Here is a 60,948-nt window from a genome sequence, read left to right as displayed (position 1 = left end):
CTTTAAAACTTTAAATGCTAATAATTGGCCTTACGAATAATGACTTTGGGCTTGAAGTTAGGCGTTTATGTTTATGATTAGTCTTGATGTAATGATTTGGTACATTTATTATTTGAATATGGATGTTGCCCAGATAACCCTTTGTATGTTTGATGCTTGGATGGGAAATGGGTTTATGCTTGGACGGATGTGGGGTCCCACAAATAGTTTTTTTTGGCTAGGTGTAAAAGTTGAAATATTTAGAATTATAAATTTCATGCTTTGTTTCTAAAATATTGTTCATGTTTCATGAAAAGGCATAGTTGTAAGTGTTTCACATTTATAAATTTATTTAAATATTTTTAATTTTCTATTTAGACTATTATTATATGTAATTTCTATGTCATCAAAATATAATAACCCCTTAATTCTTTAAAATAATATTATAAAAGAAAGATATAATCACTAAAATACTATGATCTTCCTTAAAGCTCACTATAATTAGATGTAATTGAGATTAGTAAGTTTTTCATGAATAATCATCAATCTTATTTAACTAGATCAGAATTATTCCCTAAAGTGACTGTAATCGATTAGAAATGCGATCATAGACTAAGATATGATCTGAATCCAATATACAATAAACTTCTTAATTTATGAGAGTCATTGTTTTCCTAAAAGGAAATTCACACCTTACCATTAGAAGTGGTAAAGTGATAAAGAAAGAAAGTTGGGTTTGTAGAATAAACCTACTATAGATGATAAGAAAATGATTTTTTTTGTAATAACACTTGATGTGTACCAGTCATATGATCAAATATTTTGTTAACTTTTACCAAGACTAAAAGGAAAAGATTAGTAGATAATAATTTTGGTTAACATACCTAACCTAGATCATTATGACTTTCTTCAAAAATCCTAATAGCAAACTTGACTAATTGATTAGTGATGAAAAATGTTTATTATTAAATTCTCACATAGGATATTTACTTTGTTACATTGTGTCTTTTTATTTAACATAGTGCATGTCATATTTACTAATACATGTATATGTTTTATTAATTTATACATAATATCAATTACTTAATAAATATATTCCAAGATAGGTAATAATTGATGTTAATTACCATATATATTAAGAAATGGAAACCTAATTAAAGTTCTAGAAGAGCTCATATGATGTTATTAGTCACACACAAATCCATATTAATGACATTTGGCATTCAATCAAATCATTTGAGATAACCAACTTGGTTCCTTGGGGTGAAGAATGATGCATCAATTCCTTGGAATGTCATATGGATATCCATTAAGGAACCAAAAGTTTCTTCAATTGTGATTGGTATATTTGAACCCTTGAAGGGTGTGAAAACAAGGTTTGGTTAATCTCGATTTTGATGATAAAAAAACAAGGTTTGGAACTAATGATCATATTTCGAGTGTGATTAGGCAAGAAGATTTCCAAAGTGGCAATGATAAAGACAAAGTCAAGTCAAAGGGAAATCAATAAGAAGAAGAAGACTTCAAAGAGAAGTGTTTTGCAAGATCTAAGCTTCATAGGATCTCTTTGTAAGGTTGTTAGTGCATTAGGTTTTTCATGCATTACATTCTTAATTTATGCACCAAAATCATTCCAAAGTAATTTTGTTTTAAATCCTTTAAAATTGAATGATTTCATGTTTTCAATTAAAACCTTGTGTCAAATGTTTTCCAAACTTGCTTAAAAAGTTTTAAGTTGAAAATGATGGTTGTTGAGCTAAAAATGACTCAACCGATTGAATCGGATGAGGAACCGGTCGACTTGTTCAACTCAATTGATTGAAGAGTTCAAAATTCTTTTTTCTCTCTTCTAGAACACTTGTTCAACTGGTTGAGGTTCAACCTCAAACTATCAAGATCCGGTCAAAGGGCGGTCGAGGTCCAATGGTCACCTATCAAGTATTAAATATTAATAGGTAGTCAACCGGTCGACCCTCAGCTCGACCGGTCGAACCCCCAATGGCTAGTCTTGTTGTTTTTCTCTATAAAAAGGCTCTAATCTTCATTGTTTCAATAACTTAACCTTCCTAAACATTTCTTGAATATATTTGAGCCTTGGGGGAGTGTTTTTGAGTGCACCATTGTTCTAAAGCTTGCATATCTTTAGTGCACCATTCAGTCATAGTTTTTCTTGTACATTTAAGCCTAAAGTTTTGTACTAGGATTTTATGAAATTATTTGTAAATCTTTGAGAGGAAGAATCTAAGTATGAGATATCACTTAGGGATTCTCAAGTGTGGGGTATCACTTGAGGGGTTGTTCAAGATTGAGATATCTCTTGAGGATTGTAAAAGATGCTTGGAGCCAAATCCAAGAGGGTGAATTGGAACCATAATCCAATTGTATTGCTTGAAAGCTTGGTTTGGAAGCCTTGAAATAGTGGAGCCTTAAGCTTGGGATTGAAACTAGAGAATAGTGGATGTAGGCCGGGTTGTGCCAAACCACTATAAAAATCTTGTGTTTGCATTCTCTCTACCCTACTCTTTTACTTTATATGTAATTGTTTTAATGTTGTTTTATTATATATTTGCATATAATTGTTTCTTGCATTCATATAATTTAAATTTGCAAAAAAAAAACCATCACCCTATTCACCCCCCCTCTAGGGTGATTACTTTAGGTTGAATTAGCTTAATTTTCCTAACAAAGGATATTATTATATGTTATGCAAATTTCTAATTTAATGAGATAGATTTCTTACCATTAGGGGGAGACAAGTTGATTATAGAAGAAATCAAAATTTGACTAATTTAAGTTAAAATTTTAATATAAATATTTTTTCTTTGGATTAAAATTTAACTATTTTATAAATGTAACGTATTTTAATTTTAACTATTGAAATATATTATGTTTTCAATGAAATCAAAATTTCTATGCACATTAGTATTAATACATACTTGACTATATAAATATTATTTTATTAAAACTTAGTTTACCTTTACGCTACTATTTAGTATATACTTCAAAATTTCATATTTCTTAGCAAATATAGGCACGCCCATCGTGGGGCTCGAACCCATGACCACAAGGTTAAGAGCCTTGCGCTTTACTGACATAGCTAGATAGGCTGGGATATTATTAAAATTCCATATTTTTAAAATATAAGAAATAAAAAGCAAACAAATAAATAAAAGTCAAAGAGGAGAATTTAAGTGCAATTTATGTTCCATAAATTGGACAACAACACATCCTTGAGGAAAAAGAAAAAAAGAAAAAAAATGGAAGCTCAACTGTTACCTTTACCACCCGCCCAACTTTACAACAATGTTTACGAAATTAGATCGATCATTGAACTAGAAAAGTTAACAATTCTCAATTAAGTGAACCACAATCAAATAAGTGACATGATAAATATATAATTTATATATTGTATATATATATAAAAAAGACACTAAGAGTATTTATATAATTAAAAATTAAAATATTATTTTATTTTTTCTATTTAATATTGTCAAATTTAACGATAAAGATACATATAAATGTATTAATATTTTTATTTTATTTTATTTAATAAAACCTGTATAATATTTAAGTATGAGAATACATTGAAGATGAAAGAAAAATTAAGATATTTAATTTTATCTCTATAATTCTTAAAATTATTATATTATTTTCATACTTATCATTATATAATCATTATAAAAAATAAATATCTAGGTAAATATTTTAATATAGTTGTTATAAAAATAAATTATGCACAAATGACATTGGTCTAATTGGTCCATCTCTTGATTCAACTAGTCAACTTCTGGGTCAACTACTGATCTAACAAATAGAAAATGTGAGAAAATGATGTACAAATGATTTTTAATGGCTCAAATTGTTTTAGTATAAAAACTTAATATTGAAAAACCTTTTTTAATTATGAAATGCATGTCAAAACATGGGTTTTTAACCTTAAAACAATCAATCTCAATTTTTATAAAAATCATTAAAAGATGCATAAATGAATTTTATAGTTTTTGTAATTTTTGCATGTTTAACAAAAAATCAACTTGGCTAGATAACTCCTTGTCATTTTGAAAATTCTTTTTAACTATGAATAACATTAAATAAAGGTGTATTTAATTTAGAAAGATTCTTCATCCAATTTATAAAAGAATAAAAACCATTTAGACACTTGGAAGATTTTAATTATGAAATGCATGTCAAAACATTTTTTTTTTTTAAAAAAAATCTTTGAAATAATCAATCTCCATTTTTATAAAAATCATTAAAAGATGCATAAATGAACTCTATTGTTTTTGTAACTTTTCCTTGTTTAACATAAAATCTTTAAGGAAAAACGACTAGATAACTCATTGTCATTTTGAAAACCTTTTTAACTATGAATAACATTAAAAATGTGGTTTTATTTAGAAAGATTCTTCATCCGATGTATAAAAGAAAAAAACTAATTTAGGCACTTGGATGATTTTAGGTGCTTAAGTAAAAATGAAATGCATGATTTTACTGTATCAACAACCTTACAAAGAGATTTTGAAGAATAGGCTTTGATTGATTCTCTTTGAGGTATTCTCTTTCTTGATTTTATGTTTATGATTGTCACTTTGGAAATCATATGTAAGTAATAACAAACCTTGGTTTCAAGGCATTTTCTATTTTTTTTAAATAAATTAATATAAATATATTAAAAATAAGTTCACCATGGGACTTGAACCCATGACCACAAGGTTAAGAGCATTGTGCTTTATTGACTAAGCTAGACTAACTAGGACATTATTAAAATTCCATTTTTTAATATAAAAGAAATAAAAAGCAAACAAGTAAATAAAAGTCAAATAGGAAAATTTTAATGGTATGAAATTTTGAATATGTATTAATGTCCCTGAAGAATAATTAAATAATACTACATAAATAGCTAATTTTATATTATACATAATAATTAAATCTTCGTTTAGATTAAAATCATTCATTTGATAGTGAACATAAATTAGCTAATTTTGAATTTGTAAACATGATTATTGTATCTTGTTCCCTTGAACTCATTCTTTGTCATATTTCATATCTCAATTTGAGACATGTGTTATGTATGGGGTTTAGCCTATGATTTTTAAATTCATTATTATTTTTGTTGATTAGCACAATTTTTTTTTATAAAAGTGCTTGGCTTGTTATCAAGGTATGCTTCTACTCCTTCTCATTTCTTTACTTTTATGGATATTCATGCTAGGATTTTCTACTTTTATTTTTATTAGTGATATTTTTTTACTTGTTTGATATTCCTTGATTCTTTGATATCTATCGGTTAACTAACCCATTGCCATGCTTCAACTCATTAGTAGAGACCTGTATTTAGGGCTTAGAGGGGTGCTACCTTCCCGATAAGTAACTTGACCCCCAGACTTAAACTCAAGTTTTTAAAGACACGTTTTTCCAAATAGGGAGTCACTCTTAAGTTTTTATTTCTTATTTTACTTTTTTTTTAAATAAAAAATAAAATAAGTGGCAACTCCATCATTATAAAAAAAAAAAATAATCAAATTTTCACTAAAAAGCGAGTCTTACCATTGAGTCAGGAGACACGTGAAAAATGGGAGTCCACAGTCATATGGACATCCATTAAGGAACAAGAAGTTTCTTCAACTAGTAACTGGTATATTTGAACCGTTGAAGGGTATTATTACATGTGATGAAAATTTCTAATTTAATGAGATAAATTTCTTGCCATTAGGGGGAGACAAGTTGATGTAAGAAAAAAAAAAAAAATCAAAATTTGACTAAATTAAGTAAATTTTTTTAATATAGACATTTTTTTGATCAAATTTTAACTATTTTATAAATGCAACATATTTTAATTTTAACTATTGAAATATGATGTCTTTTCAATGAAACAAAATTTCTATATACATTAGTATTAATTATACGTGACTATATAAATATTATTTTATTAAAACTTAGTTTATCTTTACGCTATTGTTTAGTATACACTTTTTAATATCATATTTCTTATTAGGACATATAGGCATGCCCACCATGGGGCTCAAACCCACGACCACAAGGTTAAGAGCCTTGCGCTTTATTGATTGAGCTAGATGGGCTAGAATATTATTAAAATTCCATAATTTTAAATATATTAAATAAAAATCAAACAAGTAAATAAAATTCAAAGAGGAAAATCTAAGTGCAATTTTTTCTTTTTTTTTGGAAAAATTGGACAATGGTACATACTTAAGGAAAAAAAAAAAGGAAAAATGCATGGAAGCCTAATTGTTACCTTTACCACCCACTCAACTTTACAACAATGTTTACAAAATTAGATTGATCATTGAGCCAAAAGAATCTAAGATGACCAACTTGGTTCTTAGGGTGAACAATGATGCATCAACTACTTGGAATGTCATTGTAGACCCTTCATTTGGTCATTTTAGCACATGTTATTTAATGATTTTCTTCCTTCATCTTATGTTCCCTCATTGTATACATTTATGATCCATTTATGAGCTTTTATTGTGTTCACATTGGTGGTATACTGTTACTCATCTTGTCACTGTTTTGGACTTGTTTTGGAGATATATCTTGGAGAGATTATATGGATCCTTAGAGTGATTTTCTGATGGCCTCTAGGTTTAGTTTAAGAGGTTTTTTTTTTTTTTTTTTTTTGCTAGTCTTTTTGTTTAGTTTATGTTTTTAGTGCATTAGGTTTGATTTTGTGTTTTTATTTTTTTTTGTTGGATGAGCTTAGATTTGTTATTTATTTTTTAGTGTGTGAGAGATTTTAATTTTTAATTCATATTTGTTTTTTTTTAATTATGATTGCATGTGATCTTAATTTTTGAGTTCATAATTGTTTATTTAATTTTATTGCATGATTGATTTTAATTCTTAGTTGCATTTTAGTTTAGCTCACTTAGATGTATTTTTTAGGTTTAGGTCACTTAAATGCATTTTTAGGTTTAGGTCACTAAGGTGCCTTTTTTTTTTTCCTAGGTTTAGGTCATGACCGAACTTCTCTATTGTACCAAAATACTTAGCCTTTTTATATAGCAACTCTGGTCAAGAAAAACTAGAGAAAGAGTTATTACAACTTTTATAGTATTCTGGGTATCGTCCTCAAGGACTGACTTATGGAAATTGTCAATACTAGAATAAATGAATTGCTTTTGTTTAAATCCTAAAGTGAAAAACAATATGTGAATAATGTGAAACTAAATAAAAGAAATTAAATTAATAAAAAAATGAATATTGATTTTAAATTCAATTGATTCAAGTTTAGGGTTTTCCACAGTCCAACCTAGGGTATAAAAATTAGAGAAAACAAGGGTCTTTAAGTAATATGATCTTAGGGTTTTGGGATCATTGGTCGCTTGCAATCAAGTTGAGTTTTATAACTCAAAATTGCATCCAAAACCTAATTTTTCCTTTTTAAAGCAGATTCCTAAAACCATCAGATGAATGAGATTAATTACTAGTTTAAGATTTGCCTTTTTAACCCTTTCTACTCCTTATAGCTTTGTTTTGGGGCAAATAATGATAAGGAAGACGATGATAATCAATGATAAAGAATTACCAAGAATCACTAGTATCGGGTAATAACCTACCGTATCATTCCCTAAACTAACTCACAAGGATATAATAAAAAATTTGATAAATTGTCACCCAACCAATAATTAATCTCATTGTTATAATAATTTACCTATTGTCCCTATAGGTTTCCTAGCCCTTAGGTTTTCATGCTTTAAGCTCCAAGTTGGCTCTTAGCCTCTCATGGGGGTGATGTCACATTCACAATCCATAATAGGGTAAAAATCCATAATTTGAATCAAAAGAAACTAAAAAAAATATATTTAATAAAGAAGAAAAAGAAAACAAACCAAAGTTCTCGTCTTCTTCCACCTTCAATGTCAAACTCTCCGGAAAAAAAAAATCTAAGATCCCTAAAACCTAGAATTAAGAGAGTTTATATAATATCATCAATTATTTAACATGTGGCACATTCTCATTGGCCACTTATTACAAAATAATTTAAAAAATAATAAAATGGTGATTTCTAGTCATGTAGGGTCCACTTAGGGTGGATGGAGTGCCCTAGATGCAATTCCCGAGGTAAAGGAGGTGAAACATCAAAGTGACAGTGGGTGAATTCGAAATTGGTGTCATTTCGAAGTGGATTTCGAATTCATAAGTTGAATAGATACAATTCCGAAGGTAGAGGAGGTGAAACATCAAAGTGGCAGTGGGTGAATTCAAAATTGGTGTCATTTCGAAGTGGATTTCGAATTCATAAGTTGAATTTCTAAATCATTTCGAAATGACCCTCTAGCTTGGTGCAGTTGTCTTCAAATGGCTATAACTTCTTCATTTCAGCTTCGATTTGCACACCGTTTGAAGCGTTGGACTCTTGACTTCCCAAGCTTCGAAAGGTATATAATATGTATACAATGGAATCTAGGAAGTGCTCTAAATTTTTCCTCAAAGTTAGAGTATATAATACCATCAGATTTTTGAGTTCTAAATTTCCATGCAGCTAAATCTTGCTTCATGCCTCATTTCCCATGTTTTCTTGCCTTCTTTCTTACTCCACAATGATCATTTCTCATCTTCCAAACTCATGATATCCTTGTCTTGCCTTTCCTTATGGTCCATGAGTCTTGACTCACTTATTTCCTCATTTAGCCAATTCTTGATCTTTCAAAATCTAAAGTGATTCAACTTGCACCATTTTCTTTCCTTGAACCTGAGATAAGTCTCTAAAGTACAAATTAAACTCATGGTCAGGGCCTTAACATTGATTTAGGTCAAGTTGGGTGATTTGAATGTCCTTTGGTGTACAAATCATATCGAATATGTGCCATTTGAGCACATATTTTGGCTCCAATCAAGTCACTTAGATGCATATTTAGGTTTAGATCATTTAATTGCACCTTAGGTTTAATCGACTTAATACAACTTTAACTCAGCTCACTTAGTTATACTTTAGCACGATTCACTTAGTTGCATTTTAGGAAGTTTTTATTTTAGTTGCACTTTAGGATAGTTCCATGTCACCTTTGCATGCCATGTACATGGAAATTGAAATTTGTTTTGAGATTTTTTAGAACACTATTGTAAGATATGCATGGCACGTGAATGGCATGGAGATTTTGAGGTTCCTTTAATATTTGAGGATTCTTTGGATGAACAACTGTATTGAGATTGGAAATTAAAGAGAAGACACAAGGCTGCCACATTTAGAGTTTGAGAGAAAAAGGGAACTAGATTTGGAGGATTTTTTTAGAAAGAAAAGGAGTCTTTGAGGGCATAGGGAGTTTTAGGAAAGCTAGGAGGTTTGGAAGAGGACAGGGTTGCCTCTATTTTTTTTTTTGAGAAAGGTAATAATTTTATTTTATTTTTTATATAGGAAGGAAGAATTTTGGGAGCATATGACTGTCGATGGAGAAGGAAAGATGGGTACACGCATAGGGGATATTTTTCCTGTTGGGGGAAGGGGTGTTCTTTTGGAGATCAACAGGGCATTGACGTCTTTCAGGAGAGGGTAGCGGTTTCACATAGGGAGATTATATTGGAGGGAAACGACTTCACATAAGGGGAATGGAGATTGAGATGCCACATCATAGATTGAGATTAGAACGACTTGAGAAATTGGAGAGGAAGAATTTTAAAGGACAACTGCATAGGAGAGGAGATAGGTATTGACGCCTTTTTTTAAGAGGGAATTCACGCTTTGATGATAGATTAGAGAGCAGACTGCTACATAGGAAAAAAGAGGACTTTTTGAGAGAGGATGATTCACGGTTTTGAGTATTAATGACAACCACTTAATGCTTAGAAAACATGGATGATCATGTGCTTGAACTTTGAAGATACAACCATCACTTTGGATTTTTTTTTTTATTTTCTTATGTCACTAGTGCTCGAATTTGTAGAGATGTCACCATGCTTTAACACCACTTTCATGTTGAATGTTAGTAGAGATATGTACATTTGATGAAGAGATATAACAACCATATTTGAGAAGAATTGCAGCAGCCACTTTGTCGTGCTTAATGGAGAAAAAAATTCATGGCATATGTGTGAGATAAGTGGCAATCGCGTGGTGCTGTAAGTGGATTCTTAATGGCTGATTTTTTTTCTTGATACTTATTCATGGATTTCAGTGGTTTTTAGTGGAGGAAAAGAGGCTGATTTTTTTAACAGAAGATTGAGGAGAAATCAGGCTAAATGAATGTGTTTGTGAGAGAAAACTCAATGCATGATGGAGAATTAGCTTCAGGATTTTTAATGGATGAGTTGCGGCTGCTTAATGCTTGGTTCGTAGAGAACATTGCAGCCACTTTGGTGTTGTAATAGACATTACAAGTATGGCTACTTAGTGGAGCATATATTCAAAGTGAATATGCAGCCACTTTTGGTGCCTTAACGGACATTAATTCATGCTGAATTGTGGCTGGAGAGATTTTGAGGTTGAATTTTTATCAAGGAAACATGAGATTTTGGTGGCTACACATATAGAATTTCACAACTGAAAATTCTATTGGAAATGGTGGAGTGTAGTGGTTGTGTAATGGCGCCCCAAACCCAAGAGTAAAATCGTAATTTAAAAAAATAATTAATTAAATTAATTTAATAATGATAGAAAAGTCTTTTTGCTTTTAAAAGCCCTAGGTCTAAATTATTTTTTCCCTATCTTCTTTCTTCAAAAAACCCTTTTACACGGAGAAAAAAAATATCAGAGAGCATAGGGAAACGTAGAATTGAAGATTAGGAAGTTTAGAGTTGAAGATCGGTTTTTTAGGTAAGATTCTAACCCTTAAATTAATATTTTAGATTCGATAATTAGTTTTGAACACATTAGATATTCTTTGAAAAATCCCAATCAAATTAGGGTTTGTTTATTTAACTTTTACATCAAAAAGTTTGGAAATTTGTGAGTATTGACGAAGATAAGAAAATTTCGAAGATTTCAATTGAATAGAAAAATAAATAAATAAGTTGAAGAAATGAAATTTTAGATTTAGAAAATAAATAAATAAATTGTTCGTGGAGGCTTTAAATTGGAAAAAGAAAAGAATAATAATAATAATAATAATAATAATAATAAGAATTGCATATTTTTTGGATTTTGGATTTTGAGGCACTGTGTTGGGAAGACAATAAGGAAAAAATAAAAATAAATATGCAATTAAGAGGCAAAGGGTGGTAGTGGAATGAATTAAAATAATAATAATAATGAGTGGAGTTGGTGGGGTTGTTGGAGTTGTTAAAAGTATATGTGGTATTTTTAATAATAATAATAATAATTAATAGTTTTAATATAATTTAAGTATATAAAAGAAATAGATGGTTATAATAAGATTTGGAACAAAAATGAGTTTATGAAAATTTGGAAATTCATTAATTTATATTATTATTGTTTAGGAAGTTGAAAATAATATTAGGTGGTAATATTATTAACATGGGAAAATAATTAGGATCCCTGATACTAAATAAAATATTTTTAGGATTATCAAATTTATACCTTTAGATAAATAATCAATAATGAATGTTGTGTATGATATTATGTTAGGTGAGGAATAATTTTTTCAAACTAAATTCTTCAAGATTTTGGGTGTTTGTTCAAGGTAAGAGAAATTAATACAAATTTTGTAAAAAGAAATAATTTTCTTTTTATATTGTATTTTGAAATGTGTTAAAATATTATTTTTATTTCTATGCATGGATCAAATATACGTTTTGCATGGAAAGTATTTTTGAGCAGTTTTCTTTGTTTATGAAAAATAAACATTATGGAGATATGATATTTGTTTTGTAAGTTTGAATTAATGAAATAATGTATTTGAGTCTGGTTTCTATGGCCCTAGTCACCGGGTTATAATTGTTGACATTTTTAGCTCTAGTTAATGGGTTATAATAGTTGATATTATATGACCTTAGTTAATGGGTTATAATAGTTGACCTTATGACCCTAGTCAACGAGTTATAGTTGTTGACTTTTGGTTTTGTTTACCTTAAATGGAATAAATTTGAAACTAATCACTCATTTGTAAAGTACCACTTAACTGGACACCATTTGTTATATGATAACCAGAGTGAAAATATTTGAAATTTGTTTGATTTGGATTTGATGTGAAATGGTTTTGATATGTATGAAAATGCTTGGTCAAATAGTTTAAAATGTATTAGCATATTTGAACTCAAACGTTTTTATGAAAATGAATTTGCACTATATCTCCTATTTGTAAGCATGATTGAAATTATTTGATCCATGAAACTATATTAATGTTCCTTATTGGGTTTTGAGCTAATTCCCTTTCGTTGATAATTTTCCAGATACTCTCAATTTGGGCAAAGAGTGATGACTAGGCTAGGGAATTTTTCTTTGTTAGGATTTTGGTTCAAACTTTATTTTGGAGATTGTTTAGATGTTAAATTTTAATTCCCATTTGAATTATTTGAGTTTGGAGTTATTTGGACAATAATACTTTGGTTGATGTGTTAGTTTTTAAAGTTGATATCCAGAGATTTTAGAATTATTTTATTTTACTACTTTGAATAGGAATTTGGTAATTGGAAATTTCTAGTTACAAGATGAATGTTTGTGTCGTTTTCACTTTGAGTCTTCGGGTTTGAGATGTGAAATGACCATCATGCCCTTGGAGTGGGTTTTGAGACTAGACAAGCTGCATGTGTAGAATTTGATTGCCAAAAACTCGCGCAAAATGAGATCAGTGGTTGCATAATGGAGATAAGTTGAACATAGCTTGGAGATAACTGTATATTACTAAGTTATGGAAGAGGTTTCAGGTTAGTTTTATTTCTAGTTTTTTATTTTAATTTCTTCTTCTTTTCTCCCTCACACGATTATAGAAATTTTAGGATATGTCTGGGTGTGTATGTATAGGCCACACATGAGTAAGAAAATTATTTATTTTTTAATGATTAGATTTTTTATTTTAGTTCCAAATTATTTTAAAAAATTAACCCATTAATAAATTCAATACAAAGTATCACCTAATTGAAGTTCATTTTTATAATTAGTTCCAAATTATAGTAAGAAAATTTATAAAAATATAATTATGTGTAGAAAATATAATAGATCCCTTACGAACCAATTTTAATCCATAAATTTATGGTATTAATGATTTTATTATTTATTTCAAATTATTTTTAAAAATTACGAAACTTGTTAATGAATTCAATACATTAAGCCTTGTTTTATTTGGAGCTTGTTTGTCTAGTTAAAAAATTGGAAAAATAATGATTCTATGTAGAAGAGAAATAATAGAGCTTTTTTAGATCGATTTTTGTCCATAAATTTTCAGTATTAATTGGATCATTATTTGAGTTCAAAGTTATTTTTAAAAATTACTAAACTCGTTAATAAATCCAACACATTAATTTTTGTTTAATTTGAAGTTTATTTGTCTGTTGAAAAAAAAAAAAGAAAATAAGGATTCTATGTAAAAATAATAATAATAAAGTCGTTCTAAACTAATTTTTGTCCATTGGTTCATTTTTTAGTTTTAAATTATTTTTAAAAGTTACTAGACTCATTAATGAATCTAATGCATTAAGTCTTGTTTAATTTGGAGTTCACTTTTCAAAGGGAAAAAAAATCAAATGTAAAAGAAAAACATTAAAGTTTTTATAAACCAATTTTTGTTCATAAATTTCTGGTATTAATCGATTCACTATTTGAGTTTCAAATTTATTTTAAAAATTATTGGACTCATTAATGAATCTAAAACATAAAGTCTTTCTTAATTTGGAGTTTATTTTCCTAATAAATAATAATAATAATAATAATAATAATTATTATTATTATTATTATTAAGAAGCTAACCCAGACATCAAAAATAAATTTTGATCTATGACTTACTAATGTTATTGAGTTCCATGACTTTTTAATATTAATTAAATCGATTCTTGACTTTTAAATTGTTTTTTAAAATTAATAAATTTATGTATCAAGTATAGTTTGATTTGAAATTTATTTGCTAAATGAAAAATTTTAGAGGAGTTAAGAGAAATTTTAAAAAATATATATTTGTAATTTAAAAGAAGATCATATTTTAAGATTTTCGGTATTTGTATTAGATCATGGAAAAAGAAATGGAACAATATCATGTTCGATTTTATTTGTTTTTTAATGTTTTTTATTTTATTTTCTATATTTTCCTTTTGTTTTTAAAAATCGGTAAAAACAACTTCTACTTGTTTTCTAAAAATTGTTCTATATTTCACTTTATTTTTTAAAATTGTTTCTAGAGAACAACAATTAAATATTGTTAGGAATGTTTAAAAATAATTTTCTTATTTTAAAAAACAAAAAAAATGTTTTTAAAACCACACAACTTTATTTTATTTATGTTTCCTTCTATTTATTAGGAACATAAATAAAAATAAAAAATCTAAATGAAATAAACACCATAATGGTTTTATTTTTTAAAATTCTCAAAATTTGATTGTACAAAGAGTTAAAGACAATATAATTTAATTCATGAAAAATTAACGTGACATGTCTTGAAACCATAGGAAATCTACATCATTTTATTGAAAGCATTGCAAAGGATGATGAACCAATTATAACAATACCCATCCTTTTTTTATTTGGGATCACTGCATTTACTTTGATCTAAAGGATGGATCTGAGCCTCAAATGCCCCATCTATTTTCCATGTGAAAAATCAACATGATAAGCCCAAGAAAAGGAGGGGGAAAGGATTATAAACAATAAGATCAAACAAACCTGTCTCAGGGAATATTTCAATGTCTAGGTTTATGTTGAAGTTTCAAGGTGAGGAGAACATATAGCATCATTCATAGTTAATAAGAGGTCATCCAACATGTTGTAGATTGAAGTGGCAGATGGATGTGCTTTATCAGCAACATAGAAACAGTGAGTTTTGTTATTGATGCTAATCCAACTGCACCCAGGTACCTTCCTCAATCTCTTATCTTTCATCATTCTTCTTACTTCAGCCACGGCATCCCATCTCCTTGAAGACGCATATAAATTTGATATGGAAACATAGTTGGAGGGGTTCTCGGGTTCTAGCTGAATAAGGAACCTATATGCCAATTCTTGCATCTCAAGATCACCATGAATGATGGAGCAACTGACCAGAGCTCCCCACACACTAGGACCAGGTTCCACAGGCATTGCTTTGATAAAATCTAATGCTGGATCGAGCTGCCCTGCTCGACCTAACATATCAACAATGCATGCAAAAATCTCCAATGTTGGTTCAATTCCATAATCATTGATAACTGAGCTGTAGATGTTAAGACCTTCGTTTACCAATCCTGACCGGCTACAAGCAGAAAGAATCCCCACTGTTGTTATCATGTCCGGTCTGATCCCAGCTTGGAGCATCTTATCATACAGAAGAATGGCTTCTTGACCCTTCCCATGCAATCCATATCCTGAAATCATTGAACTCCAAGAGATTGCATCTTTACATAAGGAGTCATCCTCAAATACACGCCTTGCAGAATCCAAGCTCCCACACTTGGAATACATATCGATGAGAGCATTACATAAAGAGACTTCATTGTTCAATTCCTTTCTAACAGCAAATCCATGTATTTGTCTTCCACTCAATAAACCAGAAAAGGAGCTACATGCAGGGAGAACACTGACAAGTGACACTCTATTCGGTTCTATTCCATCTATAACCTGCATATCGCGAAAAAGACTCAAAGCTTCATCTGAATCTCCATTCTCCACATAACCATTGATCATTGCTGTCCAAGAAAAGACATTCCTACACTTCATCCTGTCAAAGACCCGTCTACCCACAACCACTTTATTGCTCCTCGAATACATGTCTATCAAACAACACCCCAGGTGAACATCAGAATCCAGGCCCAATACCAATTCATTTTTCACAATGTAACAGTGAAGCTCCCTCCCATAATCCCATTTCCCCTTGTCCCCATCACACAAAGGAAGAAGACTAGAAATGGTATAGGCATCGGGTCTCACTTCATCCATCTGCATCTGTTTAACAAATTCCCAAGTTTCCTCACGAAAATTACAATTCCCTGAAACTGCGTACCCAGCAATCAAAACGTTCCAAGAACCAGAATTTCTAATCGTCATTTCATCAAACACCTTCCTGGATTCCTCAAAATTCCCGCATTTGCAATACATTGACATTATCGAATTAGCAACAACAGTATCGGAAACAAATCCTATTCGTATACTTTTCCCATGAATAGATTTGCCGGAAAATAAGGCCCCCAGCTCGCTCGAAACTTTAGAAAGTGTCGAGAGAGTAAAATCATCGGGCAAGACATCGCTAGAGCACATTTGATTAAACAACTGAAAAGCCTCATTGTATAAACGATTTTTGGCATACCCATTAATCAAAGAGTTCCATAGAAACACATTCTTGTGTTGTAGGGAATCGAAAACGAGTCGGGAATGATATGGGTGTTGGCATATAGCATATGCAAAGATGAGTTTTGTGGCAAGTAAAGAGTTTTGAGATAAGCCAAGACTGAGAATTCGAGAATGGGATTGTCGGGTGAGTTTGAGAGATTTGTGAGTTACTGAGAAATGGAGGGATTGGAGGAGAGCGAGAGAGGGATCGAATTCAAAGGCAGAAGCGTAGTAGCGGGAAGGTATGAGGGTACATGTCTTGGGGATCATCACAGAGGTAGACCAACATGAATTATGTGAAAAGGAAAGGAGTGTCGAAAAAGCAGTCTACTCTCGATCGTGTTTGAATTTCCATGATATCCAAGACCTTCAACTCTTCGCTTTTCTTGTTTTCAAGTTTATTTTCACATAGGTTGATATTATATTCTATCAGTGAAAAAGGGTATACATACGATGATTTCCGCATATTCAACATTATTTAGGCCAATTATTTTTTTTTAGATTTGTAAAAAATTGAAAAGAGGGGTACTTTAGACATTATTATTTAAAAATATTAATTATTAAATAAAATGCATTTTAATCTTTTTAAATTAAAAAAAAAAAAATCATAAAAATGTTCGAATATTTTCATTATATTACAACTTATCCCAATTTTCCTTTTTTTTTTTTTGTGAAATTTTATATAATCAAATGTTTTTTTTATAAAATTAAATCATTTAGAATATAAAACTATGTTTCGAAAAGAATTATATAAAGTTTTATTTTAAATTTTTTTCTAGATTTTTTTCTATATTTCGGTTTTATATAAAGATTTTTCTACATTTCTAGTTATATAAAGTATATTCTTCAATGTTTTGTTAGTTCATTTTTTCAATTAGTTCATTGAATGTGAACTAAAATATTATAACTAATTTAAAAATTTTAGAAAAAAATTCTATAAGTACAAGTCCAATTTAAAAAAAAAAATGGAGAAAAACAATCCACATAAACAATTAATATGCAAATAAAAATTGTATGTATAAAAAAAATAATCCATAAGTTCAATAACCCTATTTCAAAATATCTTTTAATGAATAGCACTTTTGGACAGTCCATTTTTTGTGTTTGCATGCTTAGGCTTACACTTTTGGATTGAACCTATACTTGTGGATAGTTCATTTTTGTGTTTACTTCCTTAGATTTTTATTTTTGGATTGAACCCGCACCTATAGGTAATTCATTTTTGTGTTTGCATGCTTAGGCCTATAATTTTGGATTGAACCTATACTTCTGGGCAATTCATTATTTATTTATTTATTATTATTATTATTATAAATAATAATAAAAAATTCAATTAATGAAAATAAATATCCATTTATTTTAAATAAATAAATAAATATAAATAGAGACGAAAACAAGCCTGATCTAGTTCTAATACCAATGAAAGATTAAAGCTATAGCTATAGTCCAGCTAAATACCTACAAAAGATCTTTGTAACTTGAATTACAATTTCTAATATTGGTAACTTTTTTCTTCAAAGAAATTACTAGAAATTCTTATTACTCCACCCCCTAGATTCTACCCTCTAATACAACCCAGGAGGAAAGAAAAAAGAAAAAGTGATAGAACTTTATTTCTAAAAGTTTAGAAAATGATTGCAATAGCTAGATGATTTCTCCCTTCTCTTACAATACCTATTAAATAAGAAAAAACAAAGCCTTTCATGCCCAAGATCTCAACAATCAGACCTTATTTATCTGCGTATTCTAAACATCCCAAAATTAGGATGGTCAACCAATTCTCAAATTAGGATGGCTCTACGTGAAGATGAACCTCCTAAGCCTACTAATGAAAGCACTGAAGCTATGAGAGCTCATTATGCGTAATGGGAAAGATCGAACCGTTTAAGTCTTATTTCAATCAAGAGGTCCATTGCTGAGCATCTCCTTGGAGGAATACCTGAGAGCAACAATGCTAAGGAATTTCTCGTTGCTGTGGCAAATAGATACCAAACATCTAACAATGCTGAAGTTGGGCATTTTATGGATGAATTGATGAATATGAGGTATGATGATATGAAAGGGGTTTGTGAGTATATCCTAAAAATGGTGCATCTTCAGACTAGATTGAAAGCACTAGACATTCCCATTCCCGATAAGTTTATTGTTCATCAAGCCCTCAATACTCTGCCATCTTCTTTTAGCCAAATCAAGACTGCATACAACACCCTGAATCAGTCTTGGGGTGTGAATGACTTGATCACTAAGTGTGTGGCTAAGGAAGAAAAGCTGAAAAGAGAAAAGAATGAATCTGCTCATCTCGTTGCTCTTGGAAAACCGAATAATAAAAAAAGAGTTGAAAAGACTAGAAAGCCCAACTTCCATAGTCATAATAAAAATAAGAATTTCAAGAAGAGTGGGAGTGAAAAGCAGAATAATGGAAATGCCAAGAACACAGACCTTAAGTGCTATCACTGCAACAAAAAGGGTCACAAGAGGGTTGATTGCTTTAAGTTTAAGAATTGGCTAGAGAAGAAAAAGAAGGAACAGGGTATGTTATCTGTCTATGTCTGTTTTGAATCTAATTTAGTTAATGTTCCTTTAGATTCATGGTGGCTTGACAGTGGTGCTACTGTTCATGTTGCAACTTCTTTACAGGGGATAAGAAATCTGAGGAAGCCAAGTGAAAAAGAGTCAAAGCTTAAAGTTGGCAGTGACATCGGGATTGATGTTGAGCATATTGGGGTTGCTGTTTTAGAATTAGATTCTGGTTTTCAGCTTGTTTTGGAAAATGTTTTCTGTGTACCTTCGTTTAGAAGGAATTTAATTTCCCTTTCAGTACTTGATAAAGCTGGATATAGTTTCACTTTTGAAAATAAAAGAGTTGATGTGATTTATGACTCTAAAGTGATTGGCAATTGTGTTTTATCTGATGGGCTTTATAGATTGTTGTTGTTATCTACTTGTTCTTACAATGTTGAAAACAATGTTGCTAAAAGACCTTTGACTAAGGAAAGATCTTCATTGTTATGGCATAAGCGTTTGGGGCACATGTCTAAAGAACGAGTAGAACGCTTAATTAGTTCTGGGATTCTTCCCCGCCTTGATTCTGATGACTTAGAAATTTGTGTTGATTGTGTGAAAGGAAAATTGACAAAAAATAAGAAAAATGGTGCAACTCGTAGTCAAAATTTGTTGGAGATTGTTCATACAGACATTAGTGGACCTTATTCCACGACCTTGTGTGGCAACAAGTACTTCATTACATTCATTGATGATTTTTCCCGTTATGGCTATGTATTTTTTATCAAAGAAAAGGCATATGCTCTTGAAATGTTCAAAGTCTTCCGAATTGAAGTTGAGAAATAATTGGGGAAAGTCATCAAAATTGTGAGATCTAATCGAGGTGGTGAGTATTATGGGAAGCATGGTGATGTTGGACAACAAAAAAGACCTTTTGCAAGGTACTTACAAGATAATGGTATTGTTGCTCAGTATACTATGCCTGGTAGTCCTGAACAGAATGACGTAGCAGAAAGGCACAACCGCACTCTTATGGAAATGAAGAGGAGCATGATGGGTAGATCAAATTTGCCAGAATACTTATGGGGTGAAGCCATTAAAACAGCAACCTACATTTTGAACCTTGTTCCTAGTAAGTCTGTGCCTAAAACACTGTTTGAACTATGGACAGACAAAAAACCCAGTTTGAATCATTTTAAAGTATGGGGATGTCCAACTGACGTGAAAATCTATGATCCTTCTTTAAAGAAGACGGATTCGAGAACTACTAGGTGCTACTTTATTGGGTATCCTAGTCACTCAAAAGGATACAAGTTTTATTGTTCGACTCGTGGCACTAGAATTGTTGAGTCTCAAGTGGCAAAGTTTTTAGAGTTGGATGTTGCTGATAGTATACCCTCTCAATCCAATGAAAGAGTGGAACCCATGGATGTTATTTCTTTACGTTTGCCAGTCTCAGACGTTAACCTTGATGTTGGAGCTTTTGATTCTGGGATTCAACAAGGAGTTGCTGCTATCAATTTCCTTACTGTCGAAATAAGCCCTATTGTGGATGAGATTCCTCCTATGGAAACGAGGAGATCACAAAGAACTAGGAGACCTGCCTTATCTAACGATTATTATGTTTACCTTGGAGAGGGAGAGTATGACATTGGAGAAGAAGTGGACCCTACTACTTATTGTGAAGCTCTCAGTAGTGATAAGGCAAATGAATGGTTGATTGCCATGAGAGATGAGATGCAATCTATGTCAGACAATGATGTTTGGGAACTTGTTATTCTTCCCAAAGGTTATAAACCCATTGGATGCAAATGAGTATTCAAGACCAAAAGAGACAACAAAGGAAATGTTGAAAGATACAAGGCTCGGTTGGTTGCTAAAGGGTATACACAGCGAGAGGGCATTGATTTCACAGAGACTTTCTCACCAGTCTTTACCAAAGATTCCTTTAGGCTAGTTATGGCGTTGGTAGCTCATTTTGACTTAGAGCTTCATCAGATGGATGTCAAGACAACTTTTCTCAATGGTGATTTGAGTGAGGAGGTCTACATGTCACAACCTAAAGGATTTAAGGAAAATGGAAAAGAGAACATGGTATGCAGATTGAAAAGGTCAATTTATGGTCTCAAGCAAGCTTCTCGCCAGTGGTACTTGAAATTTGACAAAATTGTGACGTCTTTTGGTTTTATAGAGAACAAGTTTGATCAGTGCGTTTACATGAAGGTTAATGGGAGCAAATACATTTTCATGGTTCTTTATATCGATGACATTCTACTTGATAGTAGTGATGTGAATCTCTTGAATGATACCAAGCTTATTTTGTCTGCTAATTTTAACATGAAGGATCTTGGAGAAGCATATTTTGTGTTGGGTATTGAGATTTATCGTGATAGATCTCGAAACCTCCTTGGGCTATCTCAGAAAGCCTATATCAATCGTGTGCTTAAAAGATTCAATATGCAGACGTGCAAAGCTGGTGATGTACTTGTTGTGAAGGGAGATAAACTCAGTAATGAACAGTGTCCAAAGAATGATTTGGAAAAGGATGTCATGAAGACTATTCCTTATGCTAGTGCCATTGGTAGCCTGATGTATGCACAAGTATGTACAAGACCTGATATCGCCTTCATTGTTAACGTTCTTGGTAGATATTTATCGAACCCTGGACATGATCATTGGGTTGCTGCAAAGAAAGTCATGAGATATCTACAAAGAACAAAGGATTTTATGCTTGTGTATAGGAGGGTGGATAATCTTAAGGTAGTTGGATACTCAGATTCTGATTTTGGTGGTTGTTCTGATGATCGCAAATCTACTTCAGGATACATTTTTATGTTAGCTGGTGGAGCCATTTCATGGAAAAGTGTCAAACAGAGCCTAATTGCATCCTCGACCATGTATGCTGAGTTTGTAGCTTGTTATGGTGCATCATCTCAAGCTGTTTGGCTAAGAAATTTGATTTCAGAGTTGCAAGTTGTTGATTCCATCTTTCGACCCATTGTGATTTATTGTGACAATAATGCAGCTGTGTTCTACTCTAAGAACAATAAGATTAGTACGGGTTCGAAGCATATGAAAATCAAGTACCTTACAGTCAAGGACTTAGTGAAGAAAGGAGATATTGTGATTGAGCACATAAGAACTGAGTCCATGCTAGCTGATCCTCTAACCAAAGGTTTAAAGCCCATAACGTTCAAGGAACATGTTGTGAATATGGGTGTCATTAAGTCTTTTGATTCTTTGGTTTAGTGGGAGCTTTTGTGATTTCCCTTATTTTAATTATTGTTTTATGCAAACATTGATCATTATTGTTCTGCAACTTGCAAAATTAAAATCTTTTTATTATGATCATCATAATTAAGTATTATATTATAGCATGTCGTAATTGAATTACATACAACATGGTATCTTGAGATATTGAACCTTAAGAATTACAGTTGTATACTATTGGATGTCACAAATACCACTATTTTGAGATTTTGTGGTGCATTGTTGGTGACATATGACTTGTTAAAGTCAAGCAATTTCATATTGTTTAGAAATTGCAGCAATTTCATTTTGTTGAGAAATTGCAATTACAATTTCATTTTGCTGGTAAATTGTAATGAGGACTGATAAGAAACAATGCATATAGATGATGATCACATGTTGGCATTGATTTCTTACTACACTACTGGGTTTACGATCCATGTCGATATGGTTATAAATATTCATGACTATAAGGGGCATTATGTTTGTTGAGATTAACATATAGACCATTATAGTCCAATATTAAGACCATGTTGGACCGGATAAGTTTAACAAGATGCTATTTATAGACTATCATTTCTTTCAAAAAAAAAAAAATGTGTGGCCACACAAAATAAACTTTTCTGTATTTAACCCGAGAGTCTTATTTTCAAAATGAATTTAATGAATCCTCAAAAACAATTAATGTAGCCCAAGTGGGAGAATGTTGGAAAATTTTTATATGGGCTAACATTAATTGAATAATTTGTATTTGCAAAAACGGGTTAATGGATAGTCTATTCTATAATGAGCCCAATTAACTAGTGATCACATTTTGGATTGGGTTTTGCATCTTTTGAGTAGAAGCTCAGTTGAGTGGCAAGTGTAGGCTATGGGTCTCATTGAAGCCCATTATGGGAGGGCCCAATGAGAATCCAATTTGAGTTATGCTAAGTCCCCTCTCTAATCTAGATAAAAAGGGTTTATCTGTTTTCCCATAGAGCCACCATAGCTATTATCAAGATCATAGAGAGGAAGACTTGGTTACAACAATCAATCACGTTTTTTAATCATGTATGATTAATCTATGTGATTATGTAAATATTTTTACAATACATCCTCAGAGTCTCTTAAACTTTCCATGTACAATTAATTTTTAACTACATTCATTGTTTTTTGGTTTATAAGTTATAAATGTACTATTACTATTATAATATTTCTCTAAATTAATAAATTATTTATTTATTACTAAATCAATAATCCTTCAATAATTTCTCTTAATCTCAAAAGTATTATTTTATAGGAGTTTTATGTACTTCACTTGCTATGATGTCTTATAGGACATGGATGAAATGACTAAACTATTTTTAAAAAAAAATGAAATATTGAATTGAAAAAAGAGTAAAAAAAAAAAAACTAAGAAGAATGGAAGAAAATAATTTTATAAAAAAAGAAAATAATTTATTTGTTTATTTATTTTATAAATTTTATTACATTGTCATGTTATTTTATTATCGGGAAAATGGAGTTTTGATTCATTAATATGAAAAAAAGAACCTCAATTTTTTTAAACCTATCTTCATCTATTTAAAAATATTTGACAATACATGCAATTTTTAATGAGTCATTATTATTTTAAAGCTAAAAATAAAGAAAATGCCCCAAACAACCAAAGTCCTTGAAATCAACCTTTAACTTACCCTAATGAAAAAAAATCCAAACCATAAATCTTATTCCCACCAAAACTCGAACTCATCTATAGTCTAATAGGGTTCCACTACTTCTAATAACCAAAAAAAAAAAATGTCCCAAACAAAAGCCCTTGAAATTAAGGCAACAAATTTTATTAGAAAATAAATTTTTGGGACCTAAAAAAAATCTAAGGATGAAAAATTGAGGAGTTGAAATTATTTGAAAAAAACTAGAATTTGGAAAATTATTTGCAACCTGGGGTTCGGGAAATTATTTTTAAAATCAAATATGAAGAAGTGAAAGAAAGCCACATGGCCCAAATATTGCATGCGAAAGTTGGCCATGCAAGGTTTTCGCCAATGAGGTATGATTAGGTGCTTGAATAGTCACCAGATTAGGCAATGGTGTTGTGGGGCCCTGCTTGCCCTTGGGATCCTAGTCGAACAATGATCTTGACCTTGATACTAAGGACTCCCTGTTTGAGGAGAACATGCCTCACAACTGAGTTAATGTAATCCTTAACAGGTTGACCAGAGGAGATTATGTACCATCCTTAAACTTTATTGACTTAGCACGCTAAACATGGAGCTTCCCACCAATAACCTCACATCCTTTTGTCCCACTTTCCATAACAAAACTCAGAACACCATAGCCAGCCCTCCGAACAACAAGTCCTCCAAGAAGCTTGAATCGTAGTGACTCTGCCTGAGCAATGGCATAGAAGACCCTATTGTTAAACTTCTCAGCATAAAGCTCCACGTTGTTTTCAAGAAATTCAAACCTCTTCTGAACCACTGAAGTCAGCTCCCTAATCTTTCTTCCTTTTTTACCGAGAACATTCTGAGTCTGAGTGGCATGAATGATAATCTCCATATGAAAGTCCCTTAACTGTAGAATCCAAAGAGTATACTTCTCTATATTAGAAGCATTAAGACTCACTCCATTACTGATAAGAAATTCCACAACATTAAGACGTCCATTAGCTATAGCCATGTGAAGTGTTATTCTCCCTCGTGAATCCTTAGAATCGAGATAAACTCCTGCAGAATCTATGATTTTAACATCGTCAACGTTCTCATATCTAGCAGCTTCAAGCAAGGCTTCTCATGCGACGCCATTTTGGCTGAAGCTTCTTCGCTCGACATCTCCTCTGCTTAATCGGCTCCCGTATTCATTCTGAATTGAGATTCTCCTCTCAAGGCATTCAAGAACACGTTCCAAATTATCCCCAACTTGAGCATCACTAGCATTCCTCATTGCAGATGCATATTCAATTGGATTAGACAAAAATGCATTCACCTCTATTGGTGTTTTCTCAAGCAAACCCTTAAACTCGGATTAAGCTCATGCCAAGCAGTGGTTAATATTTTGTGGGAAAGAGTGCACCGTGCACATGGAGCTTGTTCCTCAGGTGGGTTTCTAGAGGTACCATAATTTTCTATCAAGTGAGGAATTACCATTTGTGTGTTGCATTTGTCACCCAAATTTCCCATTTAAAGCAACAGTTTTTGGAAATACAAGCACCTCTGATCAACATACAACCTCGCATTTGACATTGTCTAGTGCATTGGACTCCATGTACGTGGGAAAATGAAGAAAGTGAGCAAAAAATTATCAAGGTAGTAGGGTTGGGAAGGTGATGAGCTGAATGGGATGAGGGTGTTGTGGTGACTAGGTTCAGTGGATATGAAAGGTGGGGACTGGTGGGTATGAAAGGTATGGGTTATGATTAGTGGGATGGGTAGTGGGAGAAGTAGATTAGTAGGTGTTGGAAGATGGTGGTGAAATGATAGATAGAGATATAGGCATGTGATGGGTAGGGGAAGTATGAAAGATGGCCATGGGTGCATGCATGATAACCACATGCGCATGGAACTCATGGGCAGGTAAGAATCTGGGATTTTAATGGAAGCTTTAGAGGGATTTTTGAATGAATGGTATGGAGATTTTGGGTGACTGTGCTAGAAGGGCTACATGCACCATGGCTTAGGTGGTAATGATGGTGGAGCAACAGGAGCTGAGTCAACTGGGGGCTTAGCTGAAACGGTTGGTGATGCTGTAAGCGTAATGACAGGTATGAGTGGGTTTGTGACTCCTATATTTCACCTCAGATGCGTTTCAAATACTCTAACTTTTAGCTTTCGCTCAGCAACATCTATCTCGTCACAGACCTTTAAAATCAAAGTCTCCAATCCATTAAGAAAAAATAGCACTTGGCAGAGTATCCTTTTACAGTACGCCTTGATGATTGCCATCATCACATTGAGTTGTTCCTACAGTTTCAGGTGTCACATGAAATTAGTGTTTCTTTCTACTTAATTGGAGAAGAAATGAGCCTTTCACCAACTATCAAGCCTTGGATGTGCAATGTATTTGAAGTAAAACCAGAAACAGAGGAGAATCATAGCAAAGAAACGTCTCCAGAAAGAGAGCATAACAAAACAAAGAGCACGAGACATCAATCAAAGCTCCACTGCATGAATTATCACTGAGCTGACTGATTGAGTGGGGGAGACCAGATCGAATATGAATAAAACATGATTTTCGTGCACTTAGCAGTAAAAACAAAACAGAGTGAAATCATCTTTCAAAAAAATCAAAAGGAATAGCAAACATAAAACAATAACAAGCAACCTACAATCCTCTCAAAGATTAACAAGTAGATCAAAAGTATAGCTTTAAGCCCACACTCAGTCCAAACAATGTAAAGAAACCAGTGAAGAGCAAAGTAAAAATAATGAGGAAAACAAAGACGTAGAGCTCACACTTACCTTTTGATCCTCCTTTCAAACAAGTGTTTGTTTGGCTTTAACCTAGATGTGTCTACTCCTAGAAGCGAGTAAGGAAAACTCAGGAACTCCACCCGCTCTGGTTCACACCCCTTCTCTCACGAACATTTACCTTTCATCCTCTACATCTTTGATTCTTCTCCCTAAAAAAAAAAAAAAAACTCTCTCCTCTATTCATCGCTATTCTTCTCCCCAAAACCTCACCTGCTAAAAACTCTCTCACACGTCTCTCTCCCGTCCATCTTTCAGACCTTCTCTCTGCATTCCCCACTTGCTCTGTTTTTCTTTCTTTTTTTATTCGCTTCCCTTATCTTCCCTTGCAAGCTTCTACCGACTCCATTGTTATTTGTTCAGCGAAGACGTCATCCTCAACCACCACCATGACAAGATGGTGATGTCTACCACATGTCTCATGCAACCCACCTAGAAGTCGTCCCTCACTCCTCCAAAAAATAAAAATGCAGCTCACTCCCAAGTAGCCAATGGGGGGTCTACAAATATGCCCCTATTCGATAGAGGTCACGAGTGTAAAGAATATGAATACTAGAGTGAAAAGAAAATGTGAATAGTGAGTGGAATGAAGTGAACTCTACCGAAGAAAAAGAAAGACCCCTAAAGATACACAAGTAAAACACAAACTCGCTCAAACCAGGAAAGAACAAAAGGGGCCCTAAAATCCTAAGAGAATGGTAGCTCTCATAGCGTCTCTAAAGTTGCGCTATGGATCCAGACTCCCTCTAAAATGTCTTTAGAAGTGACTTGAAGATCAATGTCAAAGATGAGTAATGGTCGAACCACCTTGGAGTACAGGGAAGAATGCGTCCAAAGGGAACTACCCTATGTGAACTACATGAGAACGCTAAGTGTAGGGTGCCCAACAACATGACCGAAATATGTGTTGTGAACCCAAAGGACTATGTCATGTGCAGTAGAAGGGGAAGTCTAGAAGAGCATGATGAACAAGCGATAAGCACAAGGTAATGAAATGAGGAAAATGAGGACGACATAAAATCATGAAGGCAAGATGTGCAATGCCAGTGAATATGAATGTCAGGAGCTATGACTCTGAATGATAAGGCTAAGGAAAAATGACTCTGAACGCCAAAAATGAGAAAAAATGGTGACTTTAAATGCCTGAATGAGTATGCACAACGACTCTGAATGCCAAACTGAAGAAGATGATGGCTCTAAATGCCAAATTGAAGACATGGCTCTGAATGCCAAACTTAGTGGCTCTGGACGCCTGAAACTGGAAGAGATGAGTGGCTCTAAATGCCTAAAATTGATGAAAGAAATGGCTCTGAACGCCTAAAACTGGAAAAAAAAATGGTGAAAATGGTTATGAATTGTGAGCTCAAGGCTTTGAATGCTAAGAATGACTCTGGGTCATAAATGAGAAGAACGACTCTAGGTCGTGAACTTAGGGCTCTAAATGGAAAAGAAATGACTTTGGGTCATAAATGAGAAAAACGACTCTAGGTTGGGAGCTCAGGGCTCTAAATGGAAAAGAAATAACTTTGAGTCATGAATAAAGAAAACGAATCTGGGTCGTGAGCTCAGGGCTCTAAACATCTAAAGTGAAGCAGATGACTCTGAATGTTAAACTAAAAGAAAACGACAACTTTAAATGCTCGCAATGTGGATCTGAACGCTAAAAAGGTGGCAATGAATGCCCGATTGTGATAGGATGGTGGCTCTGAATGCCAAACTGAAGAGATAGCGACTCTGAACGCCAAACTGGAGATGCAACTCTGAACGCTAAATTGAAAACATGGCTCTGAACGCCAAACTGAGAAGGACAACTTTGAATGTCATAACTGAGAAGATATGGCGGCTCTGAACGCCGAGTTGTAAAGAGATGACGGCTCTGAACGCATAACTAAGAAGGGATGGTGGCTTTGAACACCGAAATTGAGAAGAGATAGTGGCTCTGAACGCCAAATTGTGAAAGATGACTTTGAACATCTGAGAAGATATGGCGGCTCTGAACGTCGTAACTAAGAAGGAACGGTGGCTCTAAGCTCCAAACTGAAAAAAGATGATGGCTCTGAATGCCCAAATTGAGAAGAGATGGTGACTCTAAATGCCAAACTGTGAAGGACGACTCTGAATGTCGTAACTGAGAAGATATGACAGCTCTGAACATTGTAACTTAGAAGGGATAGTGGCTCTGAATGCCAAACTCAAAAGAGATGGTGGCTCTAAACGCCGAAATTAAGAATAGATAACAACTCTGAACGTTGTAATTGAAAAGATATGGCGACTCTAAACGCCGTAACTAAGAAGGAACGGTGACTCTGAATGCCAAATTAAAAAGAGATGGTGGCTCTGAACGCCGAAACTGAGAAGAGATGGAGACTCTCAACGCCGAAACTGAGAAGAAATAGTGGCTCTGGAAGCCAAACTGTGAAAGACGAATTTGAACGTCGTAACTGAGAAGATATGGCGGCTCTAAATGCCGTAACTAAGAAGGGATGGTGGCTTTGAACGCCAAACTAAAAAGAGATGGTGGCTCTGAACTCCCAAACTGAGAAGAAATGATGGCTCTGAACGGCCAAATTGAAAAAAGATAGTGGCTCTGAACGCCAAACTGTGAAGGACAACTCTGAACATCGTAATCGAGAATAGATGGCGGCTTTAAACGCCAAGCTGCAATGAAATGATGAGGAAGGAAATATGCTCTAGTGTAGCGTGCCGCCACAACTCTCAATCTACTGAAAGGGTCTGAAAGAGATTGCATGAGTCTCAAAAGATGCTCCGCTAGCGAGTCAGAATGATCAAATCGACTATAAGTACGACCTCACAATCCATCTAACTAAATCACGAGATCTGATTAAGTGTCACAATAAGTCAAACGTCTCTAACTCAAAATGCTCTGTTGGAGGAGTCCATCGTCATCTCAAATGAATGATCCATTGCGAAGTCTCAAGAGAATAGTCCGCTTGGGTAACTACCGCAACCTCAACACAACAATCTATGGAAGAGTCATGAACAGTGGGATAGCCAAAACTAGAAGGTTGTGCTCCTCTGGAGGTTCATCTCGGCAAAAATCATTGAAACGGTGACCAGTAATGTGAATAAACATCCCTAGGCTGAGTAAAGAAGACTGCAACAACTTTGTGAGAAAACAATCATCTCCACAACTAAAAGAGGGAAATATGCCCCAGTATAGCAACTAGTGCATCTGGTCTATCCTGATAACTCGAGAATAAATCCATGGGAAAGTATAAGAGACCTGACATGTCCTCCACTGAAATGATGATATGGGAATGTAGGCGCCTAAGACAACTCCCTCACAAAATCACGACAATATCAGAGAGTATGAGCCTGACTGAATGACTCAAGCAAAGACTCCACTAGGGAATCATCGTAAAATGAAAACAAATCATCAACTCAATGTGTATCTTGTAAATGGGGACGATCATGCAAATCAATGGAGATCTACAAATCTCAACCAAAATGAAAATATGCCCCAGTATGGCATCAAATGTGTGGTAGGTCGAAAAATCAGATGACACCAAATCATCCATCACCAAGTGTGTAATCTTAATCATCCATGTCCATAGTTGAATCGGATCAACAGATCAAAGAAGCGTCTCCTAGAAAAAGAAAAAAAAAAAACATGATGATATTTATAGGCCGAAAAATGTGAGCCTGACGGGATGGCCTAAGAGAGACTCCACTACGAGATCATGACAAGATAATAATAGACTATCAACTCGACATGCATCTCGTGAGTGATGAGGATCATGTGACTCCATGAAGATCTACAAATCTCAACTGAAAGGGAAATATGCCCTAGTATGGCATCAAATGTATGGTAGATCAAAAAATCAGACAACATCGGATCATCCATCATCAAATGTGCAATCCCGGTTATCCATATCCACAACTGAATCAGGTCCAAACATCAAAGAGGCGCCTCCCAGAAGAAGAAGCATGATGATATCTAAATATCAACCAAATCTCAAACACCTGTCTAAGTAGGGGTTGTCGAAGACAACATCTGATCCCCTGGCCTCAGGGTAGTCTTAAGACACGGGACATAACTTAGGTTAGGGTGGTAAGGTAATAGAAATGAAAGGAAACTAGGCACAAATACCCAATGATCAAAAACCCATGCCCTCATGTATAAAAAAACTTGTGAGCCATGAAACTGAGAATGCCCAATGTGAATATAATATCAATAATGAGACAATGAGGCAAATCAAACTGATAATGAGATACGCAAGAATGATGCAAAGGAAATATCAAACCTGGAATAGGTCAGTGTAAGAAAATAACAAGGAGGTGAAGCGAATGGGATAAATTACAAGCAATGACGAGGATGATAGCAAAACAATGAATATACGAAGAAAAGTGATAATCAACTCAAATCAAACATGGAGCAAAGTCACATCAACAATGAATGTAATGATGGAAAGGACAGTGACCCAGAGCCCCTAGGAGAAGATCACTCATCTCACTTTCAAATAAATATGACAAAGTGAACACAAAGAAAAAAGGATCTCAAAAAGCTCACATACAAACTCTCAACAACAAACATACTCGATAAAATGACCCTTAGATATCAATATACACGCTTAATGATGGAGAATACTATGCACATATACACATGTGCTTATTTTTCTTTTCTTTTCATTTTTTTTACATATATACAAATGCATATACCTTGAACATAAACAAATGAACCCCAAAGATGATATCAATAATGGATAGACACATTCTCAAGTGCTAAGGTAACAAAAACTCTCTCTGACGAGAAGACCTTCTCAAACTAAGGATCTCTGAATCGTTGTCTGTGGGATAAATAGTGGAAATGATGTGACTATTCTCCATGTAATGAAATGAGAAGGATCACCACTCAGGGTATAGAGAATATGAAGTAAAACAAACAATAGATAGAATAAAGAAGAAGAGATGAAGAACACAACCAATGAGATACGATGGAATGCAGTAGTGTAGGAAAAATAATGAGAGAAAGATGCACCTGTAGGCACAAGGCTCATGAAACTCCTGAATGAAGCATGCATACACTAAAGGGCCCCTATCCCGGTGTAGAAACGTAAGCAAGATAGTAAGAAAGAAAGACTTTGATGCACATGCGAGACTCAATAGGCTAGCAACGGTTTGTATGTCAAAAGGGAATAACAAGGTATATGGCTAACTGAAATGATGGCCACCCATCCTACGACTATGGTCTCAAACATAATACTTCTTCAACCTAGATTAGTTGGCTCCAAGAATCGGTTTCCATCTAGATCCATCAATCATGCAGCGTCCTTTGAGGTCAGCTCCCTAATGAAATAAGGTCCGCTCCAATTGGGTCTGAACTTCCCTTTGGGATCTCTGATCAATTCCTTAATGACCTTCAGAACCAAGTCACCTTTCTGTAGCGGTCTAGGCTTGACCCACTTTTTGAATGCATGGATCGTCTTCCTCTGATAGGCACAAACATGATATGTTACCCTCAATCTTCTCTTATCTAGGAGATTAAGCTGATCTAATCGATCTTAGGCCCAATCTACTTCTAAAATTTGCTACTCCAATGTTATCCTCAATGAACCCATCTCTATCTCAACTGGTAGCACTGCCTCCATGCTATACACCAAGGAGTAAGGTGTCGTTCTTGTAGAGGTGCGAAAAAAAGTTTGATAAGCCCACAATGCAAATGGAAGCTTCTCTTACCAATCCTAAGAAATCTCAATCATCATTCGTAAGATCCTCTTAATATTCTTATTCGCAACCTCTACCGCTTCGTTAGTTTGCGGCTTATACACAGACGATCTATGATACTGGATATCGTATCTCTGTAATAAAGTGTCAATATCTACTTTGAAATGTACTTCTCTGTCCGAAATCAGCTTATGAGGGACTCCATAGCGACAGATAATGTGTGATCTGATGAAACTAACAACCCCTGATGATGTCAATCTAGCATATGAGGCAACTTTCACCCATTTGGTGAAGTAATCGATGGCAACCAAGATGAACTCATGACCACTAGAAAACTTCGGCGAAATCTTCCCAATAATGTCTATACCTCATACTGAAAATGGTCATGGCGAAGTCAGTGCATGTAACTCTGAAGGGGGTACGTGAATAAGGTCCTCATGAATCTGGCACTCTAGACATCTTTGAACAAACTGGCAACAATCTATCTCCATAGTCAACCAGAAATACCTGGTCCTCATGATCTTACGAGCTAACATATGTCCTCCCACATGCGGTCCACAGACTCCCGTATGAACCTTTCTCATCACTCGATCGTCAGAGGTGTGATCTAAGCACAATAGTAACATCCCATCAGTTGATCATCTGTATATGTCTCCCCACAGATCACAAATCGAGTCGCTAACTGTCTCAATGCTCTCTTATCCTTGGTCGTGGCGACCTTAGGATATATGCCAAGTCTCAAAAACTTATATATGTCATGATACCAAGGCAAACCATCATCCAACTCTACCTCATCAATCAAGCAACAATAAGTAGGAACTGATCTTAACTTAATCAGTAAAGGGTGAACAACGGTATCAGCATGAATATCAATCATGGAAACTAGAGTAGCTAAGGCATCAGCTAACTAGTTCTACGCTTTAGGCAGATGTGTATAACTCAAATCATCAAATTTCCTAACCAGCAGCTCTAAGTATGCATGGTAAAGCCTAAACTTCACATCTTTAGTCTTCCAATGGCCTTGAATCTGTCTCCATACCAGATTGGTGTCACCAAACATCTCCATCTGTCTAATCTTGAGCTCAAGAGTTGTCTCTAATCCTAAGATGCAAGCCTAATACTCAACAATATTGTTCGTGACAGGGTGTCCATCAGAGAATGCCAAACGAACAGATCTAGGAATGCGGTCACCATGAGAGGACATTAGTAGAACACCTATCCCATATCCAAAATGGTTGGCCGCACCATCAAAGTACATGCGCCAACCTGAAAAACTAGTCACTACAACGATATCCTCATTTAGAAAGTCATCATCAATAGCTCTACCATTAAAAACTAGTAATGAGGCCAAGTGATCTACAACAATACTCCATCTAATAGACTTCTGAGTGACATAATGAACATTGAACTCAGTCAGGAGTACCAACCATTTCATGAGTCAACCAATCAAAGCAGACCTGTTAAACAAATATCTCAGAGGATCTAGACGAGATATTAAGTGCATTGAATACTCTGTCATGTAATGTCTCAATCTCCAAGTAGCCCAATCCAATGCCAAGCAAAAGCGCTATATCATGACATATCTCATCTCATAATCAAGCATCCTCTTACTCAAATAATAAATAGCTTGCTTCTTTCCCGAATCATCGAGCTAAGCTAACATGCATCACAAGGCTATGTATGAGACTGACAAGTATAAGAGTAAGGGACGACCTAGTGTAAGAGGCACCAAAACTGGAGGTGACAACAAATACTCTCTGATCCTCTCGAATGCGCACTGGCACTGATCATCCCAAACAGTGGGCTGACTCTTCCTCAAGAGTCGGAAAATGGGCTCGCATATATTTATCAATCCGGTGATGAATCTACTAATGTACTAAAGTCTACCCAAGAAACCTCTTATCTCTCTCTCATTCCTCGGCGTAGACATGTCAAGGATGGCTTTGATTTTATTTGGATCTGCCTCTATGCCTCTCTCATTGACTATGTATCCCAGTAGTTTCCCAGAAGTCACTCCAAAAGTGCACTTCTTGGGATTCAGTCTCAATTTGAATTGTCTGATCCTCTCAAAGAATCTCTCCAAAGCTGCTAGGTGATTTGCTCTATCTCGAGATTTCACTATCATGTCGTCTACATAAACCTCGACATCCCGATGCATCATGTCATGGAAAAGGGTAGTCGATGCTCTCTGATAAGTAGCTCCTGCATTCTTCAAACCAAACAACATCACTCTATAGCAGTAAGTATCCCACTCAGTAATGAAAGACGTCGTCATCATGTTCTCTAGAGCCATCAGGATCTGATTGTACCTGAAAAATCCGTCCATAAATGAAAACATCGAATGACCTGTCGTACTATCAACTAGCATGTCAATGTGTGGGAGAGGAAAATCATCCTTAGGACTAGCTTTGTTGAGATCTTGGAAATCAACACAGACTTTCACCTTACAGTCCTTTTTGGGAACAAGGACGACATTGGTCAGCCACTCAGGATACTCGACCATTGATAAAAATCTCATACTAAGCTGCTTCTGGATCTCCTCCTTCACCTACAAACTCTAGTGATGGTGCAATCATCTCAACTTCTGCTTAACCGGTCTAGCATAGGGCAGAAGTGGCAAGCGATGTTGGACTATAGATGGATCAAGGCCTGGCATGTCCTCATAAGACCATGCGAAAACGTCTAAATATGATCTCAGTAACTAGACGAGGCTATATCTCATTTGTAGATAAGTCCAATATGATCCGTAGCTCCCTATGTTAATTTGTTGTACCGAAATCAACAACCTCTGTATCTTCTGCAGCAGGTAAAACTCTTTTATCAATAGAGTCCAGATCAAAAGAAAAAGATGAGTCATCATTTGAATCATGTTGTGCAATCTCATCTTCTATATCAAATATCTGTGAAGTGGGTGAAGAGTGTGCAAATAAAGTGATATAACAAGAGACAAGCAGATACTAAAAAATGCTCAAATCCATAAATGAAGAGTCATGAACATCGTCAGAACGGGAGACAAATCCTGATAAAACATCAAATGAAATAGGTGGGTCCACAAAGTTAGACGCTCCCTCAACTGGGCCAACGGTAGCCTCAAACAAATCATCAACAACTATAACATCATCTGAAAACTCCAGAGCAGGAGCAGTCTGGATCTCCTCTGCAACCCCAATGGCGGACACCCCAAAGAGATCAAATGGAGAAGTAAGCTTAGGCTGAACTATCTCATCGATCTAGCTCATACTCATCATGAACATCTCATCGATGTACTCGTCATGTGGAACAACCTCATCCAAGAAATAGAGTGTCATGAGGTTCATACGATCTGGAGATGATGGGGTAGCCAATGCAGACGCAGAAGCGCCAGGAGCTCCATCACTCAACTGCAATTGATGAACAAGACGCTAAAGCTCGGCCTCTTGAACAATACTAAATCCCCCAATGATCCCATATGCTACTATAGGTTCTAGCTCTGACTCATACCAACTCAACATGTGGATATGGTCATCAAGCTCAACAAAGTCAATGAAATGTATGTCATCGGCTGGAGGAGGAACTGCGTGTGTAGTATGGTTTATAATGGGTTAGTGGTTACACTCAACCAAGTGAACCAAACCCTGATCAATCAAATCCTGGATGGCATGTCTCAGAGCAGTACAACGGTTAGTCTCATGTTCTAGCCCCTAATGATATGTACAATGTAAATTCAACCTGAATTGTGGTGGAACAAGCTAAGGCAATGGCCTAGGAGCAAGAACTGTCAATAATCCGGCCTCTATGAGCTTCTGAAGAGCTTGGCTCAACGGCATACCCAACTGTGAAAATTGTCTCTACGTCCTCAAAGCAAAATGAGCGAAAGTTTGTGGAGTTCTAGGTCTGGGATAGGAAGTTGGGGGTCTCGTTGCAAACTATGCTGCGTAGCATGGCTATACTGGGGTAGGATATGAAGTCAAAGGTCTCTCTGTGCCTGTGCGGCATAATAAGGCAATGCTAGTGTGGGAGGCAAGCTGGCTTAATCATACGGCTAAGGAAGTGCTCGTCGCTTATACTGTTGAGGAGGATAAGAAGGGTGAGTCACAGTAGGCTGTAGAACTGATTGATGATGCTTAGGAGGCCTCTAACTAGTAGAAGTGATAGTGCTCACATCAGCTGATCTCTGTCATCCGGATGGTTTCTTCCCCTTAGCATCAATCGGGGAAAAATATGTCCATAGTCCTCTCGAAATACCATCCTCAACATCATACAAAGCTAAGACAGAGAACCAAAGTCTGTAAAAGGTACTCCAACCACGTGTCTAGCAATCCTAGGTTGCAGACTCCTCAAAATCATTTGTATCTGATCTCTCTCTAATGGTTTATCAACAATCTCTACTATCTTCCAGTGCCAACGGGAGATGAAAGAAGAAACGAACTCATTTGATCTCTGTCTCAAAGCCTCAAGCTCTCTCCTCAAAACATCAATGACAATGTTAAATGCAAACTTTCTCAAAAACTCCTACGCCAGATCATCCCAAGTCTGATGGCGTGATACATCCAATGATGCAAACCAACGTTGTGCCACACTACTCAGGGATATAGGGAAAAACATAACCATCTAGGCCTTATCCAATCCATGGGCCCTCATAACCATACTATAAAGCCTCAAATGGATGCGAGGATAGCTAATGCCCGTGTATCTTTCAATCTCATGCATCCTAAACTTGGTCGGTAAACTAGCCATTGGTGCTCCATCAAAATCTTCCCAAGTAATAGCTCCATCTGAAGTCCTCGATTGCCTCAACCTCTGCTCAAGTCTTTCCATATGAGCACGTGGGTCCTCTTAGATCGGGGTAGGCACTATGACAAGAGGCAGGGCAACCTCGGTCTGACTATGTAGAGTGAAAGGTATAGTCTATGGTGTTGACTAACTGGGTGGAGGGGGTGGTGGTACTGTTGGGTCATACTGTGCGCCATCCTAAGATGGGACCTGCTGGGCCTGCTGCCCATCTATCCTCTGGCCGAGGCCAGCTATAGCCTCCTAAATTGAAGCCATGGCCGAAGCAAACTGATCAATGGTAACCTCATGTGAATCCATATCTCTCTTATATGATCTCCGGTCAACTAGTCTGATACTCTGATCAATCTACCCCTAACCCTGATCCAAGAAGCTGAACCCATACTAGACGTATCAATATTCCTACAATAAAGGAAATACTAGATAAGATACGGTGTAAGGAAAACTCTACAAGGAATATCTATCAAATATGCCGAGAGGTAACCTGGAAGTATTCAAACTGATATCCAATTTTGAGCAAATATATAAGATACTACTACGAAGGTAACTAAACCTATCACCACTGACCCAGCTCTGAAGGCCCACAAATGCACCCATGTATAGGAAAGAAAATTTTGATCAAAAGATCTAAGGCTCAACCTACAAGGTCAAGGTGGCTCTAAAAAGAAGAGAGTGGGCTTTAAAGGATCTCTAGCAGAAGTGATTATACTCTTTGACGATACGCAACCCTCTGTACACCTCCAAAAAGATAGGGCGCTTTCATTCAAGGTGGTCATCACCTCCACACATGCACTATCTCGAGATCCCAGGGGGGTTTCCTATAGTGAAAGCTCTCGCAACTCTCAGCATTCAATAGTCAACTAAAGTGCACAGTGAGTGGTGTGGGTGCATCTGAAAAACTTATGAAGCTAAAGCAAAAAAAAAACACATTAGGCACACAAATATCCATGAAACCTAGCTCTAGGCTATATAGGTCTTCAAAGATCGGACTCCAATCAGCATCAATGTGTCGGTCTCCTCCAAAACGCTCCCAAACATCGATATAGCCCGTCGCTAGACCCTACTATTAATTACTAGCTTGGTCGAATAGCAAACAAAGCAACAAATCTCATATCAATTACAAGATCAAGGAAAACAAAGTCGACCGTGATTGGGGACTTAGAGATAAGGGGATAGGTGTGTGTTCCACATAGAGAAGCAACTCATGCAATCACACAGGATGAGACAAGTCATGCAACAGACAATCATGCAAAGCACACGTATATCATCCAAATCTACACACAAGCTAATCGAGATAAATTTCTAGCAAGGATAGCAGCCTCCATAACAATCATGATAATATATAATCAAGAAAATCAATCATGTCAAGATGAACGAGATAAGCAACAAGAAGAATGTACATGTCAAGGTGAGCAAAGTGATCATACAACAAGGAAAGTATATGTGAGGATAAGCGAGATTGCATGCCAAAGGTGGTCATGCAAGGTTTTCGCCAATGAGGTATGATTAGGTGCTTGAATAGTCACCATATCAGGTAATGGTGTTATGGGGCCCTACTTGCACTTAGGATCCCAGTCGAACAATGATCTTGACCTTGATACTAAGGATGCCCTGTTTGAGGAGAACATGTCTCACAGTTGAGTCAATGTAATCCTTAACAAGTTGACCAGAGAAGATTAGGTACCCATCCTTAAACTTTATTGACTTGGCACACTGAACACAGAGTTTTCCACTCATAATAACCTCACATCCTTTCGTCCCACTTTCCATAACAAACCTCAGAACACCATAGCCAACCCTTCAAACAACAAGTTCTTCAAGAAGCTTGAATCGTAGTGACTCTACCTGAGCAATGGCACAGAAGACCTTATTGTTATCCTTCTCAGCATAAAGCTCCACGTTGTTTTCAAGAAATTCAAACCTCTTCTGAACCACTGAAGTCAGCTCCCTGATCTTTTTTCCTTTTTTACAGAGAACATTTTGAGTCTGAGTGGCATGAATGATAATCTCCGTGCAAAAGTCCCTCAACTGTAGAACCCAAATAGTGTACTTCTCCATATTAGAAGCACTAAGATCCACTCCACGACTGATAAGAAATTCCACATCATCAAGACGTCCATTAGTTGTAGCCATGTGAAGTGCTATTCTCCCTCATGAATCCTTAGAATTGAGAGAAACTCCTGTAGAATCTATGATTTTAACATTGCTAACGTTCTCATATCTAGCAGCTTCAAGCAAGGCTTCTCTTGCGGCGCCATTTTGGCTTAAGTTTCTTCACTCGACATCGCCTTTACTTAATCGGTTTCTGTCTTCATTCCGAACTGAGATTCTCCTCTCAAGGCATTCGAGAACACATTCAAATTATCCCCAGCTTGAGCATCACCAGTATTCCTCATTGCAGATGCATATTCAGTTGGATTAGACAAAAATGCATTCACCTCTATTGGTGTTTTCTCAAGCAAACCCTCAAACTTGGATCAAGCCCATGTCAAGCAGTGGTTAATATTTTATGGGAAAGAGCGCACCGTGCACATGGAGCTTGTTCCTCGGGTGGGTTTCTGGAGATACTATAATTTTCTATCATGTGAGGAATTACTATCTACGTGTTGCATTTGGCACCTAGAGTTCCTATTTCAAGCAGCAGTTTCTGAAAATACAAGCACCTCTGATCAACATACAACCTCGCATTTGACATTGTCTAGTGCATTGGACTCCATGTACGTGGGAAAAGGAAAGAAATGAGCCAAAAATGAGCTAGGTAGTAGGGTTGGGAAGGTGATGAGCTGAACGGGATGAGAGTGTTGTGGCCACCAGGGTTAGTGGATATGAAATATGGGGACTGGTGGGTATGAAAGGTATGGGTTATGATTAGTGGGATGGGTAGTGGGAGAAATAGATTAGTGAGTGTTGGAAGATGGTGGTGAAATGATAGATGGAGATATAGGCATGTGATGGGCAGGGGAAGTATGAAGGATGGCCATAGGTGCATGCATGATAACCACATGTGCAAGGAACTCATGGAAATGTAAGAATCTGGGATTTTAATGGAAGCTTTGGAGGGATTTTTGAATGAATGGTATGGAGATTTTGGGTGACCATGCTGGAAGGGCTACATGCACCATGGCTTAGGTTGTAATGATGGCAGAGCAACAAGAACCGAGTCAACTGGGGGTTTAGCTGAAACGGTTGTCGATGCTGTAAGCGTAATGATAGGTATGGGTGGGTTTGTGACTCCTATATTTCACCTTAGATGCGTTTCAAATACTCCAACTTTTAGCTTCCACTCAGCAACATCTATCTCGTCACAGACCTTTAAAATCAAAGCCTTAAATCCATTAAGAAAAAGTAGCACTTGGCAGAGTATCATTTTACAGTACGTCTTGAGGATTGCCATCATCACATTGATATGTTCCTGGAGTTTCAGGTGTCTTTACACATGAAATTGGTGTTTCTTTCTACTTAATTGGAGAAGAAATGAGTTTTTCACCAACTGTCAAACCTTGGATGTGCAATGTATTTGAAGTAAAACCAAAAACAAAGGAGAACCATAGCAAAGAAACGTCTCCAGAAAGAGAGCATAACAAAACAAAGAGCACAGGACATCAATCAAAGCTCCACTACATGAATTATCACTGAACTGGCTAATTGAGTGGGGAATATCATATCGAATATGAACAAAACATGATTTTTGTGCACTTAGCAGTAAAAATAAAACAAAGTGAAATCATCTTTTAGAAAAATAAAAAAGAATAGAAAATATAAAACAATAACAAGAAGCCTACAATCCTCTCAAATATCAACAAGTAGATCAAAAGTACAGCTTTAAGCCCACACTCAGTCCAAACAATGTAAAGAAACCAGTGAAAAGCAAGGTAAAAATAATGAGGAAAATGAAGACGTAGAACTCACACTTACCTTTTGATCTTCCTTTCAAACAAGTGTTTGTTTGGCTTTGAGCTAGATGTGTCTACTCCAAGAAGCAAGTAAGGAAAACTCAGGAACTCCACCCTAACTGGTTCATGCCCCTCCTCTCACGAACATTTATCCTTCATCATCTGCAACTCTAATTCCTCTTTCTAAAAAAAAAAACTCATTCCTTTGCTCACTGCTATTCTTCTCCCCAAAACCTCACCTGCTAAAAACTCTCTCACACGTCTCTCTCCCGTCAATCTTTCAGACCTCCTCTCTGCATACCCCACTTGCTTTGTTTTTCTTTCTTTTTTATCCGCCTCCCATAGCTTCCCTTGCAAGCTTCTACCAGCTCCATTGTTCTTGGTTCAGCGAAGATATCATTCTCAACCACCACCATGGCAAGATGGTGATGTCTGCCACACGTCTCATGCAACCCACTTGGAAGTTGTCCCCCACTTCTCCAAAAAATAAAAATGCAGCTCACTCCTAGGTAGCCAATGACGAGTTTACAATATATCAAGTTATTCAATCTACTGCAAAATATAAAGGAAAAATAAGTTTTGTTCTAAAAATATTTATAAAAATGAAAATAATTAAAATCTCAATAGAAAAGTTTTCATCAATTTGACAAATTTTATATCAAAATCTTAATATTTTTAAAATAATGTTGTAATTTTCTTAATAAAATTTAAATTTTTTTAAATAAATAATGTAAATGAGTAATGAAACTTTTTATTCAATAATTATCTATAATATAATAAGTGTTATTATTAATCCACTATTATTTAATTAAATATGTAAGTTTAAAAGATTTAAATATCTTAAAATGAATGAAAATCACTATTATAGTTAGAAACTGTAAAAGGTTTTGTGTAATTTTTTTAAAAAAAAATTAATTTATTTCATTGAATAAATGAAAGATAGAGTTCCAAACAAATCCTAACTATCCTTCATCTCAATTCTAATCCAAACTTAGAAAAACACTTTGTAATAATCTCCTACGATAACCAGACTTTTCTCAATACATGTTATAAATAAACCAAAATCAAAAGTTGAGACTAATAAATATCATATCGATGAATCATAAGGCACTTCATCAAATAAGATGAAGGATGGAGTAACTGTGCCAGTGTAGACCCTCAATTTCGTCCTCCTAGCACATGTCCTATTAGATACTTGTTCGATACTTTACAGTAGTTCCTTGGTAGCCCATAGCTACTCACATTACTTACCTTTCTTGAGCCACCTCGGAGACTCTGGTTGAGGGATTGCCTAGCCCCTTATTGTAACCCTTGGCAGTTTTGATTTAGACTTAAGCTTTCCATTCCTTTTTAGGATAGTTCTTAAGCATGTTTAGGTCACTTAGACAATATCCCAATCACTTTAAGACACTTAGTTCATTAGGCACCACTAGGCCCCAACCCATTTAGTTCATTCATTGACTCACTTTCTTAGATGGTTGCATGATTGCATGGCCTACATGACTTGTGTGACTTATATGGATTTCTTTACCATTTTTATTTTATTTTATTTTATCTTATTACAAGTTTTCTAAATCATATTTCTTGGCTTTTGGGCATGAGGAAATGGGCCGTCATTTATTTGGAAGGAGAATCAACACAATTTTGAAAAAAATGAGATTTTGTTTTTTAGAAGGATAGCACATATATTATTTCTATGGGGGAATCAGTTATAAAAAGGGAAGAAAATAAGAAAGGAAAGTAGATTTAAAAAAGGAAGAAAGGAGGGGATTTTTCTCCAGCAGATTTGGAGGGTCTTTTTTGGAAAGGCTGATATATATACGTGAGAAAGGAAGAAAAGATGAGGGGAATTTTTTGGGGATTCTTTGATTATCAAGGGCACAAAAGCGCACGAGGGTGGAAGAGGAGCAATTGCAGCCGACTTTGTCCAGGTATGCTTCTGGTTACTCTGGGTGTTCTGACCCATATTTGATTTCTCCATTTTGGTCATTTAGAAATATTCAATGTCTTGTCGTTTGGTGTCGACGGAAAGGGCCATAAGTTGTTTTGCTGGGATTGATCGTTTACTACTCCACCTTGTTTCGATTTTGATTATTTTATGTGTCATTGATGTCTTTGGAAATATAGAACTCCATGCTTGAATGTTATCATGCTCGGGTTTTTTTTCGTTTAAATCCTATTCCGCATAGTTCCCTCCGCTCTTAACCCATGGATTAATACTTGAAGTGGGGTTATTTATGCTTACTGATCAACATCTTCTACTCCACCTTCTTCGGATATCTCACGTCCGGAATTCTGTTCGGCCAACGTTCCACCTTCTCCGGATATCTCACATCCGAAATTCTGTCCGCCGACATTCCACCTTCTCCGGATATCTCACATCTGGAATTCTGTCCGCCGACATTCCACCTTCACCGGATATCTCACATCCAGAATTCTGTCTGGCCAACATTCCACCTTCTCCGGATATCTCACATCCGAAATTCTGTCCGCCGACATTCCACCTTCTCCGGATATCTCACATCTGGAATTCTGTCCGGCCAACATCCCACCTTCTCCTGATATCTTACATCCGGAATTCTATCCGCCGACGTTCCACCTTCTCTGGATATCTCACATCCGGAATTCCGTCCGGCCAACGTTCCACATTCTCAGGATATCTCACATCCGGAATTCTGTCATGCCAACATTCCACCTTCTCCGGATATCTCACATCAAGAATTCTGTCCGCTGACATTCCACCTTCTCCGGATATCTCACATCCAGAATTCTGTCCGTCGACATTCCACCTTCTCCGGATATCTCACATCCGGAATTCTGTCCAGCCGACATTCCACCTTCTCCGGATATCTCACATCCGGAATTCTGTCCGCCGACGTTCCACCTTCTCCAGATATCTCACATCCGGAATTTTGTCCAGCCAACGTTCCACCTTCTCCGGATATCTCACGTCTGGAATTTTGTCCGCCGATGTTCCACCTTCTCCAGATATCTCACATCCGGAATTCTGTCCAGCCAACGTTCCACCTTCTCCGGATATCTCACATCCGGAATGTCCGGCCGACGTACCACCTTCTCCGGATATCTCACATCCGGAATTCTGTCGGGCCGATGTTCCACCTCCTCCTCTATTTGCTTTTTTGATTGGGAATTTATTGTTTTTAAATTGAATTTTAAAACCATTATTCAACTAAACATTCCCAGTTTTGAAAAATCCATCTTAGATCATTTCTAGGCATAAAACTCATATTCTAATACTCTTTGCTGCCATTTTCCTTCCAGCACAGGTTTTAACTATTTTCTTTTATTTTCAACAATTTTCTTGATATTTCTCAATTTTTTCAAGCATGAATAAACTTCATGATTCCAAATAATGGAATTCATAGAATCAACTCATGCAAAATTAATTAGGGCTTTGGTGGGGGCCTGACATTCTTGATACCCTCTTCCATATTGTTTGTTTGATATCTGATTGATTTTTTTTTTATTCCTCTTGATGATATACATGAATTTGTTTCATATTTGTTATTGGGCTAACCTTGTTTCCCATAAAGGCGCTTTAGCTTGCTATCCAGGTACGCTTCTTCTCATCTTTTTTTTGAGAATTCTATGGACACGTATGTGATTAGTGACCATATCCATGCATGATGTGATTCTTAGGTGTTTAAATACATACTTGATTTGATCGGATAAGACACATGTTGTGTGATAGATTCCCAAACTAATTTCTTATGTTTTATGATAGCGCTTGAGAAGCCGTTCAGGTACGCACTTTGACTCCCTCTTATGGTTGGTTTTCTTGTTAGGCATGCAATATTCGAAATCACCTAGCCTACTTAGGTATCCATAATTAACTGATTAATGGCCACACTTCCCTTAACTTAGTCGGTAGAGACTTTTATAGGGCTTAGAGGGGTGCTACCTTTTAGAGGTACCTTCCCAATAAGTAACCTGATCCCCGGACTTAGACTCAGGTTTCCCAAAGACATGCTTTTTCCAAAACTATGGAGTCACTTTTCAGGGTTTTTCTTTCTCGTTTTATTTTCCCTTTAAAATAAAAATAAAATAGGTGGTGACTCCAACTTTTCTAAAATTAATTTTTCACAAATAAAAAGCGAGTCTCGCCGATCGAGTAGGGACACACGTGAAAAATGCGGGTCCACAAATTGGCGACTCCGCTGGGGACTTTGAGGATCAAGCTTGAACACTAGTTGAGGAAAATGTGGCGTTTAATTGGTCGATTAGTGGATACCTCTTTTTAGGCAAGGTGATTTGATTTGCTTGCTTGTTTGGTTTGATATCTTAACATGTTTGATTGCCTTGGATGATCACTTGATTGTTTTGCTCACTTTAGCATGATTCACTCTCACATATGTTAGATAGGACTTTGTTTATTTGATATTTATTTGATTTGCATGACTGTTTGATGTGATCACTTAACTGTTTGTTCACTTTAGCATGATTCACTCTCACATATGCTAGATAGGACTTTGATTGTTTGATATTTATCTGCTTCACATGACTGCTTGTTGCATGACAACCCTTTCTCTTGCATGTTCGTATGATTGCTTGTCTTCGTTCACTATCTCACTTTAGATCTTAGGTTTTTTGGATGCGCCCACATCCTTCATTGTGCACTTTAGATTATTCTTGAGTGTTGAGAGATAGGAGAGCCTTCACCATTAAGAAACCCCCTGGGAACGTGAGGAAGTGCATGTGTGGAGGTGATGACCACCTTGCATGGAAGCACCCCATCTCCTTCGAGGCGTGTAGAGGGTTGCGTACCGCCGGAAGGTACGATCGCTTCTGCTAGGGATCTTTTAACCCACCCATTTTATCATATAAAGCCACCTCAACCTTGTAGGCTAACCTAGACCCAATTAAGAATTCACTCCTACACGTGGGTGCATCTGTGGACCTTCAAAGCTGCCTTGCTCATAATTAGGTTCAGTTATCCTCTTCATGGTCTCTTTTTTGGTGTGCTCAGAGATTGGTACATGTTTGAGTTTCAGTTGGGCCTCCTTTTCTGCATTGTGATTAGTGTGTCTCCACCTTTTCTGAGTTTCCTTCATGTCATTTATCTTTTCGTGCCTTTGTACCTTATAGGAGGGTTATTCGCTTCAGTTTAGATTCGACTTCTTAGATCAGAGTTGGAGATAAATTGATCAGGGTTTCAAAGCAGTCAGGTATGGATCTTCAGCATGTTATAGTTGATCGAATTACAGTCACCATGACTCTATTCAAGAGACATTAGCAGGTTTGAGCCAGAGGATTGATGGATAGTGAGATAGATAGCATCCATTTCAGGATGAGATGTCGTATGATTCATTACCACCCACCCCCACCACCCAGTTAGCCAATGACATTGTTGAGGGTGACTTCGTCCATATGATGAGTTTAGTGGATTATGAGTCAAAGTTTATCAGATGAGAGTTCTTATAGAGGATGTTAGTTTTTCTCAGATGGGAGATTTGATTGACATGGTTTTCTTCATGATGAGCTTGAGATAGACGTGTTGGATGATAGTTGGATGCTTGGCACATATTAGCCAGAGATAGTTCACTCTCTTGATATGCTTGAAATCTTCATTGTTGAGAGTTCAAAAGAGATTCAATTTATTTATGTTGGGGCATCCCGCTTATGTTGATGATATGTTTGAGGACGATATTAGCCCGGTTATGGTCATGGAGATTCATCTATTCTAAGAGACCCTAGGGACTTACTTGGAGTACACCACTTGTCATTAGAGAGTTGACCCCAGAGAGGAAATATGATTGACATATCTGGATAGAGACCAGTTCTCAAACCCCACCAATGTGGATTAGTTGAAGAAGTATTACATTTGAGACCATGGTCGTAGGATGGGTGGCCATCATTTCGGTTAGCCTTACACCTTATCACCTTTATTGATATATTAAACCATTGCTAGCCCATTGAGCCTCACGTGGTATGTTATAGCCTTATTTCTTTCTTATAGCCTTGATTACCATTTCTACACCCAGGTTGGGACCCTTTGGTGTATATGCATGCTTTGCTATGAAAGTCTCATGAGCTTTAGACTTATAGGCCTATCTTCTCATTCTTGTCATCATCTCCTTATCACCCAGTTTGTTCTATTTTGCTATCATCACATTTCCATTCTCCTTCTTGCTTTTATCATTATTTGCTTCATTTTATCTCTTCTCTTCCTTAGGCTGATGATTCTTCACATCTTAGTGCAAAGAGGGCAGTCATATCACTCCATTCATCCCATCATTTGGCATTGATTCGGAGATTTTAGTTTGAGAGGTTGTCTCATGGGTAGGGGTTCATGTATTCATCAGTGATTTGAGAGAGTTTATTCATTTATTGTATCTTTCCCATTGGAGTTTGACTTATTGATGATCAGAGCATGCACTAAAAATAAAAAAATAAAAATAATAATAAAAAAAAAGCAAAAAAAAAAGAAAAGATAAAAAGCGCAATGATATGTTTGTATATGGCATCTTGCTCAATTGGGCCCTTATGTCACCTTTTGAAGTCTGTTTACTGGGTATATTTGTCATTGTGGGTTCTGGTGAGATTTTTATATGAGTTTTCACTCCTTAAGCCACTCTTGTTATGCATTTGGAGAGTTAGGGAGTCATGTGAGAGTTCTATGGTATCCTATGCTTCTTGGATCATGGTTGATATGTATTAAGTATGAGATATGAGTAATCTTTTTACTAGGGTCTCCGGATCATTGTCTTACCCACCATTCCATCATTGGTGATATGACTTTCCTTTATTGTACTATCATGGGTTGATCATCATCCATTCTACTTTCTCATTGTCTTATTTTGTATTCCATCACCTCTTTCCAGATCATTGTTCCATATTTTATCTATTCCCTACATATTGATACACATTTCTGATTCGATACCTTCTTCACATCACTCACATGTTTCATTGGTGGTTTGACCACTTATCCTTTCTTTTGTTTCTCCATCAACATTTCCTTTGGTTACCTTTAGGTTCATGGTTCATGAGATTTTTTTCTATGCATTACATTTTGTACATGAGGGTATGGGTTTGATCATTGGGTATTTGAGCCTAGTTTCCCTTCATTTCTTTCACCCTAACCCTGGCCTACGTTACGTCCCGTGTTTGAAGACCACCCTGAGGCCATGAGATCAGATGCTATCTTTGACAACCTCTACTTAGGCTGGTGTTTGGGATTTGGTTGATATATAGACGTCGTTCTGTTTCTTCTTCTAAGAGATGCTTCTTTGATGCTTGGAGGTGATCTAGTGTTGGATGTAAACGATTGCTTCATTTTTATGGATGATATTTGACATTGTTTGGCTTCCCATTCTACTGCACATCAGATATCCATATCGGGGCACATTCCCTTTACATTTGGTTGAGATGAGCCCCTAGTGGAGCACTTTGTTTGAGCCTGGGCATTTTCATCGATCAGAGATCCCTAGTGGAGCATGTTGAGATGATATCAGTTCCAATGGAGCATTATTGAGCTCATTGACAGTTTTCATGATTCTAGGTTCCATCTGCGGAGTATTTTTGAGATAGACTAGTGGATCATTTTTTAGTTGGAGGCAGTTTTCAGTGCAGTGTATAGATCTTGTACATTGGGGTATATTTCCCCATTTGGAGGTCACCAGATTCCCATCAGATTTAGTTGGGGATTCATCAGAGACGTGCTTCTACTCTCGAAATTATCATATTCCTCATCATTTTGGTTATTCATTTGAGATCAGATTTAGAGAGTCTTTCTTGAGGTGTTGGTTGATACTTCATTCTGATTTCTTAGCGGATTATTGTTGAGTTGGAAACAGTTGATTGATGATGTTGGATTCACCCTTTTGATTGTGCATCAGATATCCACACTAGGGCCATATTTTCCCTTTTCTCTGAGGCTTTCTAGTTGTTGTTAGATGATATGACTATTCCTATCCATGGTCATAGAGATGTTTGATTGATTTTGACTGATTCTCTATTGTACATCGGTTATCTATACTGGGGCATATTCCCCTCTCCATGATGAGATTATGTTCGGGCAGCGGTATATAGATGGATGATCGTTGTTGGTTGTTTATCTCACAACTTCGACATCAGATATCATACTGGGGCATATTCCCCTCTCCTTTGCGAGATTCGTTTGGGCAGAGGTATGAGGATGGATGATTAGTGTCGGTTGTTTACATCATGATTTTGATGTCGGATCTTATATTGGGGCATATTTCCCCATTTTCTTTGAGTATCCTTGAGATTGAGACAGTGGCCAGCTTGGTTTTAGATTGAGATTAGTTTGGAACTTTCGGCGATTGATTATGTCATGACCTCCCTACATGGATTTGTCGAGATAGAGATGGATCATATCGGCTTTCATCAGAGGAGCATGGTTGGATCCTTTAGCCAGATGTTCATGGGATAGATTTGTTTTCATTATCATCACCTTGCAGATTGGATTACCCAGATGAGCAATATTTTGTGCACTTTGAGATTTACCTTTTGAGATCCGTCGACAGGGCAGCTTTTCAGACACAGAGAGTTCTTTCAGCTTAGACTTTTCAGAGGTTTGTCATGATGTATCAGTTTCTGACCTATTGATTTCAGCGGATGATTGATTTAAGCGGATGATTGATTTACTGGTTGTTTTAGCAGTATGAGCACCCTAGATACTGGGGCATATTTCCCTTCTTGAGCTCAGTAGTCCGACCCTTGTCACTTTGATCATACGACTTTGAGCCCATTTACTTCCTATCCATTTTCGAGTTGGTCTTCTTTATCTATTCCTTCTAGGCCCTGAGCCTCATAGCCTTGAGCTATCCACTCCTTCTAGACCCTGAGTTTTATGGCCTTGATTTATCTGTTCCTTCTAGGCCTCGAGCTTCATAGCTCCGAGTTATCCATTCCTTCTAGACCCTGAGTCTTATAGCCCTGAGCTCTCTTTCTTCCCTTGGGCCCTGAGCCTAGTAGCCCTGAGCTTTCATTTCTTTCTAGGACCTGAGCCTAGTAGCCCTGAGCTATCCTTCCCTTCTAGACCCTGAGTCTTATAGCTCTGAACTATCTTTCTTCCCTTAGGCCCTGAGCCTGGTAGCCCTGAGCTATCGTTTCCTATAGACCCAGAGTCTTTTCAGCCTTGAGCTGAGCCTTCATCATTTGGTTGCCCATGAGTGGTTTGACCGGGAGTTTGCGTATCGCATTCTCCTTCTAACCGATCAGTCATAGAGCCCGAAGCTCATAGCCCTGAGCTATTCATTGTAACCCCGAGTTACTCATCGCATCATGACCCAGAGTCATTTATGTCATCCATAGCCCTGAGCTATTCGTCGTAACTCTGAGTTGCTTATTGCATCGTGACCCAGAGTCATTCATTCCACCCATAGCCTTGAGTTGTTCATCACAACCCTGAGTTACTCATCGCATCATGACCCAGAGTCATTCATAGCGTCCCGAGCCTTGAGCTTATGACCCAAAGTCGTTTACATCCTTCACATCCTTGAGATGTTTCGTTTTCATCATTCTAGCCACTTGTGAGTGGCCTCGACCTGGCACAATGAGCCGGAAAGCATCCTGATCGTCTATCCATTTAGAGTCGTTTCTATTATTTATGACCCAAAGTCATTCTTTCCATTTAGAGCCCCGAGCCCGTGACCTGGAGTCATTCACTTCATCTATGACCCAGAGTCATTCACTTCATCTATGACCCAGAGTCATTCTTAGCATTTATAGCCCTGAGCTCATGACCCAGAGTCATTCATCCTATTTCCAACCCAGAGTCGTTCATCCTATTGCTGACCCAGAGTCGTTTGTCCTATTTTTGACCCAATGTCATTCATCTTGTCCATGATCTAGAGTTATTCATCTCATCCATAACTTTGAGTCATCATTTTCATCTCTTTCCATCTTTGTGCTACTCGTCACATACCTTTCTCTCTTTATTGTCATTACCCCACGTAGAGTTGTTCCATCCTTGTCGTTGCACACTCATGTTCCGACCTTACTCTCGCCATGTGCTAAGACAAAATCTTTGGTCCTTCTTTAGTTCTTCGGTATAGTTCACTTCGTTCCACTCATTATTCGTATTTTTACTCATATTCCTTACGCTCGTGATCTATACCGAAGAGGGGCATATTTGTAGACCCTCAATTTCGTCCTCCTAGCACATGTCCTATTAGATACTTGTTCGATACTTTACAGTAGTTCCTTGGTGGCCCATAGCTACTCACATTACTTACCTTTCTTAAGCCACCTCGGAGACTCTGGTTGAGGGATTGCCTAGCCCCTTATTGTGACCCTTGGCAGTTTTGATTTAGACTTAAGCTTTCCATTCTTTTTTAGGATAGTTCTTAAGCATGTTTAGGTCACTTAGACAATATCCCAATCACTTTAAGACACTTAGTTCATTAGGCACCACTAGGCCCCAACCCATTTAGTTCATTCATTGACTCACTTTCTTAGATGGTTGCATGATTGCATGGCCTACATGACTTGTGTGACTTATATGGATTTCTTAATCATTTTTATTTTATTTTATTTTATCTTATTACAAGTTTTCTAAATCATATTTCTTGGCTTTTGGGCATGAGGAAATGGGCCGCCATTTATTTGGAAGGAGAATCAACAGAATTTTGAAAAAAATGAGATTTTGTTTTTTAGAAGGATAGCACATATATTATTTCTATGGGGGAATCAATTATAAAAATGGAAGAAAATAAGAAAGGAAAGTAGATTTAAAAAAGGAAGAAATGAGGGGATTTTTCTCCAGCAGATTTGGAGGGTCTCTTTTGGAAAGGCTGATATATATACGTGAGAGAGGAAGAAAAGAGGAGGGGAATTTTTTGGGGATTCTTTGATTGTCAAGGGCAGAAAAACGCACGAGGGTGGAAGAGGAGCAATTGCAGCCGACTTTTTCCAGGTATGCTTTTGGTTACTCTGGGTGTTCTGACCCATATTTGATTTCTCCATTTTGGTCATTTAGAAATATTCAATGTCTTGTCGTTTGGTGTGGACGGAAAGGGCCATAAGTTGTTCTACTGGGATTGGTCGTTTACTACTCCACCTTGTTTCGATTTTGATTATTTTATGTGTCATTGATGTCTTTGGAAATATAGAACTCCATGCTTGAATGTTATCACGCTCGGTTTTTTTTTCATTTAAATCCTATTCTGCATAGTTCCGTCCGCTCTTAACCCATGGATTAATACTTGAAGTGGGGTTATTTATGCTTACTGATCAACATCTTCTACTCCACCTTCTCCGGATATCTCACGTCCGGAATTCTGTCCGGCCAACGTTCCACCTTCTCCGGATATCTCACATCCGGAATTCTGTCCGCCGACGTTCCACCTTCTCCGGATATCTCACATCCGGAATTATGTTCGGCCAACGTTCCACATTCTCCGGATATCTCACATCCGAAATTCTGTCCGTCGACATTCCACCTTCTCCGGATATCTCACATTTGGAATTCTGTCCAGCCAACATTCCACCTTCTCCGGATATCTCACATCCGGAATTCTGTCCGCCGACATTCCACCTTCTCCGGATATCTCGTATCCGGAATTCTGTCCGGCCAACATTCCACCTTCTCCGGATATCTCACATTCGGAATTCTGTCCGCCAACGTTCCACCTTCTCCGAATATCTCACATCCGAAATTCTGTCCGGCCAACGTTCCACCTTCTCCGGATATCTCACGTCCGGAATTCTGTCCGCCGACGTTCCACCTTCTCCGGATATGTCACATCTGGAATTCTGTCGGGCTGACGTTCCACCTCCTCCTCTATTTGCTTCTTTGATTGGGAATTTATTGTTTTTAAATTGAATTTTTGAATCATTTTTCAACTAAATATTCTCAGCATTAAAAAAATCCATCTTTAATAATCCCTTGCTACCATTTTTCCTCTCGGCATGCACTTTCACTATTTTCTTTGACAGTCAACCATTTTCTCAATCTTCTTGATTTTTCACAATCATGAACAAAATTCATGGTTCTAAATAATGGAATTCATTGAACCGATTCATGCAAAAGCAATTAGGGCTTTGGTGGGGGGCCCGACATTCATGATATTCTCATCAAAATTGTTTACTTGATATTTGATTGATTGTGATTCCTCTTTGTGGCATTGAGATTATTTCGTACTTACTACTAAGCAAACTTGTTTCCCATAGAGGAATATTAGCTTGCTATCCAGGTACACCCTTCTTGCCCTCAAACTCTAAAATTCTATGAATGTGTATGTAATCATGAGCCATATCCATGTTTGATGTCATAATTGATTGCCTTGATGCTTGTTTGATCATCTTTGATGCGTCATATTTTTAAACTAATCTTTGATGTCTTGTGATAGCGCTTAAGAAGAAGTCCAGGTACGTACCCTAAATCTTCTTCATGATTGTGATTGGTTTTCCTACTAAGCATGCTATTTTTCGAAATCACCTAGCCTACTTAGGTATCTATGATTAATCGGTTAATTGCTATACTTCCCTCAACTTAGTCGGTAGAGACCTTTATAGGGCTTAGAGGGGTGCTACCTTTTAGAGGTACCTTCCCAATAAGTAATCTGATCCCCGGACTTAGACTCAGGTTTCCCAAAGACATGCTTTTTCCAAAACTATGGAGTCACTTTTTAGGGTTTTTCTTTCTCGTTTTATTTTCCCTTTAAAATAAAAATAAAATAGGTGGCGACTCCAACTTTTCTAAAATTAAGTTTTCACAAATAAAAAGCGAGTATCGCCGATCGAGTGGGGACGCACGTGAAAAATGCGGGTCCACAGCCAAAGGGGACGAATTGTAGTGTCGAAGATAAATGTCTAGTTTGAGAGGTTTCCCACAAACATTTACCATTTCCTTATTTCAATTTCTTGAGAGTAGTTTTAGGATTGAATTTGAATATAAAATTAAAATGAAATACTGAATTTGAATATAATATTAAAATGAAGTATTAAATTTAAATACAAAATAAAAATGAAGTTATGAACATTCAAGTAATTAAAACCCTAAATTAAATCCTATTGAAACCCTTGATGGAATATAAATTAAAGGTAAATGAAAATATTAAATTTTTCATTACCTTTTAGGTTTATTATGGCAATTTCAGGAATGATTTCCATTAACCCTAAAAAAAATTAAATTCTCATTTAAGCTGATTATGAGTATGAAAAAGATTATATTTTAAATTATTGATGGTAATTTTAGGAATGGTATTCGTTACGTGAAATAATTAAAACTCTAACTAACCTTTTATATTTGTGATGATAATTTTAGAAATGACTTTAATTACGTTAGGTAATTAAAACCCCAACTAGATAAAAAGATTAAATTCTCATTTAAATTGATTATTAGTATTGATAAGAGTATTTCTAAAAATAAAAATATGAAAAACAACTCGTACTTTTTATAAGTAGTATAGATAGTTTTACATAATTCTCCCTTTTTTATATATATAGTTTTCCTTATGTTTCATTTTGCTTTGTATTTCTCACGATAAATTAAGTAAAAGAAATTAGAAATTTTTTTAAAATATAATTTCTCCAAAATGTTGAATTGCATCATTAAGCTAATTGTTGAGGGAAAAAAATATTCCAAAATTCATGGATAAGTACTCCCCCACCAACTCCCAAAATGAGATCCACCCATCCCAACTTTAATATAATATATGAAGGAATATACACATAAGTCATATAGGAAGGAGAATAGATTCTCAAATACTCGTGGAGTAAACGTGTCGATATTTCCTCCTTCATAGAAAGGGAGAATTAGATGCTTGTTGCTCACTCTTCTCAATTTACTTTCCCAAAATTTAACCAAATTAACATTCAATTTAATAGTAATTTTCAGATGATTAAAGCATCTTCTAATATTTAAAAATATTTTCCTCACAAAGTTTGGAGTTTAATAAAATTTTAAAAATTACTTTTGAAGCATATTCTAAAGTGTCCGTTAAAGTCATTCTTATACTAATATTAATGGATACTTCTTCTAAAAATTATTATTTTTAAGTACCTAGCATATGCTATTAAAAATTTAAAAGAACTTTTTAAATACTCAAATATTTATAGATTTTTCATAAAAATGTATCTAAAAAGAGCAACAATTTAAAATTTTCCTTTTATCAAAATAGTTTATTGATGGTTTAAAAACATATTCGAAAATAATTTTAAAAAATATTTCTAATATTTTTAATATAAAAATTAAAATTGTTTCATAAAATAATTATTAAAAAGACTCTAAATTTAACAAAGAGTTCAAAGTTTACGGGAGTGTAATATTATTGAAGTAAACTCTTTATAGGTTATGTAAAGAAATTCCAAAAAATGATCGTCGACTTTGGGATTGATTGGAAGGATTTTGAAAGAGAGAAGAACATAACCATACAATAATAATAATAATAATAATAATGTTTATTGAATTAAAATTAAATATATAGGAATCAAAGAGGCCTACATCCAAAGATGTGTACTCACCAGCGGCCCCACTGCAGAATGCAATTGCGCCGCTTTATTAGCAAGGTACACAATTCTTCGCCCTGATCTTGCATAAAGTACACTCCAAAAACTCACTTGATAATTTTTATACAAGTTGGAATCTCCTCATTGGAAGCCTTCTCATTTTGAAGGATTATGGGTAGTTGTAGCAGACTAGGAAAACTAAAACAAGTAGTCCTGCAAATTCAGTAAAAGGGAGCAACCAGATGGTGCAAACTAGCTTTGCTTGCTGCACAGGCTGCACTCAGATTGCCATGGAAATCATCCAAGTTCCACAGACCATCCCACAGCATGTCCTCACTTGAGGATTCTTGGGTAGACACATCTGCGTTGGGGATGGGAAGATGCACATAGCCATGCTCTTCAGCTGCATGATGTGTACTGTAAATACAACTGCCCAAGTCTTGCCTCGCTTGGGCCATTGGTGTGTCTCCAATGTCGGGTTGGTCGAGTAAAGCCATGATCCTTTTCAGGTCCAGTTGATTCAGTTGTTGTTGTTGCTGCTGCTGCTGTTGCTGTTGCTGTTGCTGCTGCTGCTGATAAAATTGTTGCTTTCTTAGGAGGCGGGTTTTCGCCTTCTCAGACTTGTCGGAAGGGAGTTTTCCCTTCTTCTTGAAATGGGTCCTCCAGTAGTTCTTGATTTCATTGTCTGTTCTTCCGGGCAAGCTTCTAGCAATGGTCGACCATCTGGATCAAAATTTGGTTTCTTTAGCAATATTCAAATTGTTATCAGGATAGTAAAGACGGGTGGTTAACAAATTCTTACCTGTTCCCCCACCTAGCATGCAGCTCTAGAATTATGTTCTCTTCATGTGGGGTTATCTGCCCCCGCTTGAGGTCTGGCCTCAAGTAATTCACCCACCTCAGTCTGCAGCTCTTCCCATTCCTTCTCAGTCCTATACATCCAAAAAGAAAAACAAAAGGAAACAGCTGAGTTCCAGCTTGAAAGAACATATTAGAGTGAAACTGAGTTAGGGGGGGGGAAGGGAGGTTCAATTACCTGCAAGTCTAGCCACAGAATTCCATCTTCCTTCACCATGCAATTTAACATACTCAGTGAGCAATCTGTCCTCTTCAGCAGTCCAAGGGCCCTTCCTCCACCCTTCTTCTATGATCCCCCAACCCAAGTGCCCTGCCATCATTCCCCAAGACATGTGCAATCAAAATGGCTATTCCTGCCTTCTAAAGTCTGTGACGCACCATATAGTTTGTGTTTGTCGCATATTTATATATGCCAAATACCACGATCAGTCAATTAACTGTCCTTTTCAAATCATCCCTATCCTTCCTCCTTTTTTTTAAGTGAAGGGGTGACTTGCCTAATGACCATTATGCACTTCACATATTCCACTGATATGGGTACGGACATATATGTATATTTCATTTGGATCCATTTTTCTCTCCATAGAAAATATATATATATATAAAGTTGAGTCAAAAGAAAGTACCTTTTTTTTTGTGTGAGCATGAGCCCAATTTTCAACACCAACCCTAGTTCTAATTTGATTAATCATCAAGTGGTTGGGATGTTCCAATCAAAGAAATCAGCAGAGAGGGAGATGAAAGGCAATAACTGAAACACGAGGGCATTAGGAGAAGCCCAAAAATATGCCAAGACAATGGGTGACATGTTCTAATGAGTGCATAAAATGAATTATAGAAAATATTTATGGTTGATGCTAAAGAGAGGCAAATGCAAACAGGACTTTCATTTGGAAAGGCCACGTAGTAGTAGGGCTTATGCATCAGGACACTAGGAATTAGTAGCTCTAAAAATAGGACATAAAATATAAGTGGGTGGATGGATGTTTTTTGCTTGAAAGCCACTAGAGGACCAATGCGTGTCCAGCAGCTGTTGCATTTGCTTGCTTCTTAAGGAGAATGATACATGGCGATCTTGATTAAATCTTAATTAAATAAATTTTGTTGGATGCCATTTGGGGTATTGGAGGCATTAGATGTAATCATCTCATAGCAGTCCTTCCTTTGATGCGTCATCAAAGGACAGGTGGTGTTTTTGTGATATGATTTTTGGATGGAGGCTGGTTTCTCGACTATCGGAGGCACAGACTCTTCGTGCTATTCAGCTTCAATAGTGTCAAATTAATCACAACTTGGCAGTTCGATTGATTAGGGTTTGATGGATTGCAAATCAAAACTCGATCTATGTTTAGGCTAGAAAATGAAGCCGTGAAGGGTATATAGCAATTTATAATACAGAGTGTTTGATAGATCAATTTATTGACTCAATGATTTAATTTATGATATTAAACATATCGCGTAAAATAAATTAATTTATTGGTATTAATTTACATATTGTGTAAAATAAATTAATCTATCGGTATTAATTTGTTTGTGAAATATTAATTTTTTTTATCAAAATACAATTATTTGAAAATATTAAAAATTCTATAACAAAATTATCATGCAAAATTTGATTTTTTGAAAATACAAATATAAGAAACATAAAAAAAATCAAATTTTATAATAAACTTGTCCTTTCAACGAAGGAAATGTTGAATTTATAAATATTTTATTTTATAATTATATATATATATATATATATATATATATATATATATATATATATATATATATAAAAGAAAAAAAAGTTTAGATCTTGTTTGATAATTATTTTTAAAAGTAATTTTAAAAAATAGTTTTATATATAGTCTTTTATTTTTAATCATTTTACATATTGTATACTTTTAACATACTTTTAATATTTTTAAATATATTTTAACAATAATTTAATATTTAATATTTTATTTTTAATCACATAATTATTTTAAAAAATCCTTAAAAAAATGAAAACAACTCAAAAATATTTTCAAAAAACATCCTATTTTTAGTTTTTAAGAACAAAAAATAGAAAATAATTTATAGTTGTCAAACACATTTTTCTACTTTTTTATTTTGAAAAACAGTTACAAAAAAGACTTTAATATTCATAGAATGAATTATTTTCACATGGAATGGACTCCATTTAATACAAAGCCGAGTAATTATAAAAAATAAAAAAAATAAAAGAATTAAAAAGAAGAATGTTTTTCTATTTTTTCATTTGATCATCTCATAGATGTGTCATGGTGTGATGTGAGTTGCATGGACACTCCATACAATGACAAGTGAATCCTACAAGTTTGCACCCCCCAAGTGATTATTTCAATTAAAAAAACACCCGAATCCGTGTTTTGTACGGATACTCGACACCCAAAGAAAAAGTCCGAAACGTGTAAAACAGCTAAGCCTAAGCGTGGGCGTGTCTCGGGGTTGATTGAGATAAACCAAGCAGCGATTTCAGTGGCTGTGTCGACAAAGCAACAAAAGCAGAAGATCTCCCATATACTTCCTTGTTCCGCATCTTTTTGTCATTTCCATACATTTTTTTTCCTTTTTTTTGGGATGTCTTTTCCAAGTAGATTAGGATTACACATTGTGGGGTTTCATGGAATAATTATTTAGTATGAATCTCTTTTGTTTTCTCTTTATTGGAAAGACACTTATACATACATATGCCTCTATCTTCTAGAAGCTTTTAGCTTTTTGCTTAGAACATACCCATGAAGGAGAAGCACTCTATGTCTTTCCCTTTTTTAATTTTTTTAATTTTTTTTTTTTTTTACAACACAAAATATTTTCCCTTGTAATTAGAAAAAGGAAAAAAGAAAAATTGTTTCGATAATAGTTGGTGTAGTGGAAGAAATTAGAAAAAAAAACATGGAAGTGATGAGTGTGTAAAAATTAGGATGACAAGTATATCATGATATCCACTTTAAAGATTACCCTACATATTTATTAATAGCTAGCTTCCAAGCTGTCTGTTGTGTGGAAAGGAACATCTACCAGTGCGCTTCTTTGGGTTTGCTACATCTTATCGTCTCGGATCTTACATTTACAAATTCTTTTACCAAGTTTCTAAGGCTATTGGTTTTGTAATTAATTATGTTTTTTCTTCTATTTTTGGTTGAATGATGAATTGGTTAATTAGGTCTACATTTATCAAATTTTCAATTAATTGAGTGTTTAATAAACTATTTTAATAATTTAATTTAAGTCATTAAATAAATTAAATATATTTAGTAAAATAATTTAATAATATAATTTACAGTAAAAACAATTAACTTATTCTTAAATTCGTATCTTTATTTTAGTTTTTATCTCATTTATCTTAGTTACCCATACAATCTCTTTTACTATTCAACGATTTTCATTGTTACTTACTCTAATTATAATTTATGATAATAAATATGTTAATTTGATGATTTAAAATAAAATTTAAATTAATTTTATTAAAAAAAAAACCTTAATATTTAAAGTAAGAATTAAGTAATAAAATTTAAATCAATAACATAAATATAATTGAATTTAAAATCAACTTAAATCATTAAGTAATTTGTATTAAGTTTTACAAAACATCCCCTAAATTTATTTCATAAAGTTTTCCCACACACATTAACTAGGTTTTATTTATCCATTCATTCGATTAACAAGTTTGAATAATTAAATTCTTAAGTTTTCTATTATTTCTAGGTTAATCTGGTCTTTTTCCTCTGCTATGGCTTGATTAATTGTTTCTATTTTAATATTTGATTCAACAACTATTTTTATAGTTTATGCTATCAGTTATATCCTTATTTTCATAAATTTTACTAGTATTTGGGTAATTTAGGGTTAGTTTGTTTGTCTAGAGTAATGTTAATTTTAAATAAAAATTAAGACTAAATAGTGTTTAATAATGTTAAGTATTAAATTATTTGATTTTTTATTTTTAATTATTTCTATTAAGTATTACGGAGTAAAAGAAAAAGAAAAACTATTTAGTTTTTTTCTATTCAATCAAAAACTTTAATATATAAGTTATAAGTAAAAAAAAAAAAATAGTATATAAAAAAATATGACCTGTTTTTGAAAAAAAGTTAAAAAGTCATTATTGGTTGAAGAGCAGCATTATTCATCTCCCATAGGACGCTCGTATGACTCAAACTCATGATCTTAACTTTGATATCAATTCTTGAATCGGGTTTTAACCATTTCATTTAAAAACCAACTGATAATTAATAAGGATAAGTCAAACTTTTTATGATATTCAACATTATTTCCCATACACCTATTTTAAGAATCATCATTTAAGTGATTCATCCTCGTATTTAAGAACCACATTATTACATCCCAACACATACCTAACCAGTAATCAATATTTATCGATATTATCATACCATATTTACGGTTTTACTTCTTAAGATATTTAGAATATGGTTGATGGAAGGTAAATTAACTGTTTTTTTGGATAAGAATTTAATTATTATCCGAGTGCCGTCACTACCGACGTTAATTGACAAATTAAAGACTTTTTTACCACCTCCCTATTTCTATGGCAATCACTATCATAGAGTAACATAATTGTTATTAATATGTTAGATTTAATATTAAGGTCCGAAAGCAAAGTGACCTTTGGTTCATGTCTTTTTTTAACTTAATTATTAATGTTAATAAGACTCCAATAATACTAGGATCATCTTATTAAATTTTGATTTCAGCTTTATCCAGTACTTTCACTTGAAAGTAGAAATAAAAAATC

The 60,948-nt window shown here is 35.3% G+C and overlaps 2 protein-coding genes, 2 non-coding genes and 2 pseudogenes across 4 annotated transcripts; all 6 read right to left on the bottom strand.

Moving 5' to 3' along the window:
- Positions 1-3,013: 3,013 nt before the first annotated feature.
- TRNAK-CUU (transfer RNA lysine (anticodon CUU)) lies at positions 3,014-3,086 on the bottom strand. The gene has a single exon. It is a non-coding gene; the product is annotated as a tRNA-Lys (tRNA).
- Positions 3,087-5,986: 2,900 nt separating this feature from the next.
- On the bottom strand, positions 5,987-6,059 carry TRNAK-CUU (transfer RNA lysine (anticodon CUU)). Its single transcript has one exon. It is a non-coding gene; the product is annotated as a tRNA-Lys (tRNA).
- An 8,548-nt stretch (positions 6,060-14,607) lies between these two features.
- LOC100259652 (pentatricopeptide repeat-containing protein At3g12770) lies at positions 14,608-16,739 on the bottom strand. The gene has a single exon (XM_002282430.4). It carries the CDS (start codon positions 16,613-16,615, stop codon positions 14,738-14,740), a length of 1,878 nt encoding a protein of 625 aa, XP_002282466.1. The 5' UTR covers positions 16,616-16,739; the 3' UTR covers positions 14,608-14,737.
- A 7,310-nt stretch (positions 16,740-24,049) lies between these two features.
- LOC100252787 (small ribosomal subunit protein uS3x-like) lies at positions 24,050-24,760 on the bottom strand (annotated as a pseudogene).
- A 13,663-nt stretch (positions 24,761-38,423) lies between these two features.
- LOC100257938 (small ribosomal subunit protein uS3x-like) lies at positions 38,424-39,135 on the bottom strand (annotated as a pseudogene).
- A 16,370-nt stretch (positions 39,136-55,505) lies between these two features.
- LOC100263072 (transcription factor MYB2) lies at positions 55,506-56,521 on the bottom strand. The gene is made up of 3 exons (XM_002282385.4): positions 56,368-56,521; positions 56,134-56,263; positions 55,506-56,054 (listed from the first exon to the last, which is right to left on the bottom strand). Exons 1-3 carry the CDS (start codon positions 56,519-56,521, stop codon positions 55,553-55,555), a joined length of 786 nt encoding a protein of 261 aa, XP_002282421.1. The 3' UTR covers positions 55,506-55,552.
- Positions 56,522-60,948: the final 4,427 nt, after the last annotated feature.

The sequence above is a fragment of the Vitis vinifera genome, chromosome 5, assembly GCF_030704535.1.
Source record: "Vitis vinifera cultivar Pinot Noir 40024 chromosome 5, ASM3070453v1".
Classification (NCBI taxonomy): domain Eukaryota; kingdom Viridiplantae; phylum Streptophyta; class Magnoliopsida; order Vitales; family Vitaceae; genus Vitis; species Vitis vinifera.
This window is presented reverse-complemented; position numbering and strand designations above follow the sequence as displayed.

Bases quoted from the DNA above. Each gene is read 5' to 3' on its own strand.
- LOC100263072 (XM_002282385.4), bottom strand. From the start codon at position 56,521: ATGTCTTGGGGAATGATGGCAGGGCACTTGGGTTGGGGGATCATAGAA. The intron at 56,264-56,367 runs GTAATTGAACCT...TTGGATGTATAG, and splicing joins TTCTGTGGCTAGACTTGCAG to GACTGAGAAGGAATGGGAAG. The intron at 56,055-56,133 runs GTAAGAATTTGT...ATTTTGATCCAG, and splicing joins CATGCTAGGTGGGGGAACAG to ATGGTCGACCATTGCTAGAA.
- LOC100259652 (XM_002282430.4), bottom strand. From the start codon at position 16,615: ATGATCCCCAAGACATGTACCCTCATACCTTCCCGCTACTACGCTTCT.